We start from the raw sequence: 72,089 nt of genomic DNA, 5'->3' as shown, positions 1-72,089 counted from the left end.
TTAGACGTACTTCCCAGTTTTGACTCGTATGGACTCGAAACTTAACCAAACTTTACCAAACATGAACCAAAGCTTAATAGCACCTAACTAACCTATATACAACCAAATTCCAGCCCATTAAGTCCCTTGAATATTCCTAGGAAGCTACTGAATTTTTCTGCACAAGAGTCCTAGTCCTAATATGATTCGAACCTAGGCTAGCTTCGCCTCCAGCCCTTAACCAGCATGTCCAGCCTCTACCCATCCCTCCTATGAATCCCATTTAAGTCTAGTGGACCCTCTCTAACCGCATCTAGCAGCCGTGACCCTCAAAGACTCCTAGTCGAAGAGTCCTTTCCCTTAAGGAGTCTATTTTCGTTTTTATTCCTTCCCTATTTTTTTCAGACTTTAAACATACACCTAGGAACCCTTAAACATGTGGAAAAATATCCTTCAAGTACCCCTACCATGGCAGCCCCTTTGTGCATCATTATGAAGAGTTTTAAAAAAGAAAAACTCTTGTTTTGTACATGTATAGCCATAAAAACGAAAATATAAAAGTTGTATCATGTTTTTCATGCAATCATATATCAAACACATAATATGGTGTGAAAGATGAGAAAAAAGAGATTAAGACGTGCTTTTGCATATTTAACGCACGATTTTACGTTGACGATGAAGAACGATGACGAGGAGGGCCTAGGCTTTGACAAACCCTTGAAGCTTTGAATTTTTCTCTTCAAAAAGATGTGTGTGTATCGTGTGATGTTGGGGAGAAATTCTGAAATCTGGGGGTGGTGTATGGCGTGTAACAATGAGGGTGGGGAAGGGTTTTTGTACTTTAAATACTCTTAATTAATCACTAATAAGGCTTAGGCCCATTAAGTAGGTAATTAGGCCCATTAGTGCTTAATTAAGGTTTCAAAAATAATTTTGTTTAGGAAAGTTTGTGAATTTATTAGCCGGGTTGCTAATATATTCATATTTTTGTTGAAAATCCAACACCGATAAAATTTACGTCCCGGCGTATAAAATCACCTCAAAACCTTCTTATTTTCAAAAATAAGAAAAAGCATTACCCATATTTTAAATAATTAAAAACAATGATTTAATAAAAATATTTTCTATTTTTTAGCCTCCGGTCTCCGTTTCTCGATCGCAACTCGAATACCCTTTAAAAATAAATTTTAATGCAACCATGTAGAAAAATATAATTTAAGCATGCAAATATGTACAACATAATTAATTAATGCAATTAAAACATTTAATTAAAATACGAAAGAATTTAATAATTGCATGCATGTGGTTTGCGTAGACTTCTAAATTTTCGGGGCGTTACCTGCTCAGAGCTATAGTACTTGATTTCAGCACTAGTTGGCAGGATTCATTGCCACGTTGTGAGTTGTCGTACAACAATACCTATCAGACGAGTATTGAGATGACTTCGTTGAAGCGTTGTACAGTAAGAAGTGCAGATTCCCTCTTTATTGAGATGATATCTCTGAGGTTCATGAGATTTGACCTGATATAATCAGAGATATGACAGAAAAAGTGAAGGTGATACAGAAAAGAATAAGAACTGCTCAAGAGAGACATGCCAAATATGCCAATGTTCGACGTAGACCATTGGTATTTGAGGCAGGAGACTGAGTATTCTTGAAGATTTTACCTTTCAGAAGAGTTGTCAGATTTGGCAAGGAAAGGAAAGTTGTCTCCACCTCATATTGGGCAGTACGAGATTCTCGAGAAGATAGAAGATCGTGCCTATCGACTCGTATTACCGTCTTCTTTGTCGGGAATACATGATTTCTATCATGTATCGTTATTGAGGAAATATCTTTATGATGCTTCACATATTATTCAGCCAGACGAGGCAGAACTTGACGAGACACTGAGTTATTTCGAGAATCCGATTCAGATTCTCGATCGTAAAGAAAAGTAGCTCAGAACGAAACTATTCCGCTTGTGAAAGTTCAGTGGAATCGTTATGATATTGAAGAAACTACAGGAGAAACCGAATCAGATATGAGACAGAGATTTCTCGAGTTGTTTTACCGATGTGAGTTTTCTATTCAGCTTCTGTTATACATTTCTTTCTGATATGATTTGATTGCCTGTGATTTCGGGGACAAAATCGTATCTTAGGGGGGGAGAAATGTAAGGCCCGAGATTTTGATTATTGTAATCTGATATGATTTGTGGACAATTGAGATGTGATTATAGACGGAACGGATCAGTCCGGGAAAGACGGAAGATGACTTGAATTATGTGCGAGGAAGAGCCCTCGCGCATATGCGCGACCCCGCCGGGCGCATATTCGCAAGGCAGGCAGAGGACCTCGCACATATGCGCGAAGGTGGCAGAGAGTTGCATAGGATCTCGCGCATATGCGCGGCGATGGTGCGCGCATATGCGCGAGCTGCCGAGAAGCTAAGGACCGAGATCAATAGGTCTCGCGCATATGCACCGGTTGAGGTCGCGCATATGCGCGAGACGTGTTGAACAAAGAAAGAGCCACTTGCCCTTTATCATGCAATATATATATATATATATATATATATATATATATAAACTTGTCTTCTTTTGCTTCAAAAGAAACGAGAAAAAGAAACGAAATCCTCCCGGGAAAGAGTCAAGTTCTTCAATTCGACTTAGGCATCGTGTTCCTATTAACAAGAGCTTCCACTGGACGTAAGTTTTGCTACGTTTGTTATAATTTGAAAATATGCTACTGCCAAAATCAGATATGATTCATATATGTTGTTCTTGCGATATCAGACATTATATAATCGAAACCGGATCGAAGAACAGATACCGTATGTAATTGTTATGAATTTTCAGAGTTGATTTGATTGTGATTAGACCGATTTGATATCAGAATTGTGTTGTTATCGATTATGAGATGTTGGGATTGATATCTGATTGATACTGTAATGCTGGTTATATGGATATTATTCAGATTTGGATAAGATGAGTTGTTGATTTGTATATACTGATATTTATTACCGGTATTTCGAGATTGTACAGTTCTGCCGTTGAAACAGAATTTGATTAAGTTCTGATTATATCCAGTATTGATTTGATTGGTGTATTGATATTATACTCCTCGACCTTAGTCATTACCAGATTGATATGGACAGATTTGAATTCGAGACTTCGACTTCGTCAGACCGAGAAGAGAAAGCTATAAATTAATGTTGATTCGGGATTGCACAACTTGAGTTTGATTTAACTTGAGTTTCCCAAAATCACATATTGAATTGTCGTTGCCTCGATATGTTGCAGTGTTTGAGATTGATATGCTTATTCTATCGATTTATAGTTAAGCATATGTTATGTGTAGAGTTATAGGCGGATATGCCTAGTCTTTGGGCTGATGTGCCTAGTTTTGGGCGGACATGCCTAGTCTTTGGCGGAGATGCCAAATTGGAAGGATATGCCAAGTCTTTGGCAGGATATGCCAAGACACCGGACGTTTGGTCATATTGATGTGGCTTAGAAGAAGAGCGACTTCTATCGTCGAGATTCGATATGGACAGGACCAAAGTCCGTAAATAAGAACGTACCGCCACCACGATCGGGAGAGTAGGTGAGAGATTGTTGCATTCTTATTCAGATTAGGATCCCTAGATTAGGAAAGAGTCGAGTAAGAGTTTATGAGTCAGAGATTGTGAGTCAGAGTTGATTTACAGTTTTATATCGATTCATGTCTTTCAGATTTGATACATGTTATTGATATTTGTTTCATGCTTTTATATCTGTTTATATGATCGCATGTATACATGATTTATACTGGGAATGTATTTCTCACCGGAGTTATCCGGCTGTTGTCTTGTTTGTATGTGTGCATGACAATAGGTGGGACAGGATCAGGGTCAAGATGAAGATGAGAGATTACAGTTTAGCGTGGAGATCCGGGCTCAGAAGTAGAATAGGATTCAGCACTTGATGTATAGTGGTTGAACCCTAGTTTGAGAATAAGACATGTAGTACAAGACTTGTACTTTTATATTGACATGTATATCAGACTGATTACGTTATGTTTCTGCTTTTGTATATAAAAAAATAATTAGACCCTGTTTATTTAATTGATCTAATTATTCCCAAAGATGATTAAGAAATGAATTAGCGTCCGGGTCCCCACAAGGAGGCTAGACCCGAGGACCGCCTAGTTTTTAAGAGTTTATGAAATGTTCAAAATACTCTGATTTATGTTACTGATTATGAGATTTTAAACAAGTGCTTTTAGCAAACTTTATTTCTGAGATCTTTGGTTGCAACTATGTTGAGATGAACAGTTGTTTTCTCGAATTTTGAAGGTTCACGATTTATTTTAAGAAAATTTTTAATTTTTTCGCAAATTTTAAGTAGTTAAAAGTAGGGTAAGTTACAGTTGGTATCAGAGCGCTGTTCTTGTAAAGGATTATGCCTACTGCTAGTCGCAAGAAGCTCACGAAGTCACACCTCAAGTCTGCAAGTTTTAAAGTTTTGAGTTATATTATGTGTTAAGCATTAAGTCATGATTTCAGCATGACATGTTTCAAGTCCAGATTATGTGCATCTTATGCTATTGATATTATGTTCATGCATGCATATTGGGTTTACATGTTGGGTAAATTGTTGGAACAGTATGCCTCCTAGACACATAATTAACCGGGAAGCTAGGGATGAGGATAGAGAGGCTCGAGAGTAGGGGAGAGATGCTCCACCTCCTCCACCGCCAGATATGTAGGCACAGATGCTTGCAGGAATGACTCAGTTATTCGCGCAGTTTGCGGGGAACCATGCGACGGTGGATGCAGGGGCTAGGCCCAGACCAGAGGCGGTATATGAGAGGTTCAGGCGGATGAGCCCAAAGGAGTTTTCGGGGACCATTGACCCGATGATAGCCGAAGGATGGATTAAATCCATCGAGGTGATTTTTGCCTTTATGGAGTTGCAAGACGCAGATAGGGTCAGGTGTGCCACATTTCTACTCACCAGGGATGCCACTCTGTGGTGGGAGAGCGCGTCCATGGCAGCGAACTTCCAGACCCTCTCTTGGGAAGGCTTTAAGGAGGTATTATACTCAAAGTACTTCACTGAAGAAGTACAATCCAGACTGACCAGGGAGTTCATGACGTTGCGTCAGGGAGACAGCAGCGTAGCTGAGTTCGTGAGGAAGTTTGAGAGGGGGTGTCATTTTGTGCCCCTGATAGCTAATGATGCTCAGGGAAATTTGAGGCATTTTATGGACGGTTTGCGGCTGATCTTGCGCCGCGATGTGAGGGTTGCTGGTCCTACTACCTATGCAGTTGCCGTGTCTAGAGCTCTGGCGGCAGAACAAGATCAACGAGATATTGAGGTTGATAGGCAGGGCAAGAGGCCCTATCAGGCACCGCAGCAGCAGCAGCAGCGACCTCGGTTCAAGAAGCCTTTCTAGGGACATCCAGGGAAGAAGCCATATCAGGGACCGCCAAAGGGCAAGGGTCCTATGCCACAGCAGAAGGCGCCACAGAGGCCGGGTGAGCACCCGGTGTGCCCGAATTGCAACCGCCAGCATCCGAGGCAATGTTTATATGGGTCGGACAAGTGCTTTAAATGTGGAGCCAGTGATCACATACTAAAGGACTGCCCACAATAGAGGCAGCTAACTCAGGGCAGAGTGTTCGCCATGCATGCACAGGGGGCGAACCCAAACACGACACTTTTGACCGTTAAACTTATTTAATTAAGCACCACATTATTCTTGCTATGCATGTTTTGAATTTTATTTGGGATTATTAGTGTGCTAGTTAATATTTTGGTGACTTGGGATAGAAATTTTCTGCTATGCTTGAGGTTAAGGTTAGAACTTTGAGATATAAGTTTTGTGTTGTACTATCGTCTCTTAGGAAATATATTCATAAAGAGACTAGCCATGAAGGCCCTGATAGACTCAGGAGCCACCCACTCCTTTATTTCGGAGACATTCGCTAGTCACCTGACGTCAAGTCTATTGGACTCGACGTGAGCTACTCAGTGACTGTCCCATCAGGGGAAGAATTATCAGCTACTAGCGTGGTCAGATACATCGATCTGGAGTTTGATATCATTTTGGGAATGGATTGGCTGACGAAGAACAGAGTTCTTATCGATTTCCAAAAAAGGTCAGTGTTGGTAAGGCCTTTGGGCATGGAGCAGTTTCTCTTCGAGCCAGCTAGATAGAAGAGTTTCCCTCGCCTGATCTCTTGAATGCAAGCGCGTAGACTTATGCAAAAGGGTTGTCAGGCTTTCTTGGCCAGCATTGTTTCCATACCTGACGTACCCACTCCGTCTATAACTAATGTACCAGTGGTCAAGGATTTTCCTGACGTCTTTCCAGATGACGTCACAGACCTTCCACCAGAAAGAGAGGTGGAGTTCGCCATTGAGCTTGTAGCTGAGATGCTAGAACTCAAGCAGCAGATTCAGGAGCTTCTTGACAAGGAATTCATTCGCCCTAGTTTCTCACCATGGGGCGCACCAGTACTCTTCGTAAAGAAGAAGATGGGAGCATGAGGCTGTGTATCGATTACCGAGAGCTGAACAAGGTAACGATCAAGAATAAATACCTGTTACCAGGAATCGAGGACTTGTTCGATCAGTTGAAGAGAGCTACAATGTTCTCTAAGATAGACTTTTGATCAGGGTTATAATGGCCCGAAAATTCGTGTTTGAAAATTTGCGGAAAAATGTAAAATTTTCTTTTTAAAATAATCAAAATACCTCATTCATGAAATAAACTGATAAATCAAGTTTAATGTTCAAAATAGCGGCGGAAGAAATTATTGTTCGCAAAATAACAAGTTTAAAGTAATCCAACAACTGTTAAAAATGTTTGAGCATAAAAATGGTAAATGCCGTAAATGAGGTCCTCGGGTTACACCACTGCCAACCCAAGCTAGCTCACTGGTCCCCGCCCTCGGCCCCGACCTCGTCAGTACCTACAACAATCAAGTCTAGTGAGTCTAAAGACTCAGCATGCATATATCGTAAATAACGAGTAAATAATATAATAAAATTGCATGGGAGTAAAAATATCATGTCATGAGGCATAACGTGAAAATAACTTATCATGAGCAATTATAATACGTGCATAACTTACTGAAAATCATAAGTGAAATGGTTGCTCAATCGAGCCCTGTCATAAAATAACATGTCATAAATTTTCTGTTGAGATTATGTTCTACGCAAGTGGCCCCTGCACTGAACTGAACTGAACTGAACTGACCGGTAACTGACGAACGGGTGAAGTAATGGACGTCTGATCAGACTAATGCCACAGTATACTGGGTGGAACTTAACTGAACTGACCGGTAACTGACGAACGGATGATACAATGATCCCATGATAGTGAAATGACCACAAGCAATATCACATAAATCTCAAAAATGAATATTTTATATTTTTTTGCACGTAATATAATTAAATGACATGATGAAATATCCTGTATTATTTTATCACATGGTTTGGATCGTTCCCAGGCTCGCTATGACCTAAATTTATCATGAAAAATATGCAAATGATTTTCGTGACCAAACTTTGTAATTGAATCCAAAAACGAGACAATTACGTCCAACGACTTCGTATTTAATCATGACTTCGTGCCAACCCAAACCAACACCGAACCATCATTTAGTCATGATTAAAATACACTTAAAATGATGAAATAATGCTCCAAAAATGATGCAAGTCGAAATTTTGGTGGATGGAGGCCAAAACATGAAATGCTCTTTCGAGAGTCAATTTGGCACATCGCACCGTAAATTATCGTACGACCTCAAAACTGATCCGAATCACAAACGGCCAAAAACATGACCTTCCTAACTTGATGAGGCACTATCCAGTTCAAGGCCATAGGCTAGAAGCCAACCAAGAACTCGAACGAGCCTCTGAACCAACGCACCACTTGCTGTCCACAAAAAAATACAGCAGCCGTGCCTTCGCTTCCTTGTGTCGTTTTCGAGACTACCGGCCATTGGGGCTTTAACCACCAACCAGAGGCTCTTACCAACATCATAGGGTATGGTTGGAACCATGGCTAAGGGCCCTAGTCCAGTCACAATTCGCACCACACCCGAAACCAACCGAAAAGTCCACCCGAGCACTTAATCTGCGCGCATGGGGAGTATTGCTTCGTTTGCTGTCATGGACCTTTCCAATGGCCATTTGATTGACCATGGCATGATCTAGACATCATAAGGTATTGTATGAACCGTGGATAAGGGGTAAAAAGCCAATCAAGGTCCACCCCAATACCATATACTTCAAACTCACACATGCAGAAATGAAAGGGGGTCGAAGGGATTGTCTTGTTTTGTTTGAAAACCAATGCAACCATGGAACAAGCCTTGAAAGGCCGACTTGGTCACGTCTTAGACATGCCAAGGAGGTGTCCCAACTATGGCTATATCCCCTAGGGCAGCCAAGACCAGGTACGTCCTCCTTTGACAGCAAGAATCAAAAATCGAAACTCAAAGTGACACTAAGGATGAGTTGCTGTAAATTCTGAATTTCAGCATGCATAGGGCTTGAACCAATGGACAAATGTGTTCCTAACATGTCCTAGTACATGCCTAGGAGCAGCCTTGGAAGCCTGGAATCGAACCATACCCTGAAACCACCAAAAACATAGGAACCGTGAAGCACAAGAGGAACCGAAAAATTTTGTACATAAGTTTTCGAATGTTGCTTGATAAAATTTCGGTTTTTGGCTATCAAACCATGATGATGTAATGTTTAAAAAGCATAATACAACTTGATTAAAGAGTCAATAAAAATATAAACATGCCTTGATTCGTTTTGAAAGAAAAACGAACGAAACGACGACGCGGCGCGGAGGAGGCGGAGTGATCTTCTTGATCTTCCTTCTACTCGATTTTTTTCTCTCTTACTCAAGCTATGAGGCTCACGATTTTACTCTGAATTGCTCTCAAATTTTCGGTGAGGAGGGAGAGGGGGAGATGGTTAGGAGAGTGAGGGGAGGGGTTGCAATATAAAAGGGATGGCAAGACCAAGTCTTGCTCTCCTTTTTGAATTTTGAAATGGCTTGAGATCAAAATATTGTTGGAGTGGGATAATGGAGTGACCGATTCTACATGCTAAACAAGGCTAGGATAATGATTTAATATTAATTAATGGGGTTTAATAGATGAAAGGATTATCATGCCAAGAAATAATAAAGAAGGAGTCAAAGGTGGTGAGTTCTCAAAGAATTGTTTGATCACTAAGGAGATGGCCGAAATTAATCAAATAAATGGAGGGGAAATATTGTTTAGTTAGTGTATTTTAAACCTTTAGAGCCTTACCTATCCTTTAAATAATTTAGTGAATTAACACCTTAATTATGGAACCCAAATGAACTTATTTCCTTCTTACCTCAAGTTACTTAAATAATACCTTAAACCTTCTTTTAACTTAAATTAACTCATTAGCTAGCTAAAATAAACTCTGGGAATGATTTCTTAATCTTAAATTTTTTTCTCAAAACTCCAACTCTAGTCCGGTTTCACTGAATTAATTGAAAAGATAAAAATTTAAACTATTGCATAAAATAATTAAATTTAAAGGAAAGAATAAATATTCATGCAAGAATAATAAAATCATTTTACTTTAAATGCTAGAAATTATGCATGAATTATACGTAGTTTAATTTACGGGTTCTACAAGGGTATCACCAGCTGAAGGTAAAGGATGCCGATGTCCATAAGACAGCCTTCAGAACCAGATACAGGCATTACGAGTTCTTAGTGATGCCATTTGAACTGACGAATGCTCCAGCGATTTTCATGGACCTCATGAACCGAGTATTTCAGCCCTACCTAGATCAATTCGTCATAGTATCCATCGACGATATTCTTATCTACTCGAAGAGCCATGAGGAAAACAACCAGCATTTGAGGACAGGTTTACAGATCTTGCAGAGTCGCAAGTTATTTGCAAAGTTCAGTAAGTTTGAATTTTGGTTGGAGAAGGTAGCATTTTTGGGCCATATAATATCTAGCAGTGTTATTGAGGTGGATCCAGCAAAGGTAGCAGCCGTTAAGGAATGGGTTGAGCCGAAGAATGCATCAGAGATCCGCAGCTTTTTGGGTTTAGCCGGTTACTACTGTAAGTTTATTCAAGGGTTTTCTTCGATAACAGTGCCACTAACTTCACTGACAAAGAAGAATGCTAAATTTGAGTGGAGTGATGAATGTCAGAGGAGCTTTGATACCTTGAAGCAAGTTCTCATTTCAGCGCCCGTTTTAGCCATGCCATCCAGGCAAGGAGATTTTGTGTTATACACCGATGCCTCTAAGCTCGGGTTAGGCGCAGTGTTGATGCAGCATGGCCGGGTTATAGCTTATACTTCCAGGCAGTTGAAGTTGAATGAGAAGAACTACCCGACTCATGATCTTGAATTAGCGGCCGTTGTCTTTGCGTTGAAGATATGGAGACATTGCTTATGCAGCGAGAAATGTCAGATATTCACTGATAAAAAGAGTCCCGAGTATTTCTTCACGCAGAAAGAACTGAATATGAGACAGAGACGGTGGTTGGAGTTAGTAAAAATTACGATTGCGAAATTAGCTACCATCCGGGAAAGGCTAATGTTGTCGCAGACGCTTTGAACAGAAAAGTAGCAGTTGTAGTACAACTGTCAGTACAGAGACCTCTTCAGTCTGAGATTCAGAGGTTTGGGTTAGAAGTTTATCCCAAGGGCAGAGCTCCCAGACTACCTAATCTGAGAGTCAAATCCGATTTGCTAGACCGAATCCGTAGGGGGCAGCCTTCAGACGAACAGTTACAGAAATGGAGACTGAAAAACGAAGCTAAGGGCAGCGTACTCTACACAGTGTCAGATGGTGTTGTGAGGTACAGGGGTAGAATATGTGTGCCTAGTGTTGATTCGATCAGAGAGGATATTCTGATAGAGGCACATGCATCTCCGTATTCCATTCACCCAGGAAGTACCAAAATGTACAAGGAACTGCAGATTTTGTATTGGTGGCCAGGGATGAAGCGATACATCCGCAGATTTGTGTCTGAATGCCTCACTTGTCAACAGGTGAAGGCAGAGCATCAGAGGCCAGCAGGAATGCTTAAGCCACTCCCTATCCCTGAGTGGAAATGGGAGAATATTACCATGGACTTCGTTGTTGGGTTGCCAAAGTCAGTCAGAGGATTCAATGTCATTTGGGTTATAGTGGACCGACTCACCAAGTCAGCACATTTCCTGCCAGTAAAGATGACTTTCTCCATGACGCAGTATGCGGAGCTCTATATCCGGGAGATAGTCCGATTGCATGGAATCCCAATTTCTATTGTGTCCGACATGGGACCCGAGGTTTACATCGTCCTTTTGGAAGAGCCTACATGCAGCCATGGGACGAAGTTGCTTTTTAGTACAGCTTTTCACCCTCAGACGGATGGCCAGTCGGAGCGAGTGATTCAAATTTTGGAGGATCTATTGCGAGCCTGTATGATCGATTTCCATGGGACTTGGGAATCGAAGCCACCTCTAGTGGAGTTTACCTACAACAATAGTTTCCAAGCTTCTATATGTATGGTTCTCTACGAGGCGTTGTATGGACGGAAGTGCAGATCACCGATTCATTGGGATGAAGTCGGGAAAATATCGGAGCTTGGTCCAGAGATTGTTCAGCAAACTGCAGATGTGGTGGTCAAGATCCGAGACAGGATGAAGACCGCGCAAAGTCGTCAAAAGAGTTATGCTGACAGGAGGAGAAGAGATCTAGAGTTTGCCGTGTGTGATCACGTTTTCATGAAGTAGCACCCATGAAGGGTGTTATGAGATTTGGGAAGAGAGGCAAGCTTAGTCTGAGATTCATTGGACCGTTCTAGATTCTCGACAGAGTTGGGACACTAGCTTATCGTGTAGCCTTACCGTCAAATCTGGTCGGTGTACACAATGTGTTCCACGTCTCGATGCTGAGGAAGTACTTAGCAAATCCTTCGCATGTTTTGAGCTATGAGCCGTTGCAGCTTGCTCCAGATCTGTCGTATGATGAAAAACCTGTCCAAATCCTAGACAGACAGGAGCGTAGACTTCAGAACATGGTGACCAAGTTGGTCAAGGTTCAGTGGTTGAACCAATCAGTGGAAGAGGCCACTTGGGAGACTGAAACAGATATGAAGAACCGCTACCCAGAGCTGTTTGGTAAGATTTAATTTCGAGGACGAAATTATATAAGTGGGGGAGGAACAGTAGAGCCCAAAATCAGTACACGTAAAACCCATGCATTTATTTAAACTGTTAAATTATTTATTTAAATTTAAAATGATTTTTAGCGATGTATGATTTATTTAAATGGATTATTTGAAAATATGATATTTATGTGATGCACGTTAAAATATTTCTCGAGTTTCATGTTTCAGGCGATTACTCGATGCGTGATTGAGGAAAAGAGACCAGTGACGATTTTTGGCAATTTTAAAAATATGATATTTTATTTTAAGTTGAGTTTGGGACATTTTAATTAAATTATTAAGTTTTTAGCATTTAAAAGCCTAATATAATTATTAGTTGGATTTATTATCCTTTTTAAATCCTTAAAGATTTCCACATGTACATTGTTATTTTTTCATCAAGAGATTTTAATTAGAGGTTAGTAGGGAGTTAAGACTTTAACTATTTTGTTAGTGGGGTAATTAAGCAAATTTTTCCCTTAATTCCTAACTAAACTCACGCACACACCCACTAACACACACACATATTCACGCCTACACACACACACACTATTTTCCTTGCACTTTCATTTTTATTTTTTAGAGGAAAACCTAGGGTTCTAGTTTTCTCTCCAGCCGCCCCCTCCCCCCTTCAATCTCCAGCAAATTTTTGTTGGTTTTGTTGCAAGGAAATCGAGTCACAGTCGTCTCGGATCAAGCCTCGCTCCGTTTCCGCTTGGGTATCGCCGTATCGTGAGTTTTTCATATCAAAGGCACGTATATTCTATTTTTCCTGCATCGATCATGTCATAGTATGTGTTTCATTGTTTTTATGCGTAAAAATACATGTGTGATGTGTAAATTTTGATCAATCACGTTTGGATCACTTTTGAAACCATTCTTGGGATCTCAAATCTAGTTTTTCTGATCTTTTAAATATTGCGATTTTTCGGTCGTGATTTTGGGAAAATTTTCAACGTATGAAACGTATAACTTTTTGATACCTTCGATTTGATATAAAATTCAAAATATTTGGATGAAAATTGAGTGAGATATGATCATTTTCGTGGGACTGCTCAAACTGCGTGTTCTGAAAAATTATGTTATTGATGTGTTCTTGAAATTTTGAGATGCAAGATTCGTTGGGCATCGCCGGGCCAATATTACTGCGTTTAGACATGATGTGGAATGTGTTTAGAGGATATCTGATGTTTTGTTTCGTGTCATTAGGCACACAATTGAATTAAGAGTCGCAGGAAGAAAGTGGTGTCAAATTTCGGGTTATGTTGTTGGTTGTTGGCTGTCGCTCTTGAGAACATTTTTTATGGTTTGCACAGGTTGGAGTCCGTACTTAGTGCCCTAGGATGGGTCCCGAGGTGTCGGTTCACGGTTGGATTGATCGAATTAGAGAGAGGAAGCCACAAGTACATGAATTTCCGTTGGTTTTCGCTCACAGTGAGTACACGGACCCCCACACAGACCAGGGCACGGGGTCCGTGCCCTTGTTTTTCACTTGGTGTGTTTTTCCCGTAGGTACACGGACTTCTACCCAGACCCTGACATGGGGTCCATGCCTTTGTTCTTCCAAAGTGTCAATTTCCAGTAGCTACACGGACCCTACACGGACCTAGGCACGGGGTCCGTGCCTTCCCTTTTCTTCACGGCACAGTTTACAGTACCTACACGGACCTGGAGCCAGACCTGGGCACGGGATCCGTGTACTTCACATTTTTGGGAAATTTTATTGAATGCTTTGAAGTTCTATGTCTTAGTTTAGCGCGATGATTAAATAAAGTCGAGCCCCGAGAATTTTAGAAGTCTTAAGAAAGATTATTGAGCTTGGGTATAAGCATGGTTATTATGTCTAAGTTACACCAGTTAAGTATTCGAATTCATGATAATATGTGCAGCAGTGGCCCAAGCGAGATCCAACTAATTTCTCAACGTCAAGTGAGTATGTTTGACGTACAAAGAAAATATTTCAAGTTTTTGAGGTATGCTAAATGTCTTGTAACCAATTATGTATGAGATTGGAAAGCGGTAAAGCATGACCAGAGACCAATCCACTCCGTTAAAGCATGAACGGGTTTAGATCATGATTGGAAAGCGTTAAAGCATGAACGGGGATCTCATGTATGTGGCAGTGGATCTTCCCTGTCAGCCCAGTACTGTGGTTTAGTCTGATCAGGCATTTTATGTATGGGTCACTTGCTTTGAAATATGTCTCTACGCAAAATGATGAAGTTTATGAATGTTCAAGTATGTACGAGTATGCAAACATGTTTAAGAAAAGTCTTATGATGATGGCACGTCTATGTTTATGTATGTATGCACAAGTTTCAAGTATGTTACGTTCAGGCTTTTAAGTATGCAAGTTCAAGTTTCAAGTACGTACGCTCTATTTTGAAGTCGCATGTGATTTTATTACGTATTACTTGCTACTTCCAGTTTGTACGTGTTGAGTCTTTAGACGCACTAGACTTGATCGATGCAGGTGAGGATGCATTAGAGGAGACGAGAGGTGGGGACCAAGGAGCTGGCTTGGACTGAGCAGGAGGCTAGACCCGAGGACCGCCTAATTTTTAAGAGTTTATGAAATATTCAAAATACTCTGATTTATGTTACTGATTATGAGATTTTAAACAAGTACTTTTGGCAAACTTTATTTCTGAAATCTTTGGTTGCAACTATGTTGAAATGAACAGTTGTTTTCTCGAATTTTGAAGGTTTACGATTTATTTTAAGAAAATTTTTAATTTTTCCGCAAATTTTAAGTAGTTAAAAGTACGGTACGTTACAGTTTAAGATAACCGTTGTTATTTGTCCAAAAAACACGCTAATCCACAACGGTTTTAACAAAAACCGTCGCTAATTTAAAAATGCGAGGTTTTGATAAAACCTTCGCTATCTTTAGCGACAATTTAAGATAACTGTTGTTGTTTGTCCAAATAACACGCTAATCCACAACGGTTAAGCCTTTGACGTCCAAAAAACACGCTAATAGACAAACCGTTGTCTTTGTCCCCCAAAAAAACGCTAAAAGACAACTGTTTTTAGAAAACCATTGTCGTATACACATCAAAGACAATGGTTTTTAAAAAGATGTTGTCCATGAACGAGTTTTTTTAGGCTACGAATTATTGTAGTGCAATTTCAATATGACGAATTCTTGTAGTGCAATTTTAATAATAAATGACGATGAGTAATCACTGCGTCCTTCCTACTCATGGCATCTGCAACCACATTAACCTTACCCGGATGGTAGCTAATGTCACAATCGTAATCCTTCACTAGCTCTAGCCATCTCCTATGTCTCATGTTCAGCTTTTTTTATGTTAAGAAGTACTTCAGGCTCTTGTGGTTAGTGAAAATCATGTACTTCTCCCCATACAAATAATGTCTCAAGATCTTTAGGGCAAATACCAATGCTGCTAACTCGAGGTCATGAGTCGGATAGTTCTTCTCATGGACCTTCAGCTGTCTGAACACGTAGGATTTAACTCTATCATGTTGCATCAGAACCGCGCCCAAACCGAGTTTCGAAGCATCTGTATAAACAACAAAATCTCCTTGCCCTGATGACATAGCTAGACCTAGTGTTGTGGTCAATACTTGCTTCAATCTGTCAAAACTCTCCTGACACTTTGATCCCCAGATGAATTTGGCATTCTTCTTTGTTAAGGTTGTCATAGGTACCGCAATAGAATAGAATTCCTGAATAAACTTCCTGTAATAACCAACCAATCCCAAGAAGCTACGAATCTTTGTCACGCTCTTAGGCACTGACCAATCCCTGACTGCCTCAACTTTACTGGGGTCGACCTCTATAACATCCCGAGATACAATGTGGCCCAAGAATGCCACTTTGTCAAGCCAGAACTCTCACTTACTGAACTTGGCATACAGTTGTCTGTCCTGTAGAGTTTGCAGTACGGTCCTTAGGTGCTGAATGTGCTCCTCACTGCTCCTCAAATAAATCAGTATTTCATCTATAAAAACTATGACAAATAGATCCAAATATGGTTGAAACACACGATTCATGAGTTCCATGAAGATCACTGGCACGTCCGTCAGACCAAAGGGCATCACCATAAACTCATATTGCCCATAACGCATTCTGAATGTCGTCTTATGCACGTTAGACTCTCTTACCTTCAGCTGATGGTATCCAGATCGTAAATCTATCTTCGAGAATACTGATGCTCCCTGAAGCTGATCAAATAAATCTTTGATCCTGGGCAATGGATACCTGTTCTTGTGCATGACACGGTTCAGTTCCCTGTAGTCGATACAAAGCCGCATGCTACCACCTTTCTTCTTAACAAAAAGTATCGGTGCACCCCATGGAGAAAATATGGGGCGAATGAAAATCTTATCTAGCAAGTCTTGAATCTGATCCTTCAGTTCTTTCATCTATGCAGGTGCTAAACGATAGGGCGCCTTAGAAATAGGCACGGTACCTGGCATGAGCTCGATAGAGAAGTCCACCTCTCTGTCCAGTGGAATTCTTGAAACATATTCAGGGAAAACATTGGGGAAATTTCTGACCACATCGACGTCCTCTAGCCTCTGGCTGACTGGCTCAGACACTGTCACAATACTGGCCAAAAATGCCTGGCAGCCTCTCTTCATAAGCTTCCGCGCACACATTCAGGAAATAATGTACGGCATCTGCTAATGTCTAGCTGCCTCAAACACAAACAGCTTACCGCTGGGCGGTTGGACAGATACTGACCTCCGTCGAAAATATATGACAGCTCCATTAGGAGAAAGCCAGTCCATCTCAAAATGATGTCGAGCTCCGGCAATGGTAGCACAATCAAATCTTCATGTACCACATTCCTTTGTAACCGAAGCTCCAATCCCCTGACTATCTGATAAGTGAACATCTAATCCCCGGATGGAATCGATACTCTGAATCCTGAATCCAATGCCACCGGTATGATTCCTAGTCAGTGGACGAACCTCTCGGATATAAAAGAATGTGTAGCTCCGGAATCTAGCAATGCATGCGTAGTTACACCTGAAATATATATCTTTCTACAACAAAACATACCATCAAATCTGTTCGTTTTGAAACTTAAGAAATTTTATGCCAGCAATTATCCCAAAATCCTCCAAAGATTAATAATTTAACCCGATTATTCTTCAAAAGTTTCTAATTTAATCCTAATAAATTTTGGAAATTGTAGTTTGGCCCTTAAAGTTTTTGAAAATTACATTTTGGCACTACAATTTTTTTCAAAATTTGCAAACTTGACCCCTTAAAGTTCCCGAATTAGCATCATAAAACCGTAAAATTCTCAAAAATTAAGCATTAAATCCCAATGCTTCAGAAAATTTGAAAATAGCCCCTTAAATTTTCGAGTTTTGCAATTAGTTCCTCATATTATAGGTTATTACACTTAGATCTTTAGAATTCTCAATTCATGCAATTCAAATCTTAATTCCAACTAGGTAGAGCATGCATCCTAATTCCTTATATGTTCTCAATCCAATAAGTTAGTTCTTAAATCAATCATACAACCCATGCAATTCAAGCGATAAATTAAAATTTTAAACATAAGGATTACCGGTGATCAGTGTAGAGTCTGGCTCCACCTCGACCTTCTCTGCGTGCATCACAAACGATCTATCGATCATGGGGCCCTTGTTCCTAGGGCAATTTGCTGCCTTATGACCCTCTTGCTTGAAAATGAAGCATTTGTAAGTTCCCTATAAACATTTTCCAAGGTGAAACCTGTTGCACTGCTTGCATGGCTTCCTCTCTGCCGGCCTCTAAGCCCCTGGTACCTGCGGTGACCTCTGCTGACCAGGCCTCTTAAACTGTCCCTGAGGCTTCTGTTGCCCCTAATGTCTTGATGGCCCCGTAAATTGTCTCTTCTGTGGCTGGGAGCTGGGCTGGGCCTGGAATCTCAACCTTTGCATCTCAGAATCAATGTCCCTCAGGGCATGTTTCTCCTGAAAGGCACAAACGGTGGCCTCTCCATAGCTCGCCGGTCTCTTCAGTATAACATCCCGATGCAATGTGGGCCTCAAGCCATCCATGAAATGCCTCAGCTTCGGGGCAACATCTCTCGCAATAAGGGGCACAAAATGAAAGCTCATGTCAAACTTCCTGAAAACTCGGCCACAGACAAGTCCCCTTTGCGAAGACTCATAAACTCCCTCGTTATGCGGCCCTTTACGTCTGCTGGAAAATTCTTGCCATAGAACACCTCCTTGAACTGCTCCCAAGAGAGGGTAGCCAAATTTAGCCCATGAGTTGCTCCCTCCCACCAAAAGGATGCATCATCTCTCAACATATAAGTGGCGCACTTGACCCGATCGCCATCCATCATCTGCAGGTATAGAAGTGTAGTTCCAAAGATCGAATCCAACCCTCCACTACAAAAAGTTCAGTAGTATCCCCAAACTCCTTTGGGTTGAGGCGTTGAAACTGCTCAAAAATATCTGTCTGTGGTTGAGGAGCCTACTACATCTGCTTCAAAAGTCTAGTCATACCCTCCCGTACACGGGTAGCTGCAGCCAATGGCGATGGTGGTGGTGGGTGGTATCTTACACCTCCAGCAGTATCATCCTGGCGATCAGTGCTAGGGACACGTCTCGGAGGTATGATATTTGAATACAGTCCAAATTCTAAACGTAACCATCATGTAATTTAATCTATTTTTCAAAACATTTAATCCTTAAATCATAAAAGCAGCTAAGCATGTACTGAAAATCATAAATCGTGTAATAATGCAGGTGATACCAGTAAAAACATTAAAAACATTTAAAGCTAAAAGCTTACAGACTTGAGGCTTGAAAACTGAGCTGCAGAAACTAGCGGTGACACAAATCTAAACAGGACTCTTGCTCTGATACCAACTGAAACATCTACTACTTAAAAATGCTATTTTTTAATATAAAATTACTTTTGAAATTTAAAATTTTGCATACATGCAAATTGCTGAAAAATACACCTTTTAAAAATAATCGTAATAAACTAAAAGATAAAATACTGCAGTTAAAAATTGTCAACTCGGCCATAATAAATGTACGGAAAAAAAAATCAAGTAAAAATCCTGATAACTAACAACATGTCAAAATCAAGTGTAATAAAATGTTCACGTCCACTCTAAACTCATAAAACGTGATGTGCGGGATATATGGTCATCAGGTCATGTGCGCACATCCAGCCCTACCTACTCAGAATTCGGCACCTCTAGCCTCCTCATCGACATGCTCACCTGCATCATTCACACCTATTGAGTCTAAAGACTCAACACACCTATAACGTTAATAGAAAATACATATGCATAGCAAGAAACAGTGAAAAGTGCTGTAATAAAATACGTTTCATGATATTAAAAACGTAAGCGTAAACATATCGTAAAAGCATAACGTGTCAAAACATCTCATCATATCATCATATACTTATACATTTACTTTAATTGAATCCAGTTAATTAGTTGTGACTTTTGTATCCGTTCTAATCGTATCAGCTCTATCGTATCAGATCTATTCGATGGATCCATCTACATATAACCGTGGTACCTTACGGCGGGGGCATCAGCGACAGTATTACCCATCCACTAAGCCCTGGCCTTAAAGCTCATCGTATACATATATCATCAGTCACAACCAATTCTCATCCTTCAAAAACATCATCATTTTCATCGCTTATCAAAATCATGTATATACGTAATTTTTTCCTTAAAAAATGCATGCAACGTATATGTCATAATTTCATAAAAAGTAATAAATGTGATACATAAACATCTAAAACATGATAAATTTGTGATCAGGACGCTGCCAGGACTATGAACTCAACTCGGATGCAAAATGATCATTTTGCCCCTAAAACCCAAAATGATCGTTTTACCCCTGGACCTCTAAATTTCAATCCTAAGCCAACTAACTCCTCAAAAACACCTTGAAATACCATTATAAGCATTTTCTAGTGTAACCTCGAGCCCGTCATAAATTTTGCAATTCGTCTTAAACTTGGATCGGGGTCTCGTTCAACCCGCGACTTGATCTAATCCTTAACCATAGTTCGATGATCCTTAACTGTACAACATACGACCCATATTATACCTCCCAAAATCATGGAACACAAGGCCTAGCTTACTGGAATAGCCAACCTGAGAAAGACTCGCTGAAATCGGAAAAAAAAAAAACTCAAGCATCGGACAAGCGCCTAGGTGCTGGTTGTGCAGTGCTACGGCGCTGCCAAAACCGTGCCTTAAGCGCTGTAGCACTGAATAGCCATTGCCGTGGCGCTTTCCCCCTCAAACACAAATCCCAAAAACGCTGTAGATCCAACTCGACTCTATTCTCACCCGGACCTGACAAGGCTTAAACCAACTCATCCTAGACCACAACCAGACCTTCCACGCTTAGCCCTAACCATGATCCTTGAACCCACGCTCTCGAATACTTGAGACACAACTTTATCTACCCTTCGCGTGCACCACTCAACCCATACGCTCACCGCCCTCAACCAGCCATGTTTCGATCTCCTTTAAGCCATAGACTCCATCGATCTGCTCGTATACAACTCCTGACACGCTAGATTTAGCAGCCCCCTTGCACAAAACGCAGCAAAACGTGAGTTACATTCATGAATGAACATATCTCGTGAAAAAACGATGCATAATGAAAGGGGATCGGTTACGGTGCCCGGTTGTGCAACGGAAGTTTAGGAAAATTGTTTTTCAACAAGAAAACAAAACCAAGCACCACAAGATGTGTAGCAAATAACAAAACAAACATGTCATACATAGAGTGTTTAAAATGTACCTATCAATCACAAGGATTGATTAATGGCTCCAACCAAATTGTAAACAACTTGGCTCTTGAATGGTTGACCCTCTAAAAGCTGTCCTTGCTCTTGGACTCCTTCCTTCAAATTAGGTCCACCACCAACAAACTAAATCCACCTTACACTTGCACTAGATAATGTAAGGCATTTTTCTTTGAGAAGTTTTGTTCTCTCATCAACAATTGATTAAGCAAAAATGAAGGAGAATTGATGAAAAAATTTCGGCCAAGTGAAGTGGAGTGAAGGGGAGGACAAGTTTTCTTGGTGTATGAAAAAGTAAAAGTAAGCATGTGCATGCCATGCCTTGGATATTGAAAAAGTAGCCTCCAACCCTTCACCTCCCATGCATGTTACTCTATTTGGGCTTGTAACAATTACAAAGCCCATGGACTTTTATTTAAATATCTCAAACACATTTGAGACCATTTAAACTTTACTTGATTTTACTCAAGTCCACTAGTTTAATAATTATTTCTAATTGGGCTCTACAAGGCCCAATGTTATTTATTTAATTCAACACTTAGAATTAATTTAATTATTTGGACTCTACTAGGTTCATTAGTGTTTAATTAATTCAACACTTGAATTAATTTAATTTAGTCCATAATAATGTTTATGAAAATCAAAATTTTCAAATACATTATTTATTTGGCCAACTTTTAATATATGAACAATTCCTCAAATTAAAAGTCACATTCCCCTTATAGAAGTCATACTTCTAATTTTTTCTTGCGCTTATAAACTCCTTTATAAGCCGTTCAACACATTGAACTATTTTTCTTCTCAACGGGATCTAGAAAATTAGCACTTGTGTGACCCTCAATAGTTCAATGATACAACTAGCAGTATGTTCACATCTCTATGTGATTCGGGACTAAACATGTCCCTATATGGGCATACCCCAATTGCTCCATTCTTACTTATCAACATCTTGATAATAAGAACGTCAGAACTCAAGTCTGATAGTACCCAATCTATCATGTTAAACGTCTAGCAGCATCGCTTACATGATTCCCTAGGTATCAAATGATAGTGCCTGCAAGAACCATTCTATTATGGATAGCGTACAATACGGTCCCTTCATCTCATATATCCCGACCGACTCGACAAATATTGATATATCGAGAGCTGTCAAAGAATCGATACTATGTGTCATGTCGTAGTTGCATCGATAGTGTAATCTATGAAACCCCTTTCTTAATTACCACCATACTCTGATCAGAGATTTCATACTACATACACATAGGATATCCATACCCGAAGGTAAGCGGTGAATCCCCGACCACAATGCATCCACTCCTATATGTTTCGACAAAACACCCAACCTTGCCACCTGATGACCCTATATGAGTCGGTAAACAAGTCAAAGTGCAATGCTAGCATATAGAGTCTCAACTTTGTCCTGAGTCATAAGGAATAATGGTGTACAGCCATAAACTAGTACGTTTCCACTCGATAAGTGAGAACCACTTGAAAAGTCATTTATGGAGGGTTGTTCAGTGCACTCTACAAGGAGCACCTATCTGCATGCTCGGACATCACAATGTCCCCTACAAATGAAACATGGTACTCACATCGCAGATACTAGTCTCAAACTCGAGCGGCCTTTATCCTTCTTAGCGGCGGCTGAATCGACTAGGAACTTTTTAGAATATACAGTATTCCAAATATGAGTTTCATGATACTCATCATATGAGCATCTCATATTCTTTCTACAATTTGTATATTCAAGGATTTTATCTATGTAACAAGCATGGGTATACAGATAAAGATGTGCAATAACAATAATTTCAAATATTATTAAAATAAAGATTGTTTATACATAGAGTTTCAACATGAACTGTGACACCCTGACTCGTTTTAAAATAATAAACTCTATAATGCGGAAGCTTTGAAAAAATAGACTTGGAGGAAAGTATGTACTTTAAAAATTTTGGCAGAGTTTCTTAATAAAAAGGAACTCACCACTTGCCTCAAGCAATAAAACCAGTACATCAAAACATTCCCACAACTAATATATAGAGATATACAAAATCAAAAGCATTCCTTTTGAATTACCAAAATACTTGAGACAAGTTTAAACTCCCAAAATATCAGGTGAGTTACAACAAAATATATTAGCCAACTCCAACCATTACAAAACAAAATACTTTCTTAAACCATCCATTGAAAAAATAATCCTTTCATCCTTCCTCCAAGCTTGGCACATTTTCTTCTTCCGTCTCGACACCACGCCGTATCAGTCTCGGTTACCTGTATCTGCATCTCATGAACATAACTGAAATGAGTTATAAAAACTCAGCAAGTAGACCTTTAAATAACAAGTACATATGCCATAGAGTAATGAAGGAATCATACCATTTCTTAACCGTAATATGCCATCAGTCAATAAAATGCGTATATAACAATTATAAGATGGCATCTATAGAACAATTCATTTCTTTTCATTCGTATGGCTTTGATAGGTCATCAATCAATTGTACACATGTACGTCTCAGTCAAAATCGGTCACAGTACATGTCATTATGTTGATCAACTTCAGTCAAGTGGGTTTAGAATTACCATAGGTAACACCACAATACCACATAACCATCAAGCCATAAAAACATTCATTGAAACATTTTATCAAACACGTGGTGTGCGTGCTAAAACCTTAGCTCCTTTACTTTGTCATTGGCATCAATTCCATCTCTTTTCAATATATCAATACATACAATGTACATAATCAATGAGTTAAAGGAGCTAAAATCATTTAAAACATCATTTATCATATACATAGATCATGAGATGCATTCAAAGGAAGAATCTACTTACAACCAACTAGAGATACACTAGCCTTGGCACTTGGTGATGATTCTACAAGATAAAACCATAATAGAATCCGTTTATATCACTTTCTTAAGCTTTCAATCCCCCGTAAGTCGAAAACTTACCAATACAAACTTACAACTCAAGGAATCTAAGAACAAGACTAAATAATAGCTTACCTTGATCCTTCTCTTAGCTTATATGAAGATACCAACTTGGATTGAAGGAATAAATCAAGAGATGATAGGAGGGGAAGAATAAAAATGGAAGAATCCTAGCTCTAAACCGATGGAGAGAAAAGAAGAGAAGGAAAATGAGTAAAAAGATGATCCCATTCGATTTTATGCCTTCCCAAACACCAAAACATGCTTTTTAACCTGCTGGGCGCTCGGGCGGTCACATATTACCGCCCAGAACGAGGCGCGCTCGGGCGGTCAAATCTTACCTTTCGGGCGCCGCTCTACGCACAGCCACTGTAAAGATTGCTTCCGAAACGCCTCTTCCCTTCGGAATTCGAAAAAGTGTAAACAGGAAAGTTGTAGCCCTATGTCTTGGCTTTCATCTCCAATTGGCCTCATGTCATTTGGAGGTCTGAGTAAAGAGTTATGCTCATTCTCCCAACATGTGTCATTGTAGGAACGACGATACGCACGACACACTTCGGGGCGCTTTTGGCCTATCTTCCACAATGATTTGAACGAAACTCAAAACACAAAAGTTATAGCCTTATATCTTATCTTTCCAATGGAAGAGGCCTCACATCAATTGGATCAATATACAAAATATTATGCTAAAAATCATAACTACTGCCACAGTTTCATACCGTTAGAGCACTTCCATTACTTATTTAACACAAATTCAACATTCTATTCTACCCATCCATTATCTATTCCATTCTATAACATTCATTACCATTCATATCATAATGTAAAGCCATAAACCATCACAATAAAAATACCGTAATTCATAATAAAAGACATGAACGATCGGCTATTACAATTCCCCTCCCCTTATAAAAATTTCGTCCCCGAAATTTATCTCAAGACATAAACAAGTCAGGATAACGTTTCTTCATCTCTTCCTCAGGTTCCCATGTTGCTTCTTCGACGATATGATTACTCCATAACACCTTCACGATCCCAATTTCTTTGTTTCTAAGCACTTTAACCTTTCGATCCAGTATTTGTACCGATCGTTCATGATAACTCAAATTTGGAGTTAAGTCTAGTGGTTCGTGACGAAGCACATGAGTTGGATTCGATACATATTTACTAAGCATTGAGACATGAAATACATTATGCACTCTATCCAAATCCGGAGGCAAAGCCACTCGATAAGCTCGCTCGCCAATTCTATCAAGAATCTCGAAAGGTCCAATAAAATGAGGACTCAACTTTCCCTTCTTTCCAAATCTCATAACTCCCTTGAGAGGAGCTATCTTAACAAACACGTGATCACCTACCTCGAATGCCAAAGGCCTTCTTCAAACATCTGCATAGCTTTTCTGTTGAGACTGGGCAGTTTTCATTCTTTCTCGAATCAATGCTACAACATCAACCATTTGTTGAACCAACTCTGGTCCTAACATCTTTCTTTCACCTACTTCATCCCAAAACAAACATGAACGACATTTTCTCCCATACAAAGCTTCATAGGGTGCCATGCCAATCGAGGACTGATAGCTGTTATTATATGTGAATTCCACAAGAGACAACTTCAAATCCCAACTTCCAGGAAAATCAATAATGCAGGCTCTTAACATGTCCTCAAGAATCTGAATAACTCGTTCTGATTGTCCGTCACTCTGAGGATGATAAGCTGTGTTGAAGGCCAACTTTGTACCCAAAGCTCTATCTAAACTCTTCCAAAATTCAGATGTAAATCTTGGATCACGATCAGAAACAATTGACACTGGTATCCCATGAAGTCTAACAATCTCTTGAACATATACCTCATCATATTGATTTATCGAATACGTTGTCTTGACAGGAAGAAAATGTGATGACTTGGTTAAACGATCAACAATAACCCAAATGGAATTATAACCTTTCTGCGTCTTCGGAAGTCCGACAACAAAGTCCATTGTGATGTGTTCCCATTTCCACTGAGGTATTGGCAATGACTGCAACAATCCTGCAGGTCTTTGGTGCACAATCTTAACCTGCTGACATGTTAGGCATTCAGAAATATACAACGCAATATCATTCTTCATACCTAGCCACCAGAAGAGTCGACGAAGATCTTGATACATCTTGGTATTACCTGGATGTATCGAATATGGTGAGGTATGCGCCTCAATCAAAACATCTCGTCGAATATCATAGCCAGTAGGAACACAGATTCGACCTCTGAAGGTCAACAACCCATCACTGTTTAAACCAAACTCAGAATTTTCTTTCAGCTCAGCATTCGACCTCATTTCAAGTAATTGCTTATCATTCTGTTGTCCATCTTTAATCCAGTCATTCAAAGTAGGTCGAATCACCAAAACTGAAAGTCGAGCTATCGTACCTTTCTCGACCAAAGCGATCTCATTCCTTTGCAAGTCCAACAATAAAGGTTTTTGAATCATAGAACTCAACACAAAACCTGATTTCCGACTCAATGTATCTGCAACTACATTCACCCTCCCAGGGTGGTAACTAATAGTACAATCATAATCCTTAACAAGTTCCAACCATCTCCTCTGATGCATGTTCAATTCCTTTTGAGTAATTAGATATTTAAGGCTTTTATGATCTGAGAAAATCTCACACTTTACTCCATAAAAATAGTGTCGCCAGATCTTCAAAGCGAATACCACAGCTGCCAACTCAAGATCGTAAGTCGGGTAATGCTTTTCATAATCCTTCAGCTGACGGGAAGCATAAGCAATTACTTTACCACGCTGCATCAATACAGCACCGAGTCCTTTCTTAGAAGCATCAGTGAACACTACAAAGTCTTCAACTCCTTCAGGAAGTGACAACACTGGCGCCGATGTTAATTTATCCTTCAACTCCTGAAAACTTTGTTGACAATCATTTTTCCATTCGAATTTAACTGTCTTTCTTGTTAATGTTGTCAATGGCAGGGCTATCTTTGAGAAATCGGCTATAAAACAATGATAGTAAACTGCCAAGCCAAGAAAACTTCGTACCTCAGAAACTGTCGTAGGAATAGGCCATTTCTTCACTGCTTCTATCTTTGTTGGATCCACGGTAATTCCACCTTTAGAAACAATATGGCCTAGGAAAGTCGCTTGGTCCAAACAGAACTCGCACTTTTTTAACTTGGCATATAACTGATTATCCCTCAATTGTTGTAACACAGTTCTCAAATGTTCTCGATGAAGTTCTCGAGTCTTCGAATAAACCAGAATATCATCAATAAATACAATGACGAAACTATCCAAATAAGGCTTGAAGTCTCGATTCATAAGATCCATAAAAACTGAAGGCGCATTCGTTAACCCGAAAGACATTACCAGAAATTCATAATGACCATACCTAATTCGAAAAGCTGTCTTAGGTATGTCATCTTCCTTCACTTTCAACTGGTGATATCCTGATCGCAGATCAATCTTAGAAAATATCGTTGCCCCTTGTAATTGATCAAAAAGATCATCAATTCGTGGCAAAGGATACTTGTTCTTAACGGTAACTTTGTTGATCTCTCGGTAGTAAATACACAAACGTAGTGACCCATCTTTCTTTTTCACAAACAACACTAGTGCCCCCCATGGTGAAGAACTCGGTCTAATAAAGCCCTTATCTAACAATTCTTGCAATTGGTTCTTTAATTCTTTCATTTCAGTCGGTGTCATTCGATAAGGGGCTTTATAAATAGGAGCAGTACCAGGTACAACATCAATGACAAATTCGACTTCTCTATCGGGTGGCAACCCCGGCACATCATCGGCAAAGACAACCGCATACTCTCGAACAATTTCAATATCATTCACATCCTGATACGAATCCTCGTACGAATGAAAGGCAAGCACGAATATATAAATCGCACCCTCAATTCAATAACAAACAAGGAACGATTATTTTGTCCCGATCTTTTGAAACAAGTAACGATTTTGTGATATTCACCTCTAAGCGATTATAACTTAGCAACAAATATCAAAACAATTGAATTTCAAATGAACCTTCAAAGAACTTGTTTTGACAATCCGTGCGAAGAACAATCGACAAACGCCACAAAGATGCAATCTTTGATAAGTTTGATTTTGATAAACACAAAGCACAAGCTTTGCAAATTGAGAGAAAACTCAAGAACTTTTATCTATCATTCATCATAATTCGTTCATGGTCTGATACACTGAATATATATTCAATAAAGTATGAAAAAGTAGTGTAAAAAGGCTTAATTATGATAACAAGCAAATTTGACATGGAAGTTGACAAAAGACCGCGGGTGCGCTGCAGACTGGATCGCGGGTGCGGTGCCGCTTTGGCGAAGTTCGGATGCAAAGGACCGCGGGTGCGGTCCTTTTAGGAGTGCGGGTGCGCTCGCCTTCCGCGGGTGCGCTCGTTTTCTGACCGCGGGTGCGGTATAGATTCGGCAATATTCTCTTAAATTTGATTATTATGGACCGCGGGTGTAGTCCCTGAACTGGCGCGGGTGCGCTGTACCTTCGGCAATTGCACTTGAATAACATTCCAAAAACCTCCAATATTATTCCCATGATTCTCAACCTCCTCTAATTTAGACATCCAACTTGTAGGACTTCCTTGATAGCTCATCATTAGTCCTTGAAGTGCATCTTTAAACTTCTTGCTTCGTCCCCTCGTTATAGGTCCTTCGGGCAACTCCAACGACCCCCATGCTTTCTTTGGTGCTTGATCAACCACATTTGCATCATTCTCCCCTTCTTGAAAAGGATTTGTCCTCAAATCTTGATCATCTCCTACATCAAACAACGAAAGATCACTAATATTAAAAGTAGAGCTGACATTATACTCACCTGGTAGGTCTAATTTGTAGGCATTGTCTTTGTCTTTTCAAGCACTTGAAATGGTCCGTCACCCCTAGGTAAGAGTTTTGAACGTCGCTTTTCTGGAAATCTTTCCTTCCTTAAGTGCAACCACATCCAATCTCCCTTTTCAAAAACCATCTTTTTCCTTCCCTTGTTGGCTTGCTTCGTGTATTGTAAATTCTTCTTCTCGATGTTATCCTTGACCTTCTCATGCAAACTTCTAATGAATTCAGCTTTCTTCTTGCCATCCATATTCAACCTTTCACTCACAGGTAAAGACATCAAATCCAACGGAGTCAAAGGATTAAAACCATATACAATTTCAAATGGTGAATAATTCGTAGTAGAATGCACACTACGATTATAAGCAAACTCAACAAATGGTAAACAATCCTCCCAATTCTTTAAGTTCTTTTTAAGAATAGCACGCAAAAGTGTTCCTAAAGTTCTATTGACAACTTCAGTTTGCCCATCCGTTTGAGGATGACATGTAGTAGAAAACAACAATTTTGTGCCAAGTTTAGCCCATAACGTTTTCCAAAAATAACTCAAGAATTTAACATCACGGTCCGAAACAATAGTCCTAGGCATGCCATGCAACCTAACGACTTCTCTAAAGAATAGATCCGTAATGTGAGATGCATCATCAGTTTTGTGACAAACAATAAAATGAGCCATCTTAGAAAATCTATCCACAACAACAAATATAGAATCCCTCCCCTTCTTTGTCCTAGGCAACCCCAAAACAAAGTCCATAGAAATATCAACCCAAGGTTCACTAGGGACGGGAAGTGGTGTATACAAGCCATGTGGTTGTGTTTTGTCTACAAGTAATGCACTTATCACAAACACGCTCAACGTCACGTTTCATGTGTGGCCAATAGAAATGTTCATGCAATGCACTTAAAGTTTTAGCCACACAAAAATGCCCCATTAAGCCACCCCCATGTGCCTCCCTAACAATTAATTCACGAATGGATGATCTAGGGACGCACAACCTATCTTCTTTAAACAAGAAACCATGATGCAAATAAAATTTTTCATGTGGAACATGCATACATGTTTCAAATACATTCTTAAAATCCTCATCTAGCACATATAATTCCTTCACATGCTCAAACCCCAAAACTTTAGACTCCAAAGTAGAGATTAGTACATACCTCCGTTATAATGCGTCAGCCACTACATTTTCCTTACCTTGTTTGTACTTGATGATGTAGGGAAATGTACCTATGAATGCAACCCACTTGGCATGCCGCTTGTTCAACTTCTGCTGCCCCTTAAGGTGCTTAAGAGACTCATGATCCGTGAGAATCACATACTCTTTAGGCCTCAAGTAGTGTTGCCACACCTCCAAAGTCCTCACAAGCGCGTACAACTCCTTGTCATACGTTGGATAGTTCAGCGCTGCTCCATTGAGTTTCTCACTAAAATACGCCACTGGTCGTCCTCCTTGCATCAAAACACCACCAATACCTACACCTGAAGCATCACATTCAATTTCAAAAGTATTAGAAAAATCAGGCAAAACAAGTAAAGGCGCATTAATTAACTTTTGCTTAATAATATTAAAAGACTTCTCTTGCTCTTCGCCCCAATGGAATGGAACGTTCTTCTTAATCACCGCCGTCATCGGTGCCGCCAGTGTGCTAAAATCTTTTACAAACCTCCTATAGAAGCTTGCAAGACCATGAAAGCTTCGAACTTGACCAACAGAAGCAGGCGTTGGCCAATCTCGAATAGCACTTACCTTGTCCTCATCCACTTGAATCCCCTGCGAACTTACCACAAAACCAAGGAAGACAAGTTTGCTTGTACAAAAATCACATTTCTTTAAATTAGCATATAAATTTTCAGCCCTTAGTGTGATTAGCACAAGTCTCAAGTTATTAACATGCTCATCCAAGTCTTTGCTATATACTAGGATATCATCAAAGTAAACAACAACAAATTTTCCTATGTATGCACGCAAGACATGGTTCATTAACCTCATAAAAGTGCTAGGAGCGTTAGTTAAGCCAAAAGGCATTACCATCCACTCATATAACCCATACTTGGTTTTAAAAGCCGTTTTCCACTCATCACCTTCCCTCATTCTAATTTGGTGATAACCACTTTTCAAGTCAATCTTGCTAAAAATACAAGCACCATGCAATTCATCTAACATATCATCTAGTCTAGGTATGGGATGCCTATATTTGATGGTTATATTATTGATTGCCCTACAATCTACACACATACGCCATGAGCCATCTTTCTTAGGAACTAATAAAACAGGTACAGCACAAGGAGACATGGACTCACGCACGAAACCCCTATCTAATAATTCACTTACCTGCCGTTGAAGCTCCTTGGTCTCCTCCGGATTGCTTCTATACGCTGGACGATTTGGTAATGCACTTCCGGGCACAAAATCAATTTGGTGCTCAATCCCCCTCAATGGTGGTATTCCTTGAGGTAGCTCCTCTGGAAATATATCATCAAACTCCTACAAAAGGGAAACAACAATGCTCGGAAGATTTCTGGCTATATCACTTGTGTTAAAGAGAATCTCTTTATAAAGAATCAACACAAGTGTATCATGTGTGTGCAACAATTGTTTCATGTCACTCTTTTGGACCATATATATATTTTTTTTGGTCTCTTTCCTCTCATTTTCTTTTTCCTTATTTTTCTTTTGTATGGCTATCTCAATTTTTTTATCACTTTTGTTTTTAGCCATTTCATTTTTTTTTTCAAAGGCCATCTCACTTTTTATTTCACTCTTTCTTTCAGCCTCATGCTCTCTTCTTCTTTTTCAATTGGTCCTCCAACACTTGTTTTGGGGACAAAGGAAGTAAAACAATGGGTTCTTTCTTGAGTACAAAAGAATATTTATTTCTAAACCCATCATGTGTCACTTGCCTATCATATTGTCATGGTCTTCCTAACAAAATATGACAAGCATGCATTGGTACCACATCACACAATACCTCATCAACATACTTCCCAATCGAAAACGCAACCAAAACTTGTTTGTTCACCTTCACATCAGCACAGTCGTTCAACCACTGTAGCCTATATGGTTGAGGATGTTTCAAAGTAGGCAAGCTCAATTTTTCAACCATCTCAAGACTAGCAACATTGGTACAACTTCCTCCATCTATAATAACGTTGCAAACTTTGCCACTGACCAAACATCTAGTATGGAACAAGTTTTCCCGCTGATTCGTCTCCTCTTCTTTGACTTGGGCACTCATGATACGCCTAGTCAATAATGCCTCACCCACAACTGCTTCATATCCCTCATCAGGATCCTCTAATGCAGGCATCTCATCTTCATCCTCTCCATCATCTCCCTCACTATGAGATTCATAATCCCCATAATTATTCAACACCATCACCTTTTTATTGGGACAATGGCTAGCAATATGTCCAACTCCTTGACACCTAAAACATTTAATATCTCTAGAACGATTAATAGGAGTTTCAGGTTTACCTTGCATTCCCTGCTTAGGCGCCTCCTGTTTAATGTCAACTTTGGGCTTGACCACTGTAGAACCCGTAACTTAGACTACGTATAAACCATGCATAATTCTAATATTTAAATTAAAATGATTTTTGTTGCATGAGTATTTAAAGTTAATTATTTCATTTCAGTAGTTTTAATTTTATTCTTTCAGTTATTTCAGTGAGGCCGGACTAGAGTTGGAGTTTAGAGATAAAATTTAAGATTTAGAAATCATTTCCAGAATTTATTTTAGCTAGGAAATAAGTTCATTTAAGTTAAAAAGGAGGTTTGAGGATTTAATTTAATTACTTGAGGTGAGTAGAAAATAAATTTATTTAAGTTCCTTAATTAAGGGGTTAGTTCACTAAATTAATTAAGGGATATGTAAGGCTATTAAGGTATTATAATTTATCAACTAAACAACATTTCTCTATATTTTTAGTGTTGATTTTCAGCCACCCTTAGTAGATTGAGCAAGGATATGCCAACTCACCTTTGACCCATTCTTTGTCATTTTTTTAACCTGATAACCTTTTTAATTATTGATCAACCTTAATTAGTTTATTAATAAGCAATATCCTAGTCTAATTATCTTGGATAATATCGGCCATGCTCCCCCCAAAAAGACTTGATCAAACCAATTCAAAATTTGAATGAGAGGTAGACTTGGTCTTGATTTTCTTCCCTATATTTTGCACCCATTCTCCTCACCCTCTTAACCACCATTCCCCCTCCCTTAGTCTCGAAATTCAGAGCGATTTTGGAGAGAAAAACCATGGGTTCCATAGCTAGGAAGACAGGAGAAAATCGAGTAAGAAGCAAGGTAGAATAGAAAGCGCTCCACCTCCTCCGTGCCGGATCGTCTCGTTCTTTCGTTTTCTTTCAAAACGAAACCAGGCATGCATATATTCTTCCTTGACTCTTCAATCAAGTCATACTATCATTATTTTTATGTTTTATGATCATCATTTCATGTATGAACCGAAATACATCAAAGAATTTTCAGAAAACATCACATGCAGATTTCGGTTTTCTTGTGCAGTTCACGGCTTCCTCTTGTTTTGTGGTTTCAGGTGGATTGTTAGACTCAAGGCTCCCAATGCTGCATCTAGACATGTACTAGGACATGTAAGGATCATAATGGTCCATTCATTCAAGCCCCTCACCTGCTGGAAACGAAAATTGACAGCAACCCCCATTTCTGCCCAAGTGTGTTCGAAAATTTCAGTTTGCTGTCATGAGGGGAAAGGATCTGATCTTGGCTGCCCCAAGGGCCTATAGCCATGGTTAGATCACTTCCCTAGCATGTCTAAGACGTGACTAAGTCGCCATTTTGGGGGCTTGGTCCATGGTTAATCGGTTTTCAAATAAAACTCCAAGAACAGCCCTGCACCCTTTCGCCCCTCTTCATTTTACAGCATGTATGGTTCGAATTCTTGTGGATGGTGTGGATCTTGGTTGGCCTATGGCCCTTAGCCAGGTTCATAACATACCCCTAGATGTCTAGGTCGTGCCATTGTCAATCAAATGACCACTGGAACGACACGAGACAGCAAGCAAAGCTAAACACCACACGCGCATGCAAAGGTGCTCTCGGGTGAATCTTTTCGATTGTTGCTGGAATATTCCAAATTGTGGCTGGTTTAAAGCCCTTAGCCATGGTTCGAATCATTCCTTGGGACGTTGGTAAGAGGTTCTGGTCAGTGGTTCAAGCCCCAATGGCCATTAGCCTCGCAAACGACGCAAGCAAACCAAGCACAGCTGCTGTATTTTTGGACAGCAACTTGCTGTGACGGTTCAGTGGCTCGTTCGAGTTCTCGGTCGGCTTTTAGCCTATCGCCTTGGACTGGACAGTGTCTCATTGAGTTAGGAAGGTCATGTTTTTGGCCGTTCGTCATTCGGTTCATTTTTGAGGTCGTACAAGAATTTACGGTGCGATGTGCCAAATTGATTCTCGAAAGAGCGTTTCTTGTTTTGGCCTCCATTCACCTAGATTTCGGCCCTCACCATTTTGGGAGCATTATTTTATCATTTTTAGGCGTATTTTAATCATGACTACATGACGGTTCAGTGTTGGTTCGGGTTGGTTCGGAGTCATGATTAAATACGAAGTCGGTAGGCGTAATTGTCACATTTTAGAATGTTATTGCATAGTTTGGTCCCATAAATCTATTGCATATTTTTCATGACATATTTAGGTTGCAGCGAGCCTGGGAGCGATCCAATCCAAGCAGTAAATTATTACATGATATTTAATTGTGTCATTTAATTATATTACGTGCATAAATATTTAAAATGTTCATTTTGGAGATTATGCGATATTGCTTGTGGCCATTACACTATCATGGGATTATTGCTAAATCCGGTCGCCAGTTACCGGTCCGGTCGCCAGTTACCGGTTAGTTGAGTTTGTTTCACCCAGTATACTGTGGCTACAGTCTGATCAGACGTTTACTATTTTATCCGGTCGCCAGTTACCGGTCATGGGAGCATTTTATTATCCAGTCGCCAGTTACCGGTCAGTTTCAGTACAGGGGCCACTTGCGTATACCATAATCTCACCAGGAAAATTATTACAGGCTATTTAAGTACAGGGCTCCAAGGAGCAAACATTTTTACCATGATATTTTCAGTTCAGTTATGCACGTATTATAATTAATCATGACACGACACTTTTACGATATGCCTCATGACACGACATTTTTATTCCATGAAATTTTACTATAGTTTTTACTCATTATTTACGATATATGCATGTTGAGTCTTTAGACTCACTAGACTTGATTGTTGTAGGTTCTGATGATGCCGGGGACGAGGGCGGGGACCAGTGAGCAGGCTCGAGTCGGCAGTAGTAGGACCCGAGGACCTCAGTTCAGCATTTATTTTTAATTGATGGCTCAAACGTTTTAATTATTGTTGGAAAAACTTTTAACTGTTATTTCAAAAATGTTAATTCTTCCGCTGCCACATTGAACATCAAACTTTATTTATAAGTTCATTTATGAAGGAGGCAATTTTAATTATTTAAAAAGAAAAATTTTAAATTTTCCGCAAATTTCCAAGTAAGGATTTTAGGCCCTTTACAGATGGTATCAGAGCGGTGGTTCTGTATAGGGTTGTACTACTACTAACCAAGAGAAGCTCACGAAGTCACGTCTTCGGTCTGTAAGTTTATATTTACGCATTTTCTTTAAAGCATGAATTATTTTCTTAACGGCATGATTTCATGAAGCATTGTATGTCCAGATTCATTTTATTTGTTCAGTATTTAAATTTAAATAAATTATGGAATTATGCATGTTAGTTATGTATGGGTTATGTATGGAACAGTATGCCCCCTAGACGCACCCTTGAGCGCCCTACTGAGGAGGAGCCTCGCCGAGAGGACAGAGAGGAGCCGAGGCAGAAGAGAGACTTACCACCTCCACCTCCACCGCACTTGAATGCCTAGATGTTAGCTGGGATGACTCAGTTCTTCGCACAGTTTGCGGGGAACAATGCTGTGGCGACCAGGCCGACAGGGCCCGAGGCTGTCTATGAAAGATTCATGAAGATGCGTCCGAAAGAGTTTTCTGGGACGTCTGACCCCATGATTTCCGAGGGCTGGATCAAGTCCTTCGAGGTTATTTTTGATTTCATGGAGCTTGGCGATGCGGATCGAGTTCGTTGTGCCTCTTATCTTTTCGAAGGAGACGCCCGCTTATGGTGGGAAGGAGCTTCAGTAGCCCTTGACTTGGCTACACTGACTTGGGCACGTTTCACGGAGGTGTTCTACTACAAATACTTTGCTGAGGAAGTGCGCACCAGGTTGACCACTGAGTTTATGAGCTTGAGGCAAGGAGATATGACTGTTACGGAGTTCATCCGTAAGTTCGAGAGGGGTTGTCATTTTGTACCCCTGATCGCAAACGATGCTAGAGCCAAGATGATGCATTTTCTGGTGGGTCTACGGCCGATCTTGGGCCGTGATGTTAGGGTGTCTGACCCTACTTCTTATGAGGTCGCTGTCTCCAAAGCCCTAGCCGCAGAGCAGGATCAGCGTGATATCGAGAGAGATCGCTTGGGAAAGCGACAGCCCAGGTACCGCACCACCCTCCTCCTCAGCAGCATCAGCAGCAGAACAAGAGGCCTTTTCACGGACCGCCTAGAAACAGAGGCCAGCAGCAGCAGCAGCGGGGACGGCCAGCCCCGAGGGCTCCTGAGCGCCCAGTCTGTCCTAAGTGTTCACGTCGCCATCCTGGAGCATGTTTGTACGGCTCAGGAAAGTGTTATAGGTGTGGTAGTCCAGACCACTTATTTCTGCAGTGCCCTCAAAGGAACCTGCCTACCCAGGGCAGAGTGTTTGCTCTCCATGCGACGGAGACGAACCCCGATACTATGCTAATGACAGGTACCTTAAGCTTTGAGTCTGCATTTGGAACTTAATGTTTTGGGTTAATATTTTGAACATAGAATTGCGTTAGGATTGCATGCTCTACTTTGTAATATTTTGGAAATTTAAGTTAGAAGAACTTCAACCTTTGCATGTCTATAAGTTTAGCCTTTGTAACTATTGGGTTCAACTTAGAGTTCCGATCTTTCAGGGAGAATTTTTATATCCGGTTTCGCTACGAAGGCCTTGATAGATTCAGGGGCCACTCACTCATTCATTTCAGAGGTCTTTGCTAATTTCCATAAAGTTATGACCATTGGGCTAGATATAGCCTATTCCGTAGTACTGCCGTCTGGCGAGGAGATGGCAGCCACCAGTGTGATCCGAGACATAGATCTTGAGCTCCATGGCAACCTTGTTTATGCAGATCTGATCGTACTGCCGATGCTAGAGTTTGACATTATACTAGGGATGGATTGGCTACTACGGAACAGAGTTTTGATTGACTTAAAGCAGAGATCTGTTCTAGTCCGACCGCTTGGAATGACGTAGTTCTTATTTGAGCCAGACAAGTACTTTCCTCTACCACGTATTATTCCATATGTTCAGGCTAGGAAGCTCATGCATAGAGGGTGTCTGGCGTTTCTAGCAACCTTTGTATCTGTCCCCGAGGCACCCAGTCAGTCAGCCTCAGATGTTCCAATTGTTAGAGACTTCTTAGACGTTTTTCCTGAGAACGTCTCTGGTATGCCACCTGAGAGAGAGGTGGAGTTTTCCATAGAGCTTATGCCAGGTACGACTCCGATCTCAAAAGCACCGTACCGACTTGCACCGACAGAGATGGCAGAGCTTAAGAAGCAGATTCAGGAACTTCTTGACAAGGAGTTCATTCGCCCTAGTTTCTCACCTTGGGGCGCGCCAGTCTTGTTTGTTAAGAAGAAAGATGGCACGATGAGGCTTTGTATTGACTATCGGGAGTTGAACAGGGTTACAGTGAAGAATAAATACCCACTTCCGAGGATTGAGGATCTTTTTGACCAGTTGCAGGGAGCTTCGATTTTCTCTAAGATAGATCTGCATTCCGGTTATCACCAGTTGAAGGTGAGAGATGCTGATGTTTCAAAGACAGCTTTCAGGACTCGTTATGGTCACTACGAGTTTCTTGTGATGCCGTTCGGTTTGACGAATGCGCCAGCGATCTTCATGGATCTCATGAATCGCGTATTTCAGCCATACCTTGACCAGTTTGTGATAGTGTTCATAGATGACATTCTTGTCTACTCCAAGAATCGGGAGGATCACAGCAGGCATCTGGCCACAGTGTTACAGACATTGCAAAAGCACAAATTATTCGCAAAGTTCAGTAAATGCGAATTCTGGTTAGAGAAGGTGGCGTTCTTAGGCCACATTGTATCCAGCAGTGGTATTGAGGTAGACCCGGCGAAAGTTGCAGCAGTCAGAGATTGGGTTGTGCCGCAAAATGCATCAGAGATCCGCAGTTTTCTTGGCTTAGCAGGATATTATCGGAAGTTCATTAAGGGATTCTCTTCGATTGCAGTTCCACTCACAGCACTGACCAAGAAGAATGTGAAATTTGTTTGGAGCGAGGAGTGTCAGAAGAGCTACGATACTTTGAAGCAAGCTCTTATCTCAGCACCAGTTTTGGCCGTGCCGTTAGGGTCCGGTGAATTTGTTCTGTATACCGATGCTTCGAAGCTCGGTCTTGGCGCAGTATTGATGCAGCATGGGAAGGTGATAGCTTATGATTCTAGACAGTTGAAGACTCATGAGAAGAACTACCCTACCCATGATCTAGAGTTGGCCGCAGTAGTTTTTGCCTTGAAGATTTGGAGGCATTATCTGTATGGAGAGAAGTGCCAGATCTTTACCGACCACAAGAGCCTCAAGTATTTCTTTACGCAGAAGGAGCTGAACATGCGTCAGAGGCGTTGGTTGGAGCTTGTGAAGGATTATGACTGTGACATTAGCTACCACCCGGGTAAAGCTAATGTAGTTGCGGATGCATTGAGCAGAAAAGTCGCAGTGATGGCTCATTTGACAGTGTCGAGACCTCTTCAGATTGAGATGCAGAGGTTTGATCTTGAGACTTATCCTCAAGGTAGAGTTCCCCGTCTATCTACCTTGACCATTCAGTCTTCCCTTTTGGACCATATTCGCAGTGGTCAGTCATCAGATGAGCAGTTAGCAAAGTGGAAGCAGAGGGATGAGGCCAAGGGCAGTGTCTTGTATTCAGTCAGTGATGGTATTGTGAGATACCGAGACAGGATATGGGTTCCTAGCAGTGATTCTATCCGAGCAGATATCTTATCAGAAGCCCATACGTTGCCGTACTCTATTCATCCATGGAGTACGAAGATGTACAATTATCTGCAGTTATTGTATTGGTGGCCAGGGATGAAGAAGGATATCAGGCGATTTGTGTCTGAGTGTCTGACTTGCCAATTAGTGAAAGCGGAGCATCAGAGATCAGCAGGTTTGCTCAAGCCTCTCCCTATTCCCGAGTGGAAGTGGGAGAATGTTACCATGGACTTTGTGACCGGATTGCCGAGGTCAGCCAGAGGATCGAATGCTATCTGGGTGATTGTAGATCGTCTTACCAAGTCAGTGCACTTCTTGCCTATTAAGACGATTTTCACCATGGTTCAGTATGCAGAGCTGTATATCCGAGAGATAGTCCGACTCCATGGTATTCCAGTTTCTATCGTATCTGACAGAGATCCTAGATTCACTTCCTCATTTTGGAAGAGTTTGCATTCGACTATGGGGACGAAGTTGCTGTTTAGCACAGCTTTCCATCCGCAGACAGATGGGCAGTCAGAGCGGGTTATTCAGATTTTAGAGGATCTTCTCCGTGCTTGCGTCATTGATTTCTCAGGGAGTTGGGAGTCGAACTTGCCATTGGTTGAGTTCACCTACAACAACAGCTTCCAGTCTTCCATTGGTATGGCTCCGTATGAAGCACTATATGGCCGCAAGTGTAGATCTCCTATTCATTGGGATGAAGTAGGAGAGAGAGCAGAGTTGGGTCCAGATATTATTCAGCAGAGTGTCGATGTAGTAGCCCGGATCCGTGATAGAGTGAGGACTGCTCTGAGTCGATAGAAGAGTTATGCCGATCAGCGGAGGAGAGATTTAGAGTTTGCTGTCGGCGACCATGTCTTTGTGAAGGTGGCACCTATGAAGGGTGTCATGAGATTTGGCAAGAAAAGGAAGCTCAGTCCGAGATTCATTGGACCATTTGAGATCCTCGACAGAGTTGGGACGCTAGCTTATCGTGTGGCTCTTCCGCCGAATCTGGCCAGAGTACACAATGTGTTCCACGTCTCCATGCTGAGGAAGTACATGGCGAACCCTTCGCATGTCCTGAACTTTGAGCCGTTGCAGCTTACTCCGAATCTATCTTATGAGGAGAGGCCAGTGAAGATCCTAGACAGGCAGGAGAAGAAGCTTCGGAACAAGCTGGTTAAGCGAGTCAAAGTCAAATGGCTCAACCATTCAGAGGAGGAAGCTACATGGGAGTCTGAGTCGGAGATGAGAGATCGTTACCCCGAGTTATTCGGTGAATTTTAATTTCGAGGACGAAATTTCTTTTAAGGGGGGAAGGATTGTAGAACCCGTAACTTAGACTATGTATAAACCATGCATAATTCTAATATTTAAATTAAAATGATTTTTGTTGCATGAGTATTTAAAGTTAATTATTTCATTTCAGTAGTTTTAATTTTATTCTTTCAGTTATTTCAGTGAGACCGGACTGGAGTTGGAGTTTAGAGATAAAATTTAAGATTTAGAAATCATTTCCAGAATTTATTTTAGCTAGCAAATAAGTTCATTTAAGTTAAAAAGGAGGTTTGAGGATTTAATTTAATTACTTGAGGTGAGTAGAAAATAAATTTATTTAAGTTCCTTAATTAAGGGGTTAGTTCACTAAATTAATTAAGGGATAGGTAAGGCTCTTAAGGTATTATAATTTATCAACTAAACAACATTTCTCTTCATTTTTAGTGTTGATTTTCGGCCACCCTTAGTAGATTGAGCAAGGATATGCCAACTCACCTTTGACTCATTCTTTGTCATTTTTTTAGCATGATAACCTTTTTAATTATTGATCAACCTTAATTAGTTTATTAATAAGCAATATCCTAGTCTAATTATCTTGGATAATATCGGCCATGCTCCCCCCAAAAAGACTTGATCAAACCAATTCAAAATTTGAATGAGAGGTAGACTTGGTCTTGATTTTCTTCCCTATATTTTGCACCCATTCTCCTCACCCTCTTAACCACTATTCCCCCTCCCTTAGTCTCGAAATTCAGGGTGATTTTGGAGAGAAAAACCGTGGGTTCCATAGCTAGGAAGATAGGAGAAAATCGAGTAAGAAGCAAGGTAGAATAGAAAGCGCTCCACCTCCTCCGCGCCGGATCGTCTCGTTCTTTCGTTTTCTTTCAAAACGAAACCAGGCATTCATATATTCTTCCTTGACTCTTCAATCAATTCATACTATCATTATTTTTATGTTTTATGATCATCATTTCATGTATGAACCGAAATACATCAAAGAATTTTCAGAAATCATCACATGCAGATTTCGGTTTTCTTGTGCAGTTCACGGCTTCCTCTTGTTTTGTGGTTTCAGGTGGATGGCTCGACTCAAGGCTCCCAATGCTTCATCTAGACATGTACTAGGACATGTTAGGATCATATGGTCCATTCATTCAAGCCCCTCACCTGCTGGAAACGAAAATTGACAGCAACCCCCATTTCTGCCCAAGTGTGTTCGAAAAATTCAGTTTGCTGTCATGAGGGGAAAGGATCTGATCTTGGCTGCCCCAAGGGCCTATAGCCATGGTTAGATCACTTCCCTAGAATGTCTAATACGTGACTAAGTCATCCTTTTGGGGGCTTGGTCCATGGTTAATCGGTTTTCAAATAAAACTCCAAGAACAGCCCTTCACGCTTTCGCCCCTCTTCATTTTACAGCATGTATGGTTCGAATTCTTGTGGATGGTGTGGATCTTGGTTGGCCTATGGCCCTTAGCCACGGTTCATATCATACCCCTAGATGTCTAGGTCGTGTCATGGTCAATCAAATGGCCACTGGAACGACACGAGACAGCAAGCAAAGCTAAACACCACACGCGCATGCAAAGGTGCTCTCGGGTGAATCTTTTCGATTGTTGCTGGAATATTCCGAATTGTGGCTGGTTTAAAGCCCTTAGCCATGGTTTGAATCATTCCTTGGGACGTTGGTAAGAGGTTCTGGTCGGTGGTTCAAGCCCCAATGGCCATTAGCCTCGCAAACGACGCAAGCAAACCAAGCACAGCTGCTGTATTTTTGGACAGCAACTTGCTGTGACGGTTCAGTGGCTCGTTCGAGTTCTCGGTCGGCTTTTAGCCTATGGCCTTGGACTGGACAGTGTCTCATTGAGTTAGGAAGGTCATGTTTTTGGCCGTTTGTCATTCGGTTCATTTTTGAGGTCGTACGAGAATTTACGGTGCGATGTGCCAAATTGATTCTCGAAAGAGTGTTTCTTGTTTTGGCCTCCATTCACCTAGATTTCGGCCCTCACCATTTTAGGAGCATTATTTTATCATTTTTAGGCGTATTTTAATCATGAATAAATGACGGTTCAGTGTTGGTTCGGGTTTGTTCGGAGTCATGATTAAATACGAAGTCGGTAGGCGTAATTGTCACATTTTAGAATGTTATTGCATAGTTTGGTCCCATAAATCTATTGCATATTTTTCATGACATATTTAGGTTGCAGCGAGCCTGGGAGCGATCCAATCCAAGCAGTAAATTATTACAGGATATTTAATTGTGCCATTTAATTATATTACGTGCATAAATATTTAAAATGTTCATTTTTGAGATTATGCGATATTGCTTGTGGCCATTACACTATCATTGGATTATTGCTAAATCCGGTCGCCAGTTACTGGTCCGGTCGCCAGTTACCAGGTCAGTTGAGTTTGTTTCACCCAGTATACTGTGGCTACAGTCTGATCAGACGTTTACTATTTTATCCGGTCGCCAGTTACCGGTCATGGGAGCATTTTATTATCCGGTCGCCAGTTACCGGTCAGTTTCAGTGCAGGGGCCACTTGCGTATACCATAATCTCACCAGGAAAATTATTACAGGCTATTTTAGTACAGGGCTCCAAGGAGCAAGCATTTTTACCATGATATTTTCAGTTCAGTTATGCACGTATTATAATTAATCATGACACGACACTTTTACGATATGCCTCATGACACGACATTTTTATTCCATGAAATTTTACTATAGTATTTACTCGTTATTTACGATATATGCATGTTGAGTCTTTAGACTCACTAGACTTGATTGTTGTAGGTTCTGATGATGTCGGGGCCGAGGGCGGGGACCAGAGAGCAGGCTCGAGTCGGCAGTAGTAGGACCCGAGGACCTCAGTTCAGCATTTATTTTTAATTGATGGTTCAAACGTTTTAATTATTGTTGGAAAAACTTTTTACTGTTATTTCAAAAATGTTAATTCTTCCGCTGCCACATTGAACATCAAACTTTATTTATAAGTTCATTTATGAAGGAGGCAATTTTAATTATTTAAAAAGAAAAATTTTAAATTTTCCGCAAATTTCCAAGTAAGGATTTTAGGCCCTTTACAACCACTACCTTGCTTTCTTCACGTTTAACAACGTTGGAACGCCAAGGTGTTGATGTATTCCCAGTTTGTGTGGTACGACCAACTCCTCTCCTCTTGAGTTGTTGCTCCACTTTTATCGCCATTTGCACCATTTCATCTAGATCCAAGTAATGTCTAAGCTCCACTTGGTCTTGAATTTCCCTGTTCAAACCACACAGAAAACGAGCCATAGTAGCCTCACTATCCTCATCTATGTTTGCTCTAATCATGACTACTTCCAATTCTTTATAGTAGTCCTCAACACTCTTCACACCTTGTCTCAAAGTTTGTAACTTCTTAAATATTTCTCTATAGTGGTGATTTGGTACAAACCTCTTCCTCATTACGCTTTTCATCTCCGCCCAAGTTTCTATAGGCCTCTCATTGCATCTTCTCATAGTGGTCACTAATTGATCCCACCAAATGAGTGCATAATCAACAAATTCAACCACGGCCAACCTAACCTTCTTTTGTTCGGAATAATGGTGACAATCAAACACAAATTCAACTCGCTTTTCCCATTCTAAATAAGCCTCTGGATCCGACTTACCATGGAACGACGGAATTTTCATCTTAATGTTGCCTATGTTATTATCTTCCTTATTCCCATCATCGTACCTACCACGTAAGGCTTCTCTTCTTCCCCTACCAAATCCTCTACCTCTTCCGCTTCTACCCCAATTCTCGTTTTGGCTCTCCTCTTCTCCCTCCAAATCATAATCATTCTCTTCTTCATCCACTCTACCCAAACCTTTAGGCTTAGATTTATTTTCACTCGTACTAACTTCAAGCCTCTCCAACCTCTCATATAAAGGATCCAACTCGGCCCTCAACATTCTACTAAAATGCCCAAATAACGCCTCCATTTGAACCTTAGATAACCCTTGGTTCGAACTCTCTCCTACTTTCCTCTCCATTTTAATTTCAGATTTTGTACCTGCAATAAAATGTTAGTAGAAATAAAAGATTTTACTCACCCAAATTCTCACGATCACTCCAAAGAAATAACACTCGCACTCAAATGTTTTTCACTAGAATTTGATAGTTCTCTCAAAGGTGTGCTCAATCTTTATATATATATTAATTTTTTTTTATCAAACTAACAAGATTCAACTTGTGAACACTTGCAACTGTTTCACATGGATTGCACAAAAACAAGAACGACAGAATAACACAGAACAAATTTTTCGGGAATTCTGGATTATCAAAAGATGATAGAAAAAACGCAGATCTTAAAATAGAACAAAGGATAACACAAAACTTGAAACAGAACAAATTTTTGTTTTTGTTTTTGGTATATATGACAATAGAAACAAAAGGATACAACAGATCTGAAAACAGAATGAAATTTGAGACAGATCTAAAAAATAACAACAACGATACTTACTTGAATTCAATGAGCCAAAGCTCTGATACCAAATGATACGAATCCTCGTACGAATGAAAGGCAAGCACGAATATATAAATCGCACCCTCAATTCAATAACAAACAAGGAACGATTATTTTGTCCTGATCTTTTGAAACAAGTAACGATTTTGTGATATTTACCTCTAAGCGATTATAACTTAGCAACAAATATCAAAACAATTGAATTTCAAGTGAACCTTCAAAGAACTTGTTTTGACAATCCGTGCGAAGAACAATCGACAAACGCCACAAAGATGCAATCTTTGATAAGTTTGATTTTGATAAACACAAAGCACAAGCTTTGCAAATTGAGAGAAAACTCAAGAACTTTTATCTATCATTCATCATAATTCGTTCATGGTCTGATACACTGAATATATATTCAATAAATTATGAAAAAGTAGTGTAAAAAGGCTTAATTATGATAACAAGCAAATTTGACACGGAAGTTGACAAAAGACCGCGGGTGCGCTGCAGACTGGACCGCGGGTGCGGTGCCGCTTCGGCGAAGTTTGGATGCAAAGGACCGCGGGTGCGGTCCTTTTAGGAGCGCGGGTGCGCTCGCCTTCCGCGGGTGCGCTCGCCTTCTGACCGCGGATGCGGTATAGCTTCGGCAATATTCTCTTAAATTTGATTATTATGGACAGCGGGTGCAGTCCCTGAACTGGCGCGGGTGCGCTGTACCTTCGGCAATTGCACTTGAATAACATTCCAAAAACCTCAAATATTATTCCCATGATTCTCAACCTACTCTAATTTAGACATCCAACTTGTAGGACTTCCTTGATAGCTCATCATTAGTCCTTGAAGTGCATCTTTAAACTTCTTGCTTCGTCCCCTCCTTATAGGTCCTTTGGGCAACTCCAATGACTCCCATGCTTTCTTTGGTGCTTGATCAACCACATTTGCATCACATCCACATTATATTCCTTACTCACATCCATTACTGACGCCAGAAATCCCTGACACCCCTTAACCAACATCTTATTCACCTTCAAACAAGTAATAAAAGAAGTGTCAAGCGAAGTACCTGAACGCTTGAAGACCCTATTGTCACCTTCCTCTGTCGAAAATCGTACAGTCTTTTCCACACAATCTATTACTGCACGATATGATGATAGCCAATCCATACCCAAAATCACATCAAACTCTATCATAGGAATCACAATCAAATCAGCAAATAAGAGTCTCTCATTCACTTGAATAGGACAAGCTTTAATCACACTTGTAGGACAAATCACATCACCCGAAGGAAGCACAATATTAAACTAGAGAGGTTCAAATATAGGTGCAATCCCCAATGATCTCATGAAATTTTCAGACACAAAGGAATGCGTAGCTCCAGTATCAATTAAAGTAAGAGCTACATTGCCTGAAATCAGAATAGTACATGATATAACCGACGTATCTGGATTAACACCCTCTTTGGTCAAAGAGAAGATGCGCCCTTGGGTTCGTCCTCGGCCTAAGTAATGGACTGTACAGTTGAAGAGGGCTTAAAAGATTTGATTTGTATTACTCATATCACGAAGGTGCATCTTCTTTTCGGTAGCTCATCACATAAGAACTCCAAAGTTAAGCATGCTTAACTTGGGGCAATTTTGGGATGGGTGACCTCCTGGGAATTTTCCCAGGGTGCGTGTGAGTGAGGACATAAGCGATCGCCGGTGCCATAGTTGCACGGATAATGAGCGGCTCCGGTCAGGCTTCTAGGTGGAGGGAACATGAATGCACCGACCCACACGGGAATGAGAGGGATTCTGAGACTGTTCAATGTAATGGACTGTACAGTTGAAAAGGGCTTAAAAGATTTGATTTGTACTACTCATATCACGAAGGTGCATCTTCTTTTCGATAGCTCATCACATAAGAACTCCAAAGTTACCAACTGTAAAGGCCCGTATTTCGTATTCATATTTTAGCGGAATTATTAAAAATTTTCTAAATAAATAATTATCTTGCCTCATTTATAAAATAAACATGTAAATAAGTTTAACTTTAGAATAACAGCGGAAGTCAACATTGTATTTCCAACAACAACTAAAAATAATCCAACATCATAAAATTTAGTTTGAACGCTAAAAGGTGGATAAACTAAAACATGAGGTCCTCGGATTTACTACTGCTGCCCCAAAATAGTTCACTGGTCTCCGCCCGCAGTCTCGACCTCATCAATACCTACAACAATCAAGTCTAGTGAGTCTAAAGACTCAACATGTATATATCGTGAATAACAAGTTAATATATCATAAAATCACATGCAACGTAAACATATGGTATCGTAAAGCGCATGGTGAAAATCGTATCATGAATAATTATAACTACGTGCATATCTGAAAATCATACGTAAAAACTCTGCTCAATAGAGCTCTGTCATATCATATCATAATTTTCTGGTAGAGATAATGTTTCTAAGCAAGTGGCCCATAACATAACGTGAGCGCCTGATCAGACTAAACCACAGTATACTGGGCGGTAGATATCACCACAGCCCTTGGACTGGATATCCGTACCCATACATAATCGTAAACCGGTCGTAAGTCACCGGGTGGAGAGGTCCTCGGTTGCGCCTACCTACTTCCAAACCCATAAACGTAAGGTGGCCACAAGACATATCGCATATATCTAAAAAATAAACGTTTTATATTTTTATGCACGTAATATAATTATAACCTTATTTTTACCGGATGAGTTGGATCGCTCTCAGGCCTGCTGCAACCTAATTCTAATATGTGACACATGAAAATATTCTTATCTTTACCAAAACTTAACAATAGAACCAAAAACGAGACGATTCAGACCAACAACTTGATTTTTAATCATGGTTAAACGTCGGTTTAATGTTGGTTCGGGTTGGTACGATGCCGCAATGTGACACGCACATCCACATTTGTAACATTTGTTGCTCCCTACAAGACATTCACCCTTGTGTGCCTTGTTGCATTTGGGACATAAAGGCCTATTCGTCTCAGACTGAACCACAGGAGCTTTACCTCGATGTTCTTCTTTTCCTTTTCCTTTGTATCCCCCTTTCCAACTTTGGCTCGAAGTTTGGATCTTTTGATTAAAGCTCTGTCTTCTCAATTGCCTTTCCTTCTCAATCTCTTTCTCGTCATGCTCCGCTAAAAAATCTTTCTCCACGATCTCTTTGTACGTTGTGGCCTTAGACATTCTGACATCCCTCCTGATCTCAGCTCTCAAGCCTCTCATGAAGTGTTCCCCTCGATCTTTGTCATTCGAGGCACTGAAAGGAACAAACAAACAACCTTCTTCAAACTTCAAAATATAATCATTCACATTCAAGTTGCCCAGCTTTAGTTCTAAGAACTCCTTCACTTTCTGTGTCTTGACATTCGTGGAGAAATATTTGTCATAAAATAGCTCCTTGAACTCATTCCATTGGAGGGTTTGAACGTTGACAGTTACCTTCGTGGCCTCCCGCCAAATGCGTGCAGTCTTGGTCAGAAGAAACACTGCACAACTAACTCGATCATTATCCTCAAAGTGCAGGTAGTCAAAGATTGCTTCAATAGCTTTAACCCATTCCATAGCATAAGAGGGTCCGCACTTCCCACAAACTCAGGTGGATTCATTCTTTTAAATCTGTCATACGCTCCCTCTGAACTAGGCTCCTGTCTCACAAGACCTCTACCTCTCCCTTGTACTGGGTTCTGAAGTCTCAATAACTCTTGGAATTGATCTCCATGAACTTTGGCTTGCTCCTTGAGCAACTTACTAAACTCATCAACAACTCGTGATGAGGAACTATCTTCTCCCTCTACAGCTTTCCTCTTAGGTGGCATCTCTTACATTGCATCTCAGTTTAAAATCATTTTAAATCATCTACATACCATTAAAGATACTTATCATCCTATCAGTACATCAATGAGATGCAGAAATATACATACCGAAGTGTCGCCAACAGAAGAAGTCATGTGCCAAACATTGGTCCGAAAAACGACCGCTCTGATACCACTAAATGTGACACCCTGAATCGTATTAAAATAATAAACTCTATAATGCGGAAGCTTTAAAAAAATAGACTTGGAGGAAAGTATGTACTTTAAAAATTTTGGCAGAGTTTCCCCATAAAAAGGAACTCACCACTTGCCTCAAGCAATAAAACCAGTACATCAAAACATTCCCACAACTAATATATAGAGATATACAAAATCAAAAGCATTCCTTTTGAATTACCAAAATACTTGAGACAAGTTTAAACTCCCAAAATATCAGGTGGGTTACAACAAAATATATTAGCAAACTCCAACCATTACAAAACAAAATACTTTCTTAAATCATCCATTGACAAAATAATCCTTTCATCCTAGCTCCAAGATTGGCACATTTCCTTCTTCCGTCTCGACACCACGCCGTATCAGTCTCGGTTACCTGTATCTGCATCTCATGAACATAACTGAAATGAGTTATAAAAACTCAGCAAGTAGACCTTTAAATAACAAGTACATATACCATAGAGTAATGAAGGAATCCATACCATTTCTTAACCGTAATATGCCATCAGTCAATAAAATGCGTATATAACAATTATAAGATGGCATCTATAGAACAATTCATTTCTTTTCATTCGTATGGCATTGATAGGTCATCAATCAATTGTACACATGTACGTCTCAGTCAAAATCGGTCACAGTACATGTCATTATGTTGATCAACTTCAGTCAAGTGGGTTTAGAATTACCATAGGTAACACCACAATACCACATAACCATCAAGCCATAAAAACATTCATTGAACATTTTATCAAACACGTGGTGTGCGTGCTAAAACGTTAGCTCCTTTACTTTGTCATTGGCATCAATTCCATCTCTTTTCAATATATCAATACATACAATGTACATAATCAATGAGTTAAAGGAGCTAAAATCATTTAAAATATCATTTATCATATACATAGATCATGAGATGCATTCAAAGGAAGAATCTACTTACAACCAACTAGAGATACACTAGCCTTGGCACTTGGTGATGATTCTACAAGATAAAACCATAATAGAATCCATTAATATCACTTTCTTAAGCTTTCAATCCCCCGTAAGTCGAAAACTTACCAATACAAACTTACAACTCAAGGAATCTAAGAACAAGACTAAGTAATAGCTTACCTTGATCCTTCTCTTAGCTTAGATGAAGATACCAACTTGGATTGAAGGAATAAATCAAGAGATGATAGGAGGGGAAGAATAAAAATGGAAGAAACCGATGGAGAGAAAAGAAGAGAAGGAAAATGAGTAAAAAGATGATCCCATTCGATTTTATGCCTTCCCGAACACCAAAACACGCTTTTTAACCTGCTGGGCGCTCGGGCGGTCACATATTACCGCCCTAGCGCCGAACTTACTGCCCAAAACTCATAAATTCAGAACGGGGCGCGCTCGGGCGGTCAAATCTTACCGCTCGGGCGCCGCTCTATGCACAGCCACTGTAAAGATCGCTTCCGAAACGCCTCTTCCCTTCAGAATTAGAAAAAGTGTAAACAGGAAAGTTGTAGCCCTATGTCTTGGCTTTCATCTCCAATTGGCCTCATGTCATTTGGAGGTCTGAGTAAAGAGTTATGCTCATTCTCCCAACATGTGTCACTTGTAGGAACGACGATACGCACGACACACTTCGGGGCGCTTTTGGTCTATCTTCCACAATGATTTGAACGAAACTCAAAACACAAAAGTTATAGCCTTATATCTTATATTTCCAATGGAAGAGGCCTCACATCAATTGGATCAATATACAAAACATTATGCTAAAAATCACAACTACTGCCACAGTTTTATACCGTTAGAGCACTTCCATTACTTATTTAACACAAATTCAACATTCTATTCTACCCATCCATTATCTATTCCATTCTATAACATTCATTACCATTCATATCATAATTTAAAGCCATAAACCATCACCATAAAAATACCCTAATTCATAATAAAAGACATGAACGATCGGCTATTACAATTGCGCCTTTTATTGTAATGACCCGACACCACTCACCCGCGATCATTACTCATAGGACTTCTCCAGCCCAGGCACTGGAGCTTTTATCTTCCCAGGATTTGAACCCAAGACCTCCTGGAAATATAGGTCTTGGCAGGTAATGATTAATGATTGCGGGTGAGTGGTGTCGGGTCATTACATGAACCCTCGGCCAACACTTGGCTCGATGGGCACCTGCTATAACAATCTCGCATTTGCACTGGAGCAAACTATCCATATGCTTCAAACCCATCGATTCGTGATGCTTCTCAAATAATGGTCCAGGTAAAGGCTTAGTTAGTGGATCAGCAACATTATCTACAGAGCCGACTTTGTCAATCGACACTTCTCCTCTTTCCACAATCTCTCGGAGGATGTGGTACTTTCTCAATACATATTTGGATTTCTGATGAGACTTGGCTCCTTTACTTGAGCTATAGCTCCCATGTTGTCACAAAACACCGGGACAGGAGCAACTCCATTAGGAATGTCGTCCAACTCTTGGACGAAATTCCTTATCCAAACAGCCTCCTTTGCTACAGCTGATGCAGCAATGTATTCGGCCTCGGTGGTGGAATCCACAGTACTGTCTTGCTTGGAACTCTTCCAAGAGACACCAGCACCATTGAGCATGAATATGAACCCAGAGGTTGACTTCGAGTCATGGATATTGCTTTGGAAACTAGAGTCGGTATAGCCTTCCGATTTCATGTTCTCCACCCCCATAGACCAAGAACAGCTTATTGGTCCTTCTAAAATACTTGAGAATGTCTTTCACAGCTTTCCAGTGTGGAAGACCAGGGTTCGATTGATATTTACTCACTACACTTGGTAAAAAAGTGATGAAACTTAAAATTAATAATTTATTATATGTTAAAACCTGTATTTTAAAATTTAAGTTTTAATTATAAAATTATGTTATTTTAGTATAATTTGTTTATAATTAAATATCTTACTAAATATGTTTTATTTTCAGGTTTTCTACGTGTTGGTAAAATAATTATAACTCAAGCTACAAAATTCAAATGAAGGTGATTCAAACATGTTTGGAATCCTTGAGAAATTATCTACAACTTTGCAGAAGACATGAATGCCTAAAAAGTTCATTAAGATGATCAAATTGTGCAAAATCAAAAGGATGACAAATTTACTTTTACAATGACCAGCTTATAGTAAAAAAATCATAAATAATTCAATATTTAACCAAATGAGGTGAACCGAATGGCCAAATTTTCTACAGACAATTTCCTACATGTTTGCTGTTTTGAGCAGAGTCAAATTCGGAGAATAAAGTCGTGGAACATAGCATTGAAAGAAGGGCCATGGAATTGAAGTTGAAGGAGAGAAAAACTACTATTACAACTATATGGCATTAATAAAATTTTTGACCCTTTCTCTCATTTGGCTTATAGATAGAAGCCTTGTGATAGCTTGAGGATCATTCTATCCCATTGTAAAATATAGCGTGTTTGTATAAAAGTTCTAAGTTCAAATATATTTTTCATTTTCCCAAATATGAGTGTTGATCAAAAGTAAGCTCATGGAAAGCTAAATCTGTTATGTCAAGGTGAAGAGGATGAATTCTTGGTATAGTAAGATTGTTTATATTTTGTATATTATTTCTTTATTTCATTTCATTTAGCTAACTTCTTTTATTGTAGGTATAAAAATGAATTATTTGTTGTTATCAATTTACATCAAATGCTTGATACCATTAAAGTGATTATCTTGATTTGTTGTTTAGTTTTGATACAGTAAATATTTCTTCAATTATTATTATTTTTATATTATATATATATATATATATCATATATTTCATTTCGACGATAGCGTGGCTCTGTCGGTTGTTCTAAATGCAATATTATGATTTATACTAACATCTAACAATCTAACATTTACTTTATCGCAACTAACTTTTACTTTTCGCATCTAACTTTTACTTTACTGCAACTAACTTTTACTTTACCGCAACTAACTTTTATTTTTCGTATTTAACTTTTACTTTCCCGCAACTAACTTTTATTTTATCGCAACTAACTTATTAAATCATATATTTCATTTTGGCAATAGCGTGGCTCTGCCGATTGTTCTAAATGAAATATAATGATTTAATTTAACATTTACTTTATGCAGTTATATATTTATATAGTTATATATATAATCATAGGTACTATATATAAAATATCGGTTAATTCGGTATTTTCTATAATGGGAACTATATTATATTATGTGTGTGTTTAATTATTTAATTTTCTTGAAACTATTAATTATGGTGGTTTCCTTTATTTTAATTTTAGTTAAATAATATTACATAAACCAAGAATAAATCTTTGAGCCTTGACAAATTTATAATTTGTAAACTTCATTCTTGAATTTGGTAATTTATAAATTAATAAATTTAAACTTAAAATAACCTCTCTGTGGATCGATCTCGTACTCACGAAATATATTACTTGCAGACAACCTACACTTGGGTGAATTATAATTTAAGTAGTAGCAAAAAGCCACGTCAGGACATGTAGATATCATCCCATACATGATGCTACCAATTGCAGATGCATACGGAATGCGTGTCATCGCCGCTATCTCTGCATCAGTCTTGGGAGACATAGAGTTGGATAGTGACATGCCATGACACATTGGTAGATGTTCTCTCTTGGAGTCATCCATCGAGAACCGCTTAATGATGGTATCAATGTATGTGGACTGTGTGAGACTAAGCAATCTTCTCGATCTATCTCTATAGATCTGTATTCTAAATACCAAAGATGCTTTACCCAAGTCCTGCATCGAGAACTTACTCGCTAACCATATCTTAGTTGATTGCAACATCCCTACATCATTCCCAATGAGTAGATTGTCATCAACATAAAGCACAAGGAATGTCACAGCACTCCCGCTGACCTTCTTATACACACAGGGTTCCTCAAGATTTTTAGTAAAACCAAACTCTTTGATTGTACTGTCAAATATGAGGTTCCAACTCCTAAATACCGGCTTTAGACCATAAATAGATATCTGAAGTTTACATACCATATGCTCACTTCCGACAGATGTAAACCCTTCAGCTTGAGACATGTAAATCTCTTCCTTAATATCCCCATTAAGAAAGGTTGTCTTGACATCCATCTATCATATCTCATAGTCATACTATGCAGCTATGGCTAGCAATATCCTTATAGACTTGAACATTGCAACTAGAGAAAAGGTTTCCTCAAAGTCAACTTCTTGTCTTTGAGTATATCCTTTTGCCACCAATCGCGCCTTGAAGGTCAATACCTTCCCATCCGCCCCAAGTTTCCTCTTGTAAATCCATTTACACCCTATGGGAACAATTCCCTCAGGTGGATCCACGAGATTCCACACTTGGTTCGAATGCATGGAATTCACTCAGATTCCATCGCTTCAAGCCACTTGGATGAATCGGTGGTCTCGAGATGGCCCTCTTTAAGAAGCAGACCATACCTCATAGGTGGTCTCGAGACTCTCTCGGATCTTCTAGGAGCTTTTATCTCCTCTTTTGGCTCTTCGAGTGTGGGTTCTTCAATTGTGGGTGTCTCTCAAACCTATTCGAGTTTTATCATCTCCCCTTTTTTATCCAATAGAAATTTCTTTTCCAAAAAGGTTGCATTCCTAGAAACAAACATATTTGTGTCTTGGGGATGATAGAAATAATATCCAACTGAATTCCTTGGATATCCCACAAAGTAACATAAAATGGATCGACTATCCAATTTATCTCCCACTGTCTGCTTCACATATGTAGGACATCCCTATATTCTAAGATAAGAATATTTGGGAGGCTTACACATCCATATCTTATATGGTGTCTTATCAATTTCCTTTGAATAGCCATTGTTCATCAACAGTACCGCTTTCTCAAGCGCATATCCCCAAAAGGATGGTGGCAACTCCGTGAACCCCATCATAGACCAAACCATGTCCATCAAAATCCGGTTACGACGCTCAGAAACACCATTCAATTGTGGCGTAGCAGGCGGAGTCCACTGCAAGAGAATCTCATTCTCCTTAAGATACTCTTGGAACTAGGCACTCAAGAACTTACCACCTCGATCCGATCAAAGTGACTTGAAGCTTCGTCCCAACTGTTTCTCTACTTCACTTCTGAATTCTTTGAACCTTTCAAAGGCTTCAGATTTGTATTTTATCAAATACACATACCCATACCTTGAAAAGTCATCGGTAAAGGTGATGAAGTAGGCATGTCCATGCTTAGTGGTAATGCTAAGCGGACCGCACACATCGGTATGGATCAAATCCAATAACCCTTTGGCTCGCTCTACATGGCCCTTAAAGAGAATTTTGGTCATCTTTCATTTCAGACAGGTTCACAAGTCGTGAGAGAATTAATATCAGACATATCAAACATGCCTACTCCCACTAGCTTGTTCATCCTTCTTAAAGAAATATGTCCTAATCGAGAATGTCATAATTGTGCCGAATTTAGAGTATCTTGTTTTTGCTTGTTTGTTGTTGTTATTGCTTGGACATTGTTTAGTAGAATATCTTTCAATTTTAAGGTGTAGAGATCGTTTTCAAGTTCTCCAGTACCAATCAAACATTCATTCTTGTAAATGTTGCAAACACATTTGCTAAATAAACAAGAATATCCATCTTTATCAAGCATAGAAATGGAAACAATGTTTTTCACCAAATCAGGTTTAAACAAAACATCTCTTAAATCAACTTAAAATCATTGTTCAACAATAAGTAAACATCTCCTACGGTCTTGGCAGCAACTCTTGCTCCATTGTCCATCCTCAAGAAGGTCTCACCTTCCCTTAGTCTCCTACTTCTTCTCATCACCTTCAAATCATTACAAAGATGTGAGCCACAGCCGGTATCCAATACCCAAGAAGTAGAGTTAATTGAAATGTTTACTTCAATATAGAACATAGCGTTTCCAGAACTCTTCTGGGCAAGATATTCTGTAACATACCGTACTTTTAACTATTTTAAAATTTGCGGAAAAATTAAAAATTTCTTAAATAAGACGTGAACCCTCAAAATTCGATAAAATAAATTGTTCATCTCAACAACCGTTGTAACGAAAGATCTCGAAGTAAAGTTTGACAAAATTATTTGCTTAAAATCTCATAACCAGTAACATAAATCAGAGTACTTTTAAACATTTCATAAAACTTAAAACTTGACGGTCCTCGGCTTTAGCCTCCCGCCCAAATACATCCTCACCTGCATCAATCAAGTCTAGTGAGTCTAAAGACTCAACATGTATAAACTGGGAGTAACGAGTAATATGTAATAAAATCACATGCAACTTTAAAATAGAGCGTACGTACTTGAAACTTGAACTTGCATACTTAAAATCTTGAACGTAACATACTTAAAACTTGTACATACATACATAAACATAGACGTGCCATCATCATAAGACTTTTCTTAAACATGCTTGCATACTTGTTGTAACGCCCCGAAAATTTAAAGGGCCACGCGAACCACATGCATATAAATTATTAAATTCTTTGTATTTTGATTAAAATGTTTTAATTGCATTAATTAATTATGTGGTGCATATTTGCGTGTTTAAAATATATTTTCTACATGGTTGCATTAAAATGTATTTTTAAACATTATTCGAGTTGCGATCGAGGAATGGAGAACGATGGCTGAAAAAAATAGAAAATGTTTTTATTGGTTAATTGTTTTTTTTTATTATTTAAAATATGGGTGATGATTTTTCTTATTTTTGAAAAATATGGGGTTTTGAGGTGATTTTATACGCCGGGACGTAAATTTTATTGGTGTTGGTTTTTCAACAAAAATACGAACTTCTTGGCAACCCGGCTATTAAATTCACAAACTTATTTTACCAAAATTATTTTTAATATACTAATTAAGCACTAATAGGCCTAATTATATGCTTAATGGGCCTAAGTCTAATTAGTAAATATTTAGCTATAAAATATATTAAAAACCCTCCCCAAACCTAATACTTTGCACGCCCCACTTCCCTAAAATTTACAAATTCTTTCTCCCTAGCAAAACATCACACGGACACACACAAAATAATTTGGAGAAATTCAAAAGCTTCAAGGGAGTTCAAGCCATGATCGTTCGTCGCCGTTCTTCGATTCGTCAACGTATATTCATGCGTAAATTACGCAAAGGAATGCCATACATCTCCTTTTCTCGTTCATTACATCATATTATTGTTTAAATTATATTTGAATGAAAAGCATGAGGTTTTACGAATATTTTCGAAATATTGCGTGTACATGAGGTAAACTTGTGAAATTTGTGTATCTAAGGTGCTGCCATGATTAGGAAGGGTTAGGGTCATGTTTTTACACATGTTTAGGGTCCTAGACACACACACAAAATGCTACAACATGATTAGAATCAAGCTGGAACAGCCTACAGAAAACAGAAAAGAAAAAGGGGCCGAGAGTTGAAGGTTTGGGTGCATGTGTGTATCTTGTTGCCTCGTTCTTATGCATGGGGCTTGGAGGCTCAATCAGGTCAGGGTGATGGGTCCTAAGGGTCTCGTTCTAGGGTCAGGAAGGGTCCTAGCCATGCTAGGACCCCTCGCGCTTAGCCTTGGAGGAGTCCCATGGGGAAGGGACTCCTCGCGCGATCTAGGTGTAGGGACAGCAGCCAAGGGGGCTTCCTGCTGGGGCTGGGTGGCTCAGGGTAGGTTCATTAGGATCCTATAGTCATGGGCATGGGTTGGGCTAGGTGCTGGAGTGGAGTGGTTAGCCGGTGGCTCGACTGGAAGTGGGTGGGCGCAAGTGAAGTAAAGAACGCGCAGGGTGTTTCCGTGATTCAGAAGCTTCGCACGTGAGTCCCAGGGCTTTGGTTGGCCTGGGCATGGTATGGGCGTGGTCCAGGGAGGGTTAGGGTGTGCTGGGCTCGGTATTAGCTCAGCTGGTAGAGTCCTAGGATAACTAGGAGTCCTAGAGCAACTATGAAACTCACACACGCATGTACAGATTTTGGGTCAAGATTCAGGAAGGTTTTGAGCGGACCAAGGGTTGTTTTTCGGGCTGGGCTTGTTCGGTGGGGTCCCTAGGTGAGTTGGCTAGGTTTTGGCTTGAGGCCGGCTCGGGCGTGGCTCGAGTAAATTGGGAGGGCTCGGTGTGTTCGATAAGGTTTCAAAAACGAAATTAATAAAGCTAAAATTGAAATTATGGGTCCACGGGGGTAGCTCATGACTTGGAAGGGTAGAATAAATCATAAAAATGTTATGTTTAAAATTTGGGATCAAAATATCGAGTTTTGGAATTATTCGGGATTTAATCGCCGCACGAAACGTCAATTAACGAGTTAATTTAAAAGCCTAGTTTTAAGCCTTAAAAAATTATGAAAAATTATATTTAAGCTTAAATAATTATTATAAGTCTAAGTTTTTAATTTGGGAATTTTATATTAAGGTTTGGTTTAATTCGGGATTAAAACGCCTTAATATGTCATATTTAAAGAATAAATTAAAAGTCATCGATTTAAGTGAAATAAAAATATGAGAAAATTCATGTAGGCTTAAATAATTATTTGGGACATGTTAGAGTCAATAAATTAAGAAAAAGTCAAATTCGAGGAATTTTAAGTCTAGGGGTAAAACGGTCTTTTTACACCTAGAAATTAGTAAACGTCATGGCAGTGCCCTAAATGCTGTTTTTATGATATTATGATTATTTGTAAATGTTTATGAAATGTTCATGATTAAATTATGATTTTTAAATGTCTATTTGATTTTTATGATTGAGGGAAGACAATTAAAATACATGTTGCATGCTTGGTTTCAAAATGAAAAATGCAAATATTATTCATGATTTTTCTAAAGTGATGGGAATGAAAGATGTTGAAGGAAGTGAAGTGATTGTGACTAATTCGTTAATGATGGCGATGTCGTGAGGTGATGGTCCCAGTGGGAGCCCGACGATCGTGTTTCCATTATTGTGAATATGAGGATATGAAGTTTGAGGTAAGAATGTGAATATCGTGAGGGGAGAAGGCCCTAGAGGGAGCCCATTTATGGGAGAAGGCCCCAGAGGGAGCCCCGACGATCGTATTTCTATTCGATCATGATAGGCCAAGGCTCAGTTGACCGGTGAGAGTGTCGCTGATGTCCCCGCCGCCCAGTACTGTGGTTACATGTAGATGGATCCATCGACTTTTGAGGTTTGAGGAAAGTCACAATTAACGATCTGAATTCAACAAAGGAAAAAGAAAAGGAAAAGGAAAAATGTTTATGATCATGTTAAAAAGGTTGTATGTCATGTCATGTTGAGGAAAAAGGAAAAGGTTAAGGTTTATGTTATACATGTCATGAAAATGTTTATGCTTAAGGTTGACGCATCATTATGAAAATGTTTCTATTTAAAGTTCATGCATCATAAAATATTTACGAAAATGTTTATGTTCAAGTTTATTCATCTTCACGAAAACGATATTTTAAGTACAAATATTTTTCACTGTTATATGTTGACTGTATTACGTATTACTTGCTATAAAGATGATGGTGTGTTGAGTCTTTAGACTCACTAGGTGTGATGGATGCAGGGGAGGTTGAGGGAGGTCTTGACGGGTGATTTGACTGGACTGAAGGCGCACACAACCCGAGGACCAGCGCTTCTACTTTTTCCGCATTATGATTTACGACTCATGATTTACATTAAGGAATTTTAAGATTATTCATTTATGCTTTTTGAGAAGCTTTTGAAAGGTTTAGTATGGGCTATACTTTTCAAATAATGTTTTTAGGTTGGTAAAATGTTTGACGATTTTATACTTTAAAATATTTTCCTTTGAATTTTTAAATAGCAGCTGGATGTTTATTTTTAAAATGATGTCAAAAATATTTTATGGTTCGCCCGATGCTAAGTGAGGTTTAAAAAAAATTCTAGTACTTTTATAGCAATAAACAGGGCAGGACGTTTCACTTGTACATACTTGAACATTCATAAACTTCATCATTTTGCGTAGAAGCATGTTTCAAAGCAAGTGACACATACATAATACGCCTGATCAGACTAAACCACAGTACTGGGCTGACAGGGAAAATCCACTGCCACATACGTGAGATCCTCGTTCATGCTTTAACGGGTGGATTGGTCCCTGGTCATGCTTTACCGTTTTCCAATCCTGATCTAAACCCGTTCATGCTTTAACGGGGTGGAGAGGTCCTCGGCCACGTTCACCGACTTCCAAACTCATTTACAAATTGGTCACATGACATTTAGCATACCTCAAAAATAGGACATTTTCTCATTTGCACGTCGAACATACTTACTTGACGTTGATGGATTCGTTGGATCTCGCTTGGGGCCACTGCTGCACATACTAACATGATTACATGCACTTAACTTTCATAGCTTGGACGTAGGTACTCGTACTCGCCACCGAATTATGAAAATAGCTTATGACATTCTAGATCACTCGTGACTTAACCTCATTAAATCATCGTACTAACCCATGACATCGATCCCCAAAACAAATCTCAAAGGGAAACCTAAACTATTCCCAGACAGGAGGTACACGGACCCCGTGCCCAGGTCCGGCTCCGGGTCTGTGTAGGTACTGTAAAATACGTGTGAAGAAAAGGGAAGGCACGGACCCCGTGCCTAGGTCCGTGTAGATACTGTAAAAACACACCGAAAATACTGAAGGGCACGGACCCGTGCTAGGGTTCGTGTGGGGGTCCGTGTAGGCTCGCAAATTTGACACTTCAAAGGGAAAAAAGGCACCCGTGTAGGGGTCCGCGTAGCCTCAGATAAAAATCTACCTGCGGAAATTCTTATATTGTGCTTATTTCTCCCAACTCAACTGAATGGACTAAGAATCGATACCTCGAGACCCATCCTAGGGTCCTATTACCTTGTTTCAAACCCATACAAACAACGACCTCCAACCTACGACACAATACAACTCAAAAACACGGAAATTGACACCAAATCGTTTCCTACGACTTCTAATGAATTCGATTACTTATCGACACTAACCGGCATACCAACTACCATCCCAACATCATACTAAACATACCTAAATGCAGCAACGATCACCCGTCGATCTCCAACGAAGCCTGCAACAATAAAGCTTCAAGAATACATCAATAACATAATTTTTCAGAAAACGCAGTTTGAGCAGTCCCACGAAAATGATCACATCTCACACAATTTTTATCCAAATGTTTCGAATTTTATATCAAATCGAAGGTATCAAAAATTTCTACGTTTTTTACGTTTAAAGTTTTCCCAAAATCTCGTCCGAAAAATCGCAATATTTAAAAGATCAGTAAAAACGAGATTTGAGATCCCAAAAATGGTTTCAAAAGTGCTCCAACATGATTGCTCAAACTTCTACACATCACACATGTATTTTCTCGCATAAAAACATTGCAACACATAATATGACTAGATCAACGCAGGAAAAACAGAATATACATGCCTTTAAATCTTTAATGTTACCGAAACGACGACTCCGACGTGGGAAGGAAGCGAGGGTTGATCAGGGACGATCGTGCAACGATTTTTCTTGAAATAAAACTTCACGAAAATTGCTGGAGATAATCTGAAGAGGGGCGGCTGCATTCTAGAGGCAAGAACCCTAGGTTTTTGCTCTCCAAAAATATAAAAAATCTGAATGGAATATGTGTGTGTGTGTTATCGGTTTTGTGTGTGTGTAAGTGTGGGTGTGTGCATGTGTTTAATAGTAATTAGGGGAATAAAATAGCTTAGTTAGTAATTAGCAATTAATTTAAAATACTAACTCTCCCCTAATTATATTAAAATCTCTAAATTTAAAATAACTTGCACAAGTATCAAAACTTTTAGAAGATTAAAGATCATAAAATACTACATAAATAATTTGGGTTTTAAAAATGATAAAACAAATAAATTATTTAAAATGCCTCATCCTTAACTTAAAATAAAACACTATGTTTAAAATTACCAAACTCGTCGCCGGTCTCTCCTCTTCGATCCCGTATCGGATGATCACCTGAAACATGAAACTCGAAAAACATTTAACAAGCATCACATAAACATAAATAATTTAAAATAACGTTTTTTCATAAAACATGCATTGCTAACATCATTTTAAAATTAAATAAATGATTTAACAATTAAATAAATGCATGGGTTTTATGTGTACTGATTTTGGGCTCTACATATTCTCTACAGTTACGCCTCCAATGTCCAGGCTTCTTGCAATGATGACATACATCAGCAGTCTTGTCAGCCTTCACTGGTATGGCTGCCACAGCGGGACTCAAAGATTGCCTCTTCAAGGGCACATCCTTCTTGGGACATTGGAAATAACGCTTCTTTCCCTTCCCATGTGGACCAGTCTTTGTACCAGATGAACAAACCACATAAAGAACTGACTTCTCTTTCTTGATGGTGGCTTCAAACGTAACAAGAATATTCACCAACTCCTCAAGGGTAGGCTCTAGCTTGTTCATGTTGAAATTCACCACAAAAGGTTCAAATGAGCTAGGCAGTGACAAGAGCAACACGTCGGTGGTCAACTCCGAAGGCAATGTAAGATCCATGCCAACGAGCTTGTCCACGAGCCCAATAAGCTTTAGGCCATGTTCATGGACCGAGGTCCCATCTCGCATGCGTAAAGTGATTAGGTCCTTGACGGTAGCATGCCTACAAGGCCGTGCTTGCTCACCAAAGAGCTCCTTGAGATGCAAATGAATGTCAGCAGCACTCTTTGCATCCTCAAAACGCCTCTGCAGCTCATCATTCATAGAAGCCTGCATATAACACTTGGCCTTCAAGTCATGATCACACCATTCCTTGTAAGTCTGCAATTCCTCGGGAGTGCAGTCAGTTGGAGCCTCAATAGGGGGCGACTCAGTCAGTGTATATGCTATCATTTCCGAATTCAAGACGATTTTTAGGTTTCTTAGACAATTGAGGTAATTAGGTCCAGTTAATATATATTTTTCGAGTATTGCAGATAGCGGATTGCGAATGGTAGACATTGTCAAAATTGTACTGAAAATTAAAACAGATAAATTTTAATGACTATTTTAAAATATTTAGTAAGATATAAAGTATGGACTTATATTTTATAAACTTTTGCCTCACTGTTTTGACATTTTTCACTATCCTCTAATGAAAACAGGAAAGTCCTTCCTCAGTAGGTATGTAAGATCCAATTAGCAAATTATGATCCCGAATAATATCAGCCAATCATATTTCCTAAAAGGTAGTTTCCAATTGGATCTACATACAATCCTCTACGTAAATTTTTGTCTCACGTTTGATTAGGACCCAATAATATGACGTCGTTCATCTTTACGTGTCAAGCCTTACCCATCGATGTTGAACCTTAATGGACGGTCGCCATGAGTTCCCTTAATAATATGATCCGAAATCATGGGAGTTCGACGTAGTTCACATCATCATGTCAATGGATGTCACAGCTTTATGGTGTTCAAGGTCCCCCCCAATAATATGAGTCGCGCCCCGACCAAGGGTAGCGTTCATCATGCACCCATTGTCGATGGAAGACATGGAAATTATAAACACCTATATAATTCTCTTTTTCGGGGTTGATATTAATTTTGAATCTTATTCAAAATGAGGGTTTTTAATTTTTAAAGGTCTCATCATTAATTTTGTTTAAAAGATCGCCATGTTTGTGTTAGAATAGGTGCACGTCGAGCCAAGTGTTGGCCGAGTGTTCACAATGAAACTCTATGTATAAACAATCTTTATTTTAATAATATTTGAAATTATTATTTTGGCACATCTTTATCTGTATACCCATGCTAGTTGCATAGATAAAGCCCTTTATATACAAATAGTAAAAAGAATATGAGATGCTCATATGATGAGTATCATGAAACTCATATTTGGAATACTGTATATTCTAAACAGTTCCTAGTCGATTCAGCCGCCGCTAAGAAGGATATAGACCGCTCGAGTTCGAGACTAGTATCTGCGATGTGAGTACCATGTTTCATTGGTAGGGGACATTGTGATGTCCGAGCATGCAGATAGATGCTCCTGGTAGAGTGCACTGAACAACCCTCCATAAAGGACTTTCCAAGTGGTTCTCACTTATCGAGTGGAAATGTCCTAGTTTATGGTTGTACACCATTAGTCCTTATGACCCGGGACAACATTGAGACTCTATATGCTAGCATTGTACTTTGACTTGTTTACCGACTCATATGGGGTCATCAGGTGGCAAGGTTGGGTGCTTTGTCGAAACATATAGGATTCGATGCATTGTAGTCGGGGATTCACCGCTTACCTTCGGGTATGGATATCCTATGTGTATGTAGTATGAAATCTCTGATCAAATTATGGTGGTAATTAAGAAAGGGGTTTCTTAGATTATACCATCGATGCAACTACGACATGACACATAGTATCGATTCATTGACAACTCTCGATAAACCAATGGTTGTCAAATCGGTCGGGATATATGAGTTGAAGGGACCGTACTGTACGCTAACCATAATTGAATGGTTCTTTCACTCACTATCATTTGATACCTAGGGAATCATGTAAGCGATGCTGCTAGGCGTTTAACATGATTGGTTGGGTACTATCAGACTTGAGTTCTGACGTTCTTGTTATCAAGGAGTTGATAAGTAAGAATTGAGCAATTGGGGTATGCTCATATAAGGACATGTTTAGTCCGAATCACATGGAGATGTGAACCCACGGCTAGTTGTATCAATGAACCATTGAGGGCCACACAAGTACTAGCTTTATAGATCCAGTTGAGAAGTAAAATAGTTCAATGTGTTGAACGGCTTATAAATGAGTTTATAAGCATAAAGAAAAATAGAAGTATGACTTCTATGAGAGAAATGTATTTTTTTAATTTATGAATGTGTTCCTAATTTAAAAGTAGGCCAAGTGAATAATGTATTTGAAAATTGTGATTTTCATAAACATTGTTGTGGAATAAATTAAATTAATTCAAGTGTTGAATTAATTAAACACTAGTGGGCCTAGTAGAGTCCAAATAATTAAATTAATTCAAGTGTTGAATTAATTAAATAACATTGGGCCTTGTAAAGCCCAATTGGAAATAATTATTTAACTAGTGGGCTTGAGTAAAATCAAGTAAAGTTCAATTGTGCTCAAATATGTTTGAGACAATTAAATTAAAAAGGTCCATGGGCCCTTTGTAAATGTTACAAGCCCACTAGGTTTTGCATGCTTGGGAGATGAAGAGTTGTGAATACTTTTGATTAAAAAATTGCATGTCATGCAAAAGGTGATTTCTACTTTTCCCACAACCTAGACAACTAATTCTCTCTCCCACTCTACTCACCTTGGCCAAAATCTCACATACATTTTCTCTCAATTTTGAGTTCTTCAATTGTTGGAGAAACAATTCACTTCTCAAAGAAAAATCCTCATATTTTTCTAGTGCAAAATATGGGTGGATCTTCCTAGCAAGTGGTGGGCCTAATTTTTGAACAAGGAGTGTTCAAAGGAAGCTTGTAGAAGGTCTTGCCATTGAAGAGCCAAGTTGTTTACAACTTGGTTGGAGCCATCATCAATCTCAAGAGGTTGATAGGTATAATTTCTTAACACCCTATGTATGACAAAGGTGTTTAGTATATGTTACACACTAGTACTAAGGTGCTCGATTTTTCATCTTGCAAAAATCGAAAATTTTGTACCTTCCGTTGCGTATTTGAGCACCTAAAATCGATCCATTTCAAGTGGTATCAGAGCTAAGGGTACTAGTTTTTGTAGCATATACATAATATTATATTGAGATCGATTTCTAACCGCATGAGAAATATTTTTACAACAAAACCAAAGCTGAATTTTTGGTAAAATTCGGGCAGCTTGTTGCTGCCCATTTCGGGCAGCTCGGGCTGCCCGTTGGGCTGCCCATTTTGGGCAGCAAGGGCAGCCCCTCCCCGAACAGCCCCAACTTTTAAATTAAAAATAAAATTTTTTGCATGTTGGCCGGAATCCGGCGACGGCGATGACGACTAGGGTTTTCAAAAGATGTTTTGAAATATCAAAGTGTCATGGGCCTTGAGTTGTTGGGCCATTGCATGGCTAACATATTTGTGAATTTTAAATGGGCCAAAATGTTTTTGGTGAAAAATGAGTTTTTTGGGCCCTTAAGTTTAAAATTACAAAAGTTGCAAATATTTTCTCATAAAATAAATAATTGAAGTTGGACTTTAATTATTTATAGTAAATTGTGATTTACAAGAAATTTGGTTATAAATAAATTAATTGGAAAGTAGACAAAGGTGTTTGTATACTTTGTTAATTTAGTTTATAATCGTGGCGGTTAATGATTGGTTCAAGATATATAATATTGGATCAATTAATTATTGTAATAATTAATTGATGGTGTATGATATGTGATATTACGCATGAAGGATGAACAAAAGCCCAAGCCCAATTTGCTAGGTGTATGCTAGGATATTTTGTGTTGAATGATTGTAATAATTATCAAATTTAAAGTGGGATTGGTTTATGGCCCGTTCCCACCCCATGAGATGTATCCCTATTTGCCATGGATATTTATTTGTAAATATTAGTATAGTGGATGATCAAGATTGGAAGATGGTGGTCATGATGATTATAAAGATCGAAGACATGTAAATATTGGAAGCTAATGTAATAGTTGCATTTGCATCCCATGTATTTCCCTAGGATTGGACCTAGGCCCGTGTTTAGCTCACACGGGCCATCAGTATTGGGGCGATTGATCCTCCTTGTTTTGTTTACTGTTTATAATATATGCATGATATGTTATAAATAATGAGTATGTGCGTTATTATTATGATAATAACAAAGTTGCATTAATCCGGCAAACATACGATCAAACATGGCGAGCTTTTAAATAAAATTAATGATGAGACCTTTCAAAATTAAAAACCCTCATTTTGAATAAGATTTAAAATTGATATCAAGCCCGAAAATGGGAATTATAAATTTGTTTATAATTTCCATGTCTTCCATCGACAATGGGTGCATGATGAACGCTACCCGTGCTCGGGGCTCGGCTCATATTATTGGGGGGCCCTGGGTGCCGGAAAGCTGTGACATCCATTGACATGGTGATGTGAACTACGTGGAACTTCCATGATTTCAGGCTCATATTATTGAGGGAATTCATGGCGACCGTCCATTAAGGTTCAACATCGATGGGTAAGGCTTCACACGTAAAGATGAACGACGTCATATTATTGCGTCCTAATCAAACGTGAGACAAAAGTTTACGTAGAGGGTTGCATTGAGATGCAATTGGAAACTACCTTTTAGGAATTGTGATTGGCTGATATTATTCGGGATCATGATTCGCTAATTGGACCTTGCGTACTTACTGAGGAAAGGAGTTTCCCGTTTTCACTAGAGGGTAGTGAAAGATGTCAAATCAGTGGGAGTAAACATTTATAAAGTAAAAGTCCATACTGTATATCTTACTAAATATTTTAAAATAGTCATTAACATTTATCTGTTATACTTTTCAGTACAATTTTTGACAATGTCTTCGATTCGCAATCCGCTATCTACAATACTCGACAAACACGTATTAACCGGACCTAATTACCTCATTTGGCTAAGAAACATAAAAATTTTCTTGAATTCGGAAAGGATAGCATATACACTGACTGAGTCGCCCCCTGTTGAGGCTCCGACTGACTGCACTCCTGAGGAATTACAGACTTACAAGGAATGGTGTGACCATGACTTGAAAGCCAGGTGTTATATGCAGGCTTCTATGAATGATGAGCTGCAGAGGCGTTTTGAGGATGCAAAGAGTGCTGCTGACATTCATTTGCATCTCAAGGAGCTCTTTGGTGAGCAAGCACGGCCTTGTAGGCATGCTACCGTCAAGGACCTAATCACTTTACGCATGCGAGATGGGACCTCGGTCCATGAGCATGGCCTAAAGCTTATTGGGCTCGTGGACAAGCTCGTTGGCATGGATCTGATGTTGCCTTTGGAGTTGACCACCGACGTGTTGCTCTTATCGTTGCCTAGCTCATTTGATCTTTTTGTGGTGAATTTCAACATGAACAAGCTAGAGCCGACCCTTGAGGAGTTGGTTAACATGCTTGTTACCTTTGAATCCACCATCAAGAAAGAGAAGTTGGTTCTTTATGTGGGTTCTTCATCTGGTACGAAGATTGATCCACATGGGAAGGGAAAGAAGCGTTCTTTCCAACGTCCCAAGAAGAACGTGCCCTTGTTGAGGAAATCTCCGAATCCCGTCGTGGCAGCCACACCAGTTAAGGCTGACAAGACTAGTGATGTTTGTCATCACTGCAAGAAGCCTGGACATTGGAGGCGTAATTGCAAAGAATATCTTGCTCAGAAAAGTTCTGAAAATGGTATGTTCTACATTGAAGTAAACATTTCAATTAACTCTACTTCTTGGGTATTGGATACCGGCTGTGGCTCACATCTCTGTAATGATTTGCAGGTGATGGGAAGAAGTAGGAGACTAAGGGGAGGTGAGACCTTCTTGAGGTTGGGCGATGGGGCAAGAGTTGCTGCCAAGGATATTGAAGATGTTTACTTATTGTTGAACAATAATTTTAAGTTAATTTTTAAGAGATATTTTGTTTGTACCTGATTTGATGAAAAAACATTGTTTCCATTTCTATGTTGATAAAAATGGATATTCTTGTTTCTTTAGCAAAGGTGTTTGCAATATTGACAAGAATGAATGTTTGATTGGTACTGGTGAACTTGAAAACGATCTCTATAACTTAAAATTGAAAAATATTCCACTAAATGTCCATTCAAAGGCAAACACCATATGAGATATGGATGGGTAAGCCTCCCAAATATTCTTATCTTAGAATATGGGGGTGCCCTGCTTATCTAAAGCAGGTAGTGGGAGATAAATTGGATAGTCGATCCATTTTATGTTACTTTGTGTGTTATCCAAAGAATTCAGTTGGATACTACTTCTATCATCCCCAAGAAACAAAGGTGTTTGTTTCTAGGAATGCAACCTTTTTGGAAAATGAATTTCTATTGGATAGAAAAGGGGAGATGATAGAACTCGAAGAGGTTCGAGAGACACCCACCATTATAGAACCCACACCCGAAGAGCCAAGAGAGGAGATACAAGCTCCTAGAAGATCCGAGAGAGTCTCGAGACCACCTATGAGGTAAGGTCTGCTTCTTGAAGAGGGCCATGATGAGCCTGACCATGGATGTGATCCAAGGACCTTCAAGGAAACGTTATCTGATGCCGATTCATCCAAGTGGCTTGAAGCGATGGAATCTGAGATGAATTCCATGCATTCGAACCAAGTGTGGAATCTCGTGGATCCACCTGAGGGAATTGTTCCCATAGGGTGTAAATGGATTTACAAGAGGAAACTTGAGGCGGATGGGAAAGTATTGACCTTCAAGGCGCGATTGGTGGCAAAAGGATATACTCAAAGACAAGAAGTTGACTTTGAGGAAACCTTTTCTCCAGTTGCAATGTTCAAGTCCATAAGGATTTTGCTAGCCATAGCTGCATGGTATGACTACGAGATATGGCAGATGGATGTTAAGACAGCAGATATTAAGGAAGAGATTTACATGTCTCAACCCGAAGGGTTTACATCTATCGGAAGTGAGCATATGGTATGCAAACTTCATAGATCTATTTATGGTCTAAAGCAGGCATCTAGGAGTTGGAACCTTAGATTCGATAGTACAATCAAAGAGTTTGGTTTTACTAAGAATCCTGAGGAACCCTGTGTGTATAAGAAGGTCAGTGGGAGTGCTGTGACATTCCTGGTGCTGTATGTTGATGACATTGTACTCATTGGAAATGATGTAGGAATGTTGCAATCAACTAAGATATGGTTAGCGAGTAAGTTCTCGATGCAGAACTTGGGTGAAGCATTTTTTGTATTGGGAATACAGATCTATAGAGATAGATCAAAAGGATTGCTTGGTCTCACCCAGTCCACATCCATTGATACCATCGTGAAGCGGTTCTCGATGGATGAGTCCAAGAGAGGACATCTACCAATGTGTCATGGCGTGTCCCTATCCAAGTCTATGTCTCCCAAGACTGATGCAGAGATAGCGGCGATGACAAGCATTCCTTATGCATCTGCGATTGGTAGCATCATGTATGGGATGATATCTACACGTCCTGACGTGGCTTTCGCACTATGTATAGTGAGTAGATATCAATCGAACCTTGGTCTTCCACTTTGGAAAGCTGTGCAAGACATCCTCAAGTATTTGAGAAGGACCAATAAGTTGTTCTTGGTCTATGGGGTGGAGAACTGGAATTGGAAGGCTATACCGACTCTAGCTTCCAAAGAAATATCGATGACTCAAAGTCAACCTCTGGATTCATATTCATGCTCAATGGTGCTGCTGTCTCTTGGAAGAGTTCCAAGAAAGACAGTACAGTGGATTCCACCACTGAGGACGAATACATTGTTGCAACAGATGCAGCAAAGGAGGCTGTTTGGATAAGGAATTTCGTCCAAGAGTTGGGCGTCATTCCTAATGGAGTTGCTCATGTCCCGGTGTTTTGTGACAACACGAGAGCTATAGCTCAAGCAAAGGAGCCAAGGTCTCATCAGAAATCCAAACACGTATTGAGAAAGTACCACATCCTCCGAGAGATTGTGGAAAGAGGAGAAGTGTCGATTGACAAAGTCGGCTCCGCAGATAATGTTGCTGATCCGCTAACTAAGCCTTTACCTGGACTATTATTCGAGTAGCATCGCGAATTGATGGGTTTGAAGCATATGGGCAGTTGGCTCTAGTGCAAGTGGGAGATTGTTAGAGTAGGTGCACGTCGAGCCAAGTGTTGGCCGAGTGTTCACAATGAAACTCTATGTATAAACAATCTTTATTTTATTAATATTTGAAATTATTATTTTGGAACATCTTTATCTGTATACCCATGCTAGTTGCATAGATAAAGCCCTTGAATATACAAATAGTAGAAAAAATATGAGATGCTCATATGATGAGTATCATGAAACTCATATTTGGAATACTGTATATTCTAAACAGTTCCTAGTCGATTCAGCCGCCGCTAAGAAGGATATAGGCCGCTCGAGTTCGAGACTAGTATTTGCGATGTGAGTACCATGTTTCATTGGTAGGGGACATTGTGATGTCCGAGCATGCAGATAGGTGCTCCTGGTAGAGTGCACTGAACAACCCTCCATAAAGGACTTTCCAAGTGGTTCTCACTTATCGAGTGGAAACGTCCTAGTTTATGGTTGTACACCATTAGTCCTTATGACCCGGACAACATTGAGACTCTATATGCTAGCATTGTACTTTGACTTGTTTACCGACTCATATGGGGTCATCAGGTGGCAAGGTTTTGTGCTTTGTCGAAACATATAGGAGTCGATGCATTGTAGTCGGGGATTCACCGCTTACCTTCGGGTATGGATATCCTATGTGTATGTAGTATGAAATCTATGATCAGATTATGGTGGTAATTAAGAAAGGGGTTTCTTAGATTACACCATCGATGCAACTACGACATGACACATAGTATCGATTCATTGACAACTTTCGATAAACCAATGGTTGTCGAATAGGTCGGGATATATGAGTTGAAGGGACCGTACTGTACGCTAACCATAATTGAATGGTTCTTGCATGCACTATCATTTGATACCTAGAGAATCATGTAAGCGATGCTGCTAGGCGTTTAACATGATTGGTTGGGTATTATCAGACTTGAGTTCTGACGTTCTTGTTATCAAGGAGTTGATAAGTAAGAATTGAGCAATTGGGGTATGCTCATATAAGGACATGTTTAGTCCGAATCACATGGAGATGCGAACCCACGGCTAGTTGTATCAATGAACCATTGAGGGCCACACAAGTACTAGCTTTCTAGATCCAGTTGAGAAGTAAAATAGTTCAATGTGTTGAACGGCTTATAAATGAGTTTATAAGCGTAAAGAAAAATAGAAGTATGACTTCTATGAGAGAAATGTATTTTTTTAATTTATGAATGTGTTCCTAAATTAAAAGTAGGCCAAGTGAATAATGTATTTGAAAATTGTGATTTTCATAAACATTGTTGTGGACTAAATTAAATTAATTCAAGTGTTGAATTAATTAAACACTAGTGGGCCTAGTAGAGTCCAAATAATTAAATTAATTCAAGTATTGAAATAATTAAATAACATTGGGCCTTGTAAAGCCCAATTGGAAATAATTATTTAACTAGTGGACTTAAGTAAAATCAAGTAAAGTTCAATTGGTCTCAAATATGTTTGAGACAATTAAATTAAAATGGTCCATGAGCCCTTTGTAAATGTTACAAGCATGCTAGGTTTTGCATGCTTGGGAGATGAAGAGTTGTGTATACTTTTGATTAAAAAATTGCATGGCATGCAAAATGTGATTTCTATTTTTCCCACAACCTAGACAACTCATTCTCTCTCCCACTCTACTCACCTTGGCCGAAATCTCACA

General features: G+C 39.6%; 1 protein-coding gene and 1 pseudogene across 1 annotated transcript; both read right to left on the bottom strand.

Moving 5' to 3' along the window:
- Positions 1-18,000: 18,000 nt before the first annotated feature.
- On the bottom strand, positions 18,001-43,636 carry LOC142537555 (uncharacterized; annotated as a pseudogene).
- Positions 43,637-45,530: 1,894 nt separating this feature from the next.
- On the bottom strand, positions 45,531-48,237 carry LOC142537554 (uncharacterized). The gene is made up of 2 exons (XM_075643062.1): positions 47,602-48,237; positions 45,531-45,956 (listed from the first exon to the last, which is right to left on the bottom strand). The coding sequence occupies exons 1-2, from the start codon at positions 48,235-48,237 to the stop codon at positions 45,531-45,533; spliced, it is 1,062 nt and encodes a 353-aa protein (XP_075499177.1).
- Positions 48,238-72,089: the final 23,852 nt, after the last annotated feature.

This window comes from Primulina tabacum, chromosome 2 (assembly GCF_025594145.1).
Source record: "Primulina tabacum isolate GXHZ01 chromosome 2, ASM2559414v2, whole genome shotgun sequence".
Taxonomy (NCBI): domain Eukaryota; kingdom Viridiplantae; phylum Streptophyta; class Magnoliopsida; order Lamiales; family Gesneriaceae; genus Primulina; species Primulina tabacum.
The sequence above is the reverse complement of the archived record's forward strand: the minus strand, read 5'-3'. Positions and strand labels throughout refer to the sequence as shown.

Bases quoted from the DNA above. Each gene is read 5' to 3' on its own strand.
- LOC142537554 (XM_075643062.1), bottom strand. From the start codon at position 48,237: ATGGAATGGGTTAAAGCTATTGAAGCAATCTTTGACTACCTGCACTTT. The intron at 45,957-47,601 runs GTAGGGAGCAAC...GAACCTCTCTAG, and splicing joins CACACAAGGGTGAATGTCTT to TTTAATATTGTGCTTCCTTC.